A 72,089-nucleotide genomic window follows, 5' to 3' on the forward strand; every position below is an offset into this window, starting at 1 on the left:
TTTTAGGTTTGCAAAAATATACTTTATTCATTAAAAAAAATTATCAACATTCACAAGTACTCTAGCAGTTCTGTACAGTCTTTGGCATGAAGAAAACATTGGAATTTGACATTTCCCAAACCAAAGGCATTTGTTGCTCATGCACAACACTACTTACACACAGTGAAGTAAATGAGGGTTTTGAGAACTAAACACACCCTCGTTATAGTTTGGAAGAAAGACCTTAGAGGTGGGTCTTTCTCTACTGAGCCTTGGCAGTAGCCGACCCAAGCTTTACTGCGCCCCTCAGCATCTAGACCCGGAACCTTGGAAGGTACCAGTCTGCAACTGAAAGTTTGAGTGAAAAATCCTGATCCTGTCAAACCTGCGCTTTGAGCAGTGTGCAGCACAACAAAATGCTCCACCTTCCCAGAGGATGATTGTATTCCCTGTTGGCGGGGGGTAAATTGGATTTTCTCCAAGTAGATTGTTGGTGGTGAATTGGAAAATCCCTGATTGCCATGGATGTGTTGGGGACAATCTCGCACGGAAATGCATAGTGGAAACACTCTCTGAGCCCACAGTAACTTGATCTGTTCCGGGAACTCAGGGTGGGGAGAAAGAAGGGACTTGGCCACCGAATCCTGAAATCGGAGTTGATTCTAATGCCGAAACTTTTTATTTTTACCGAAGGATTTTCAAATCTCTGGACATTTCAGTGGGCAGCCAGTGGGCGGGACTGGTCACTTGGAGCCTTCAGTTTCAGATCCAATCATTTCCTGGACTCTTGATCTCGATACAATTTGTAGCATTTTCACCGGCCAACCAACTGTGAAGGGAGTTGCTTCCTGTTCCTTCGCTCTTGTGCCGCTTGTAATCTCTTAGGCCGAAGGTACGAGCAAAACTTTTCTCTTTCTTTCCAGTGTTTAACTCGATCTTGTACAAGCAAAACACATTTTGTTGTTTAAAAAAAACTGGAAATGAGAATTGTGCCAGTGCGTCCCACAGATGTTAATTCAGCCATCATTTTCCGTTTGACGTGATCTGTGAAAAAAATTATTTTAAAATATATAACTGTGGAAAGAACGGAAACATTTTCGCAAGTAAATACAACACTGGAGCAATCATATGTTTTCTACAACAGGAGTTGGAAAACTCGGTGAAATAATCTCCATCCATTTCTAACGTGCTTTCGCTTTCTAATCTTGTTTTCAGAGCAGTGTTCTCAGTATAGCTGTTTATTTAAACAACTGATTATGGAAGAATGGCTAATTGGAGCTGATCGATTGATGTGATTTAATTGAGTGTAGATTAGGGATGCACTCCATTGGTTTTGGACTCATGTTTGTCAACCACAACATTTCCCCCTCCCACTGCTTAAAGTTGGTTACACAACTTCTCAATCTACTCCCCAAAAAAACTTAAGGAACAGCGGATGATGTAAATCAGAAACAAAAACAGGAGTTGCTGGAAAAGTTCAGCAGGAACTCCGTTATGAGGAAGGGTCAAGAGTGTGGTGCTGGAAAAGCACAGCGGGTCAGGCAGCATCTGAGGAGCAGGAGAATCAATGTTTCGGGCAAAAGCCCTTCATCCGAAATGAGGCTGGATGCCTTGCGGGTGGAGAGATAAATGGGTGGAGGGGAGAAGGTAGCTGAGAGTGCAGTAGGTGGATAAAGGTGGGGATAAAGATGATAGGTTCAAGGGGATGGTGGAGTGGATAGATGGGAAGGAAGATGGACAGGTGATGAGGATGGTGCTGAGTTGGAAGGTTGGAACTGGGGTAAGGAGGGAGTGGAAATGAGGAAGCTGATGAAGTCAACACTGATGCCATGGGGTTAGATGGTCCCGAGGCAGGAGATGAGGTGTCCTTCCTCCAGGCATTGGGTGGTGAGGGAGTGGTAAAGGAGGAGGCCCAGGATCTGCATGTCCTCGGCAGAGTGGGCGGGGGAGTTGTAATGTTCGGCCACAGGGTGATGGGTTTGGTTGGTGTGGGTGTCCCAGAGATGTTCTCTGGAGCGCTCTGCAAGAAGGCTTCTGGTGTCCCCAATGTAGAGGAGACTGCATTGGGAGCTACGGACACAGAAAATGACGTGTGGAAGTGCAGATGAAACTTTGATGGATGTGGAAGGCTCTCTTGCGCCTTAGACCGAAGTGAGCAAGGAGGTGTGGGCACAGGTTTTGCAATTCCTGCCGTGGCAGGGATAGGTGCTGGGAGGGGAGATTGGGTTGTTAGGGGGCATGGCCCTAACAAGGTAGTCGTGGATGGAGCAGATTTTACAGAAAGCTGATGGGATGGGGAGGGAAATTTATCTCTGATGGTGGGGTCTGTTTGTAGGTGGCAGAAATGTCGGAGGATGATGCGACGTATACGAAGGTTGGGGAGGTGGAAGGTAAGGACCGGGGGGCTTCTCTGAGGAAGGGTCACTAGATCCAAAACGATAACTTTGATTTCTCTTCACAGATGCTGCCAGACCTGCTGAGCTTTTCCAAAAGCTTCTGTTTTTGTTTTTCCATCTACAGTTCATTGCACTAAATATTAATAGAATACAGCTGTCCCCTTTAAGTATTAAAGTAAATTCCTTTTATTTTAAAAGAAAAACCCTAAGCTGGCACTGATGAATTCCTGTTGCCTAACATACTCATTTTTGTAACTTGCAACTGAGTCCTAACATAAATGAAATAAAAGCAAAATACTGCAGGTGTTGGAAACCTGATACAAATCAAGACTGCTGGAGAAACTCAGGTCTGGCTGTGTCTGTTGGCAGAGAAACACTCTTCTTCAGAACTGCAGTCAAAATATTAACTTTCTCTCCCAACAGATGCTGCCTGACCTGCTTATAAAGTCATAGAGATTTATATCATGGAGACAAACCCTTTGTATAACATGTCCATGCTTCCCAGTTTTCCACAATTAATTTAGTCCCATTTGCCTGTGTTTGATTCATATCCTTCCATACTTATCCCATCCATATATCTGTCTAAATGTTTCTTAAAATACAAAATTGTACTCTCCTCCATCACCGCCCTAACAGCCTGTTCTAGGCACTCATCACCCTCTGTATGCCAAATTGCTCCTCTGAACCCTTTTGTATCTCTCATCTTAAACCTATTCCCTCTAGTCTTAGAGTCCCCTACAATGGGGAAAAGCTATTGGCTAGCTACCTTATCTATGCCTCTCATGTTATAAACCTCAAGGAAGGTCATCCCTCAGTCTCCTTCACTCCAGGTACAAAAAAAGTCCCAGCATATTCAACCTCTTCTTATAATTCAAACCTTCCAGTCCAGTTAGCATCCTAGTAAACCTTTTCTCTGCTCTTTTTAGCTTAATAATATCCTTTCTATAGTAGGGCAACCAGAATTGATCACAGTACTCCAAATGTGACCTTACCAATGTCTTGTACAGCTGCAACAAGATGTCCCAACTCCTGTACTCAGTGCTCTGATCAATGAAAGCAAGCATGCTGAAAGCCTCCTTCACCACCCTATCTACCTTTAACTTCACATTCAAGGAGTTATGAACTTGTCCCCTTGGTCTCTTTGTTCTATAAGACTCCCCAGTGCTCTACCATTGACACTGTATCTCCTGTCCTGGTTAGACCTATCAAAATGTAACATCTTGCATTTATCTAAATTAAACTGCATCTGCCTTTCCTCGGTCCGATGGCCCAGTTGATCAAGATCTCGCTCTATTCCCAGATAACCTCCTTTGCTGTCCAATTGTGGTGTCATCTGCAAACTTATTAACCATACCTACTAAATTGTCATCCAAATCATTTATATAAGTGACGAATAACAGTGGACCCTGCACCAATCGCTGTTGCACAATGCTGGTCACAGGCCTCCAGTCTGAAAAGCAACCCTCTACCACCACTATCTGTCTTCTACCTTCAAGCCAATTTTGTTTCCAATTGGCTAGCTCTACCAGAATCCCCTGAGATTTAACCTTAACAACCTACCATGCAGTACCTTTTCCAAGGCCTTGCTAAAGTCCATGTATGCAATGTCTACTGCACTGCCCTCATCTACTTTCTTGGTCACCTCTTCAAAAAAATTCAGTCAAATTTCTGAGATACAATTTTCCATGCGCAAAACCATGCTGACTGTCCCAAATGCCTGTAGCTCCTGTCTCTCAGAAACCCCTCTGACAACTTATCCCACCACAGATGTCAGGCTCACTGGTTGTAGTCCCCAGGCATTTCCCTGCAATCTTTCTTAAATAATGGCACAACATGAGCCACACTCCAATCTTTGGCCACTTTACCCTTGGCTGTCAACGATGCAAGTATCTCTGCAAGGGATCCCACGATTTCCTCCCTCGCTTCCCACAAAGTCCTGGAATACTTGAGTACATGTGACAATAAAACCTTATTCTAATTCTAATTTGTCAAGTCAAAGGGATTTATCCACCTTACTATGTTTAAGACTTCTAGCACCTCCTCTTCTGTAATGTGGAGTTTCTCCTGATGAGTTTCCCCAATGTTCTGTGTTTGTTGAGTGTAAGTTGAGTGTGTGGCATTGGAAAAGCACAGGAATGATGAAGAGCTTATGCACAAAATGTCGATTCTCCTCCTCAGATGCTGCCTGACCAGCTGTGCTTTTCCAGCACCACACACTCGACTCTGCATCTGTTGTAACGTGTGGACATCTTGAAGCAGTCAGGTGTTGCAGACAACTCCATAATTAGTTTTTCAGCAGTCATTAAGTATTACAAGTTATTAAAATGCTTTTTTTAAGGTCTCATAATGTTAAATAGCACATTTAAATTGGAACATGTGAGATGTAAGTTATTCAGTTCCATAGTGCTGTCTGTAATTATGATATTAGAAAACATGTTGTTGTGGTTCTGTTCGCCGAGCTGGGAATTTGTGTTGCAGACATTTCGTCCCCTGTCTAGGTGACATCCTCAGTGCTTGGGAGTCTCCTGTGAAGCGCTTCTGTGATCTTTCCTCCGGCATTTGTAGTGGTTTGAATCTGCCGCTTCCGGTTGTCAGTTCCAGCTGTCCGCTGCAGTGGCCGGTATATTGGGTCCAGATCGATGTGCTTATTGATTAAATCTGTGGATGAGTGCCATGTCTCTAGGAATTCCTTGGTGTTCTCTGTTTGGCTTGTCCTATTACAGCCAGGGAATTCCTAGAGGCATGGCACTCATCCACAGAGTCAATCAATAAGCACATCGACCTGGACCCAATATACCAACCACTGCAGCGGACAGCTGGAACTGACAACTGGAAGCGGCAGATTCAAACCACTACAAATGCCGGAGGAAAGATCACAGAAGCGCTTCACAGGAGGCTCCCAAGCACTGAGGATGTCACCTAGACAGGGGACGAAATGTCTGCAACACAAATTCCCAGCTCGGCGAATAGAACCACAACAACGAGCACCCGAGCTACAAATCTTCTCACAAATTAGAAAATATGTGCAGTTATTTTTGTAGAAATTAATTTCTCTGAATTTGGAAGAAAGTTTTTGTGGTATTTATCAGATCTGGCAAGAACTCCAAAAGCAAATAACTATTGCACCTCTTTTGTAGTTGGTCTCAAATGTTTTTATGGGAAGCTGTAAAAAGGTGCACTTTGTAGTAGGCAATACTTAGTTTCATTCTTATAAACTGCCTGTAGTGTGTAAATGTCTTTGGTTCTAACTGATATATTAGGTGAGACCAAACAAATGCATATCTATATTGTTTTATGCATTTGAACATGAGTAAGATTCCAGTCATATATATTTTAAGAGCAAGAAGATAGTTTCAAAGTCCAAAAAGGTAACCAATGCCTAGAGGTTGAAAATGGGTGCAATTCATACAGAACACTTTGCGTCTGTTTTCACAAAATAGAATCATAGTGTGTAAGTAGGCCATTCAGCCCATGAAGTCCACCCTGACCCTCCAAGGAGCAGATCACCCAAACCTAACACCTTATCCTATCTCTATAACCCCAAAATTCCCATGGTCAGTCCACTCAGCCTACGCATTCTTGGACACTATGGGCGATTTAGCTTGTTCACTAACCTTTGGACTGTGGAAGGAAACCGGAGCACCCGGAGGAAACCCACATGGACATGGAGAAAATGTGCACACTCCACAAAGTCGCCGTGGGACTGGAATCGAACCCAGAACCTGGACTGTGAAAATAAACCAGGAAGGAAATAGCAAAGATGTGACCATTGTTTTCCAGTTTTCACTGGATAATGGTGTGGTTCTGGTATATTGGGTGATTACTAATACTGTATCTTTGTTCCAAAAAGGAGTAAGGGATAGATTACAGGCCAGGTAGATGAACCTCAATGCTAGGGATAGGATCAACTATCACTTCAAAAGGCAAGGTTTAACAAAGGATAGTCACATTTTTTGGATAAAGGAAGATCATGTCTGACTAATTACTCCTTTTTTTTGAGGTAACAAGGAATACATTTTTTAAAAAAGCAAAATCCATGGGATCTAGATCAACATTGCAAACTTCCTACAAAATTAGCTCAGTGTCAGGAAACAAAGGGCAACATGAGTACTTTTGGCTGTTTCCACTGAGGTTCTACAGGGCTCTGTAATAGATCGTCTGTTTCTTTGTGGTTTTTGTTAACAAATATAGGGGCATCATCATAGTTTGCACATGACAGAAGCATTGGCAGCATGTTTGTTAACGAGGACGATAACTGAAGATTGCAGGAAGTTATCAATGGTTACTGCAGTGGACAGAAGAGTGATAAATGAAGTTCACTCTGGAGAAGTGAGTAAGAGTCACTGCCCTTGACATAGAAGCAACGTTTAATCAAGTATGGCATGAACAGCCCGAAGACGACTGGAGTCAATGGGAACTGGGCTGGAAAAGAATCTCTCTACTGTTGGAGTCACACCTAGCACAAAGATGATTGTGGTTGTTGGAAGTCAGTCATCACTGCTCGGGTGATGTGGTTAATGTAGTTTCTCCGAAGTCTTCTAGGCCCATCATTTGCTTCGTCTATGACCTTTTCTCTTATTATAAGATTGAAAGTGAGGATGTTCTCTGCAATATTCAGCATAATTTGTGATTTATCAAATGCTGAAGCAGGCCACATCCAAATGCAGCAAAAACTGGACAACGTCGAGGTTTAGGATGGCCAGATTTGTGATGTGGAGGTGCCGGTGTTGGACTGGGGTGGACAAAGTTTAAAAATCTCACAACACCAGGTTGTAGTCCTACAGGTTTATTTGGAAGCACTAGCTTTGAGAGCGCAGCTCCGAATTCTGTGTCCTATGATCCAACACCACAAGCTACCCTACGAAGGAGCAGCACTCCGAAAGCTTGTACTTCCAAATAAACCAGTTTATAATATAACCTAGTGTCATGTAAAATAATATTTGGACCACACAAGTGCCAGGCAATGACCACCTACAATAAGAGAATTTAAACATTGCCCCTTGTTATTCAATGGCATTGCAATCACTGAATCCCCTACCATTAACATTTTAGTTTCTGTCAGTGGTAACTCTTAAGTTAGACCAGTCATATAAATACTGTTTCAATAACAGCATGACTGAGACTAGGGATCCTGTAACAAATACTTCGTCCCCTATCTGCCACATACCTATCCATCATCTACAAGAGACACACCAAGAATTTGATGGAATACTCTTCATTTGCCCTGGTACCATACAAGACAAACATGCCTGCTTGATACCCTATCCATTGCCTTCAATATTCACTCTCTTCACTATGGATGCACAATGGCAGCAATGTGTACATTCTGTAACTTTCACTGCAGCAACTCACTCAGGTTCCTCCGACAGCAAACTGTTCAAACCTGCAAACCCCATACCTACAAGGTCCAGTGCAGCAGATACATGGGAACATCACCACGTGCATGTTCCCCTTCAAGCCACACATAATCCTGACTTGGAAATATATCGCTGCTCCGTCACTGTTGGGCGAATTGCTAAAACAGCCATCCTAATAGCACTGTGCATGTCCCCACTCCCCAAGGACTTCTGTGGCTTAAGAAGACAGTTCATTGTCATCATCTTAAGGGCATTAGGATGAGCAATAAATGTTAGCCTAGTTACTGCCCACATTCCACGAACAATCTTTTTTAGGACTGTAACCACACATCCCTGAGGTCAAAGAACGCAAAGGAGTACATACAATACTGAGAGGTGTAGAAAAAGTGCTAGATTATGGGGTAAATGCAGCTCCTTGAAGGTAGCAGAATTGGATAGTAAGGTGGCTTAGAAGGCAGATGGAATCTTGTCCTTTTATCAGTCAAGGTTTGAATATAAGGGATGTTATGCTGGAACTATAGAACTTATTAATGAGGCTGTGACTTAACGATTATATGTAGTTCTGATCATCTCATGATAGAAAGGATGTAATTACATGAGAGAGAGAGGGAAGGAAGGGGGAGGTTTACAAGATTGCTGCATTTTTCTGGTCCTGGGAACAATGTGGAATGATTGGATCAGTTCCTTGGAACAGGGGAAAGCTGAGGAGTGATATACCTAATTGTAAATGGTTTAGATAGAATGGATGGGGAGGGTCAATGACTTGAGGCATAGATTCAAATTGATTGGTAGAAAGATTAGAAGGAAAATCCTTTCACAAGATGGTTGTAAGGAATGTGGAACTCATTTCCAGAAAGGGTCATTGAGGCCAAAACCAACATATCATTTAAAATATATCTGGGCATGCACTTATGGTGTTGTAATCCTGCAGGGCTACCAGCCAAATGCTTGAAAATGGGATTGAGCTGGGTTTCTTGTAATCTGGTCAACACAGAGTCAATGGACCGAGTGATTTTGTCCGGTGTCATAAACCTTCTGATTTTACAGTTTGGTGTATATGCATGCCAGCAAGATTGTAGGAATGACATTGCACAAACCAAAAGTGATTTCCAGAAGCATTGGGCTTCCTCTTGATAATCATTCATTTTGTTTGAGCTAAGGTATAAAGATTAAGAATATTACAATTCCACAAGGTAAATGTAGCAAACTTTTCATCTCACCTCAGTTAACCCATTCAGAAGGAGTTCTTGTGGTGCTGTGGTAGTGTCCTGTCTCTGACCAGAATCTACAAGAAACTAAGAGAAAACAGAGAGACAGGGGCAGCAAGTCTCTTACGCTACTCGGAATGCGGGTGGGAGCTCTCATTTGGATTGACTGTCTGTAAAAGTTAACCCAGCAAAGATGTATTGCCATCAGGCAAATTGGAAAAGAAAGTAATTGATGGAAAAAATGTTTTAAAACTGTTTGAATTTATATTACAAACCTGTGTGTTCTTCACACACCATAGGTTAGGGTCAGAAATTAAATGTTTCATTATGTTGTTGGTATTATTCAGACTCGGTCCAGCAAAAGGAATTATATTTCTGACTACGTGTTGCACTCTGTCCAGTGACCAAGAAGCATGAGAGTAAATGGTCTGTGTACATTAAAATAATGATCATTAAGTTTATTTAAATATCAATTAAGCTCTGTTTTGTCATGGACCAAGTCCTGGAAGTAGTCTTGGATCAATTGACTTTAAAGTACTTTGGAACCAGTTTACTTTAATGATTTCTAAGTTTTAGATCATTGCATATCCAAAAACAGGCTGCATCAATTTTTTTTAACATTCTTGGTTGCATCTTATTGTACGTTTTAGCCTTTTTAGTTTTTTAAAATTACTTCCTGCTTGTGGATCTCCACTGCAGATTTATTCTCAAATTATAGTACATGAAACTGCAAGTTTCACAAACATGTTTTAAAGACAGCGTATTCGCATTGTAATGACAAAGATGAAGAAGAAATGGTATTTGGTGTGATTATTCCTCAGTTTATTAAATACATAGCTCTTTGTAAGGCAAATCAAGTACATTAGACCTCATAACTGCAAGATATTTGCAGTAAATTTCTTAGCTGAAGCATTCTACTAAACTGTCTTCCCATCTTTATTACATGAAATTAACATAAAGAAAGAACTTCCATACAAGAGAGCAAAGAATAACTCATCATATTTTAAACCGACTCTGTAGCAATTTAAATCTACCATAAAACAGTACTTGCCACAAAGAACAAATGCCCTGAATTGCTACTTAATTTGTTTTGCTTCGGTGGGTTAAAACAAATATAAATCAAGATATGGAGAAAAGTCCCAGCTTTGACTAATCCTATTAGATTGCTTAAAGGCAGATTAACACCTCAACCATGAAACAAAATCTGCCTTTGCAACATATGCACAGAATTTGCACTGTAATGTGTGCCTAGACTAAGCTCACAGAGTGGAGTTTGAGTTAATTGATAAAGTAGTTCAAGTGCTATTGACCAGGCCAAGCTGTGCCAATAACTGCACTGTGGATCAGGGAGTGATGGGGAATTTGATTAGGATTCCAATTGTTTGCCATTGTATTGATCCTTGCTGTAAGTAGGTGAGTGGGTGTTGAGTCAAAATAAAATCAGAATTAAGGATTTTGCAAATTGTTGGGAATTAAACTTCATAAAATTATCCAAATTTTATTTGAAGAGACAATATTATAAGTAGTGTATACAATTTTCTGCATCTGCATTATACATTTATTTGATTCAGATTTTTACTAATACTTATTGAATTTGGTTGAACAATTATTAGTTGGATATTTTATTTATTTTAATTATTAACTGTTAGTATGGGGTACGGATGTTATTGAATTTCTCAGATTTAAATATTAGTATTACCAGCTTCTGTGATCACACACCTTTCTGGATATTTACATTAAGTTCAGAGTATTCTGGTATGCTCAAAACTTACATTAATAACTCTTGTCATGCTTTAGACATGTCAGAAATGGAAGATGAATCCTCTCCCATACCAGGAACAGAGGAAGATGACAAAGCACCAGGGGGGGATGTTGCTGATGCAAAGCCAGACAGATCATCAAGATTCCTAAATTTCAAGTAAGCTTTAAATGCGTAGGTGGTAAACTTGTCTTCACCAATGTTTCACTGCACTTTGTGAAATGCCTCATATAATGTACCTGCCTGCTAGTTCTGGTGTCTGACATTCAGAAATTTCTGGCTATGTCTCCGAAGCTGTGCAGATGAAATGCTGATATCTATTTGGCTTCTCTGACTTACCTCAAATTCTTCAAAGCTCAAATAGGATGATTTAAATCCTGACAACAGGGTTACAAATTGTTTGATTTAAGCTTTATCAAGCACTGCATATTTCCGAGAGTGATAAATACAGATGTTAATTGAAGATTCTACTCTTTGAAGTTTCTCTGATTTACCGAAACAGTCATTTCATTAACTCTATTCTCTCTCCACAAATGCTGACAGACCTATTGAGATTCTCCAGCACTCTGAATCCTAGAATCATACAGTACAGAAGAGACCCTGAAGTCAATTGAGTCTACATTGCCAAAACTACACTAAATCTATATTAGTACTGTTTTCCAGCACTCGGCCCATAGCCTTGAAAGTTATGACATTTCAAGTCCTAATTTAAGTACTTTTTACTGTTTGAGGTTACCAACTTTCACTGCCTTCCTAGGCAAGGGTTCCAGATCCCCACCACCCTCTGGCTGATAAAAGAATTTCCTCAAATCCCTGCTAAATCTTCTGCCTTTCACCTTAAAATTGTATCCTCTTGTTACTGATCATCCACCTAAAGGGAACAAACCCATAACCTTACACACCTGTATCAGGTCCCCTCTCAACCTTCTCTGCTCCAGAGAAAACAACCTGAGCTTATCCAGTCTATCTTCATTGTTGAAATGCTGTACCCCAAGCACCATTCTGGTGAATCTTCTCTGCACCCCCAACAATGCAATCACATTCTTCTTATTGTGTGGTGACCAGAACTGCACACAGTACTGCAGCTGTGCCCAAAGTAAGATTCTATACAGTTTCAACATAATCTCCTGCTCTTATAATCTATGCCTCAATTTACAAAGGCAAGTATCCCATATGCTGCCTTAACTACCCTATTAACCTGCCCTGGCACCTTCAAGTGTCCCACAATTCTTCTGTTCCTCCTCAACTTCTTACAGAATCCACTATATTTTGTTTTGCTTATTACTGATTTTCTTTGTTTTATTCTGTGTGTTGCCAAACCAAAAAACTCTGTGTAAAAGGTTGCTGAACTGAAGCGGGTGAGAAATTCAGGAGGTGTTCATTCAGCCAATTGTGCTGGTGCCAATTTATTACTCTGGGAAATTCAAGACTAATCCTATTGCCCTGCTCTCTCTTCCCTTTGCTGGATATCTTCCCCAGTTTCAAATATTTATCCAATATTTTTCTTGAAAGGATATGACAGCCTCAGCCTTAACTCCTCTCTGTTACAAAACCTTCTCTAACAATGTTCTGTGTAAAGTTCACTTTTCAATTCAGTTCCTTGATACTTGTCTTAAAATTTAATCTCTGATCATTGAATGTCTGGCAATAGAGGTAGTTTTTGTTGTTATGGATATGAGAATTCCTCCGATTTTTTTTCTTCTTAATAGCCTTCCCTCCTGCAGTTGAAACTGTCCTACTTATCCTAAGTCTCTCTCACCTATAATTTTACTTTCCTTGATATCATCCTCCCTTTGTATTGCTTTAATGTCCACTACCACTTGTAAAAGCTCCAAGGCCAGTATTTTCTCGAAGCAACACGTAGGCAATGGCCGAGAGGTATTGTATTAGGCTGTGCCTAATAGACTGTTAATCCAAGTCCCCAGAACAGTACCTGGTTTTGAATTCCACTTTAGACAAGAAAACTGCCATGCTTACCTGGTCTGGCCTATGTTTGATTCCAGTCCCATAACAATGTGGTTGACCGTTAGCAAACCGCTGGGCTGGAATACACAATAAAAGCCAGCCCAGTGATGCCCTCATTCTACCAGTGAATAAGAAAGGATCCTGACATCAAATAGTGTTGGGGTGTGTCAGGGATGGGGGATTGCTGCTGCATTGTGGTGAATTTTAAAACTACAAACATTGGGAATTCATATTACAAATATATAAAAGCTTGTCAGACAGAAAAGAATCATATTTTGGCTAAATATTTTTCAAGTCTGAGTTGGATGATTATTGGAATGTGTCATTAGAAATTCGAGCAATGTATCTGCATTCTCACGAATGTCAGTCTTACTATTACAAATCTGCAGTCACATTTTACGTTTTAATGGCCTGTTGCCTTTTCCAGAATGCCTCTTTACTTTTATATTTTCGCTGTCACGTTTTTCTTTTTAAACTTATCCACCTTATGCCCAGGTATTCTCTTTTCTAATCAACCTATTTAGAGATGTTGTTACACACCTCTGGAGCAGGTGGGACTTGAGCCTGGGCCTCCTGGTCCAGGGCTAGGGATCGTGCCACTGTGCCACAAGAGGGCCCACTTATGCACAAGCAAAACCATTTTTGAAAATCTGCTAACTTGAGTCATAAGAACATCAGAAACAAACAGGAACAGAAGTAGGCCATTTAGAGCTTTGAACCCACTCTACCATTCAATGAGTTCATGTCTGTCTTGTGACATGCTGACCACACTCTGCAGTAGGTCATGTTTGTCACAACATACCCTGCCTGTGGTCAGCATTTAGACCAATTAATAAATGATGTATGAATGGATGAAGCCAGTATGACTGATTCTTCCTGGTGCAGAGGTCAAAGGAGATTAAACAAATTGCCACACCATGTGAAATGCACTTATCTATCCCTGCACTGAGCCAAATTGAGTGAGGACACTTTGCCTGGATTGACTTTTCGTATGCTTTGCTTCACCTGAGGCAATTGGCCATTTCAGCCACATGACCTTGTTTCATTTTCCTTTGATCCCTGGCCCCTCCAGATATTGTTTGCTTTGAATCACCTCTAATAATTATACAAGAGTAGGTTAGACAGATAGCTTCTTGTAACTTTGATTCTATTGTGTCAAAAACACCAAGTAAGTAATATTACTGTTGGCAATTTTCTCTAACTTTATTCAAAGCCATTGCATTATATAAATGTAACTTGACTTTTTTGTTTTGGAGTTGACAAATTTAATTGGTATAATGTGAAAGAACATCTTCTAACCTGATTTGGCCTTTTTAAATTGTTAATATTGCTGCAAAACGTACATTTGAAAGGCTTGCTCTTTTTTAATGAAAGTAGGGAAAGTGAGATTTGTAAATTCAGTAATATCATTTGTTTGTGTATGTCAGTCACATTTTGGAAGCCCCATTACATTGTCAACCCCTTCCAATAGATTGAAGAGATTTTGCAAAACTTTGGAGTCAGGGAAGAAGCAGGATTATTGTTCTGTTGTTTTTTTTGGTGTTGTGGAAAGCTAAAGGTCAGATGAACATAGAAACAGGAGCTGATTATCTTGTTTTGACTCCATTCCCTCCTCACTGACAGTCGGGTTGAGAGGTTGGCTAACAGGGCCATAGGTCTCTATAGGCTGCAGCCAGGCAGGACTTGGAGGCCTTGGTTTAGATGATTGGGGAAGATTGCAGTCCAGAGCCAGGTGAGGGTGAGGAAAGTAGAATAACACAGCCTTAGTGTGGTGAGAAGAGAACAGAGCCGGAAGGTCAGGCAAGCTGAAGGATTGGGTAAACAATACAGAGCCAAGCAATACTGGGGGTTGGTGCGGGTGGGGGGCATTGTTAGCTTAGGGCTTATCGGGGAGGGCTAGAATTGGGAGTCATTTAGGGCATTTAGGATCAGGGTTCACTGAGAGGGGTTTTGACAATACTGTGGCTTTGAGAGGTATATTTTGTCCTTTTTTTCACATGAAGAAAGGTTGAGACTGAGGTGCTGATTGGCTACTCAAAGTCAACAGAATAAATGGTTTGTGAGGCCTTGGGGTCTGTGTTTAAAAATTGGAACAATAGTAGCAACCTGAATGGGTGGGGTTAAGCTCCCAAAAAAAACGATTTTTAGTTTTAGCTTTTTAGTAGCCGTTGCTGGGGTCTTGATACTGGATTTGGAAGCTGTAGTACAGCTCTCCCTGCTACTCTCTCTCTCTTTTCTCTTGATGTCTTTTCCTCCTGGACTGGAGAATTGCATGTGAGACAATCTATTTTACTGCTTTTGCCTTTGCCAAGGATGTGTATATGGGATATTGTAATAGTTGCTAGTTAGTCATTAAATAATCTACTATTCTATAAAGTTTTCTAATAGAGCTACATTATTCCAATTTCTTATTTCTTTTGTTGTATTTTAACTATAGTGTATGACTGCAGTGGATTTACTTCAAAACTGGCAGTTTGACCAGTTGAATTGCACCCAGAACACTATGCCTGGCATTTCATTTAAAAATAAAAATAAGTCTAAATTATCTTCTTAATATATATTGAGGAGGCTTGGTCTGGTCCATAACAGGTTAGAGTGCAGTTTCAATTTGCAGGAGTGTTAGGTTCAGGGTTCGTTTTGATGCGGGGGCTAGGCCATAGGCCAGAAATGGTTGGAGATGGAAGCCACATGGAAAAGATCAAGTGGGTCAGGTGAATTGAAAGTCGCCATCAACCCAGATGCTCTATCATTAAGAAAGACAGCAGAGGGTGAGTTAACCTGAGGATGGAGGTTGAGAAAACATGGTGACTTCAGCCGTTACAGGATTTGAACCCTAGCTGTTGCCGTCACTCTATGGCAACCAGCAATCTGAGCTGAAGGATCAAGACAGACAGGATCGGAGGTCGAGGGGAGAAGATGGGGAGGTTTACGGATTGTTGGCCACATGATGCTGGGAGATGGGTGATGAAGGAAAACTGGCTGCAACAGTTAAATGGAAAAGATATCACCCTCCTTTCGATCTGGGCTGTTCCCAAATTCTGGAAAATACAACTCCAGGATTAAATTTAAAATTAAACTGGAGACATGCATCCTAATTATAAAATGTAAATTGTCAACTTGTCCTCCTTTGAGTAGATAGGTTGCCTTCCCTATTTATCACTGCAGTTTGTTTTAAAGTATAGTGGCTCATTGCAAGAGAAAGAAAAGACAAATGTATCCTCTCCACCTGATAAAATTATGTGAGTGTACATTTTATAGCTTTCTTCTCCCGGTTTATTATTGAGAAAATAGTCTCAATCAGCATTGCGATTGTCAGCAAAGGTGTAAGAGGCTTGGATGACCTCAGCAGCTTGTTAAGTCACTGGGAGCCCTCTGAATAGTCCTATAGAAAAGTCCAGCGTGACCCGCTGCTGACTCGGGGGGATTTGTACATGTTGAATGGCCTCACTTGAACCATTATTCAGTGTCACACAGAGTAATGGTAGAGCATGACCATTTTCCGGCCTGTTGCTATTTCAGATAGCCAGATAAAGATTTGCAGATGCAGAGTGGAGTCCCAATTAATGTGGAATGCAGGTATGTGTTTGTAAACTTTCCGAGTGCTTGTACCTATGGACGTGCTTCAGTTCATATTAAAATCCTTAAAACGGCACTGTGCAGCTAAATTCAGAGAGCGTTATGAGCTCTGGGCACACATGGATTCCTCTGAACAAAACTGAGCTGGACTGATGCCAAATCACCGTGAGGTCTATCTCCAAACGTCCATCTCTTTTCCTCACTTTTATTTGCAAAATGATTTGAGCCTGGTCACATGTATTATGCAGTCATGTTGCCAGGATTTTGCCAAACTCTCATAATAATATGGCAAGCACATCAGAATAGTATCTCAGATTGCTGTTCTGAATCATTGTTAATCTGCATGCTCAAATTGACAGCTTGTTTGGGTATGTTTAATATCTTTTTGTAACAAAAATGAATGACGTCTATTCAAATGTGCTTACAACTGGAAAGCTCTTTGAACCCAAATTGGACATCGAGCTAATTATTATTTCTTGTTTGAAGCTACACGTTGTCACTGAATGGTGTTACTCTTGATCAAATTTTTTTTTAACTATTCTTTGCCTTTTTGGAAAACGTCAGAGCCATCATAATATTTCGGTCATTTAAATATGCCAGACTGAGCCTTTCTTTAAGAGTTAACATTTTCATTGTTCAGACTCTGGATGCCAGTTGTAAAAAGCTGAGTTTTCCCCTAATTTTAAAGGATATCTGTTACCTTTATTTAAATTTGACCACCTGAAAATAAGTACTTCTTGTTGCTGAAGTACCACTTTCTTACCAGCAGTGGGTAATGCAGTACACAATCTAATATGCTGCTGGTGTTACCCATTTAAATGTTATTTTAAATGAGTGAAGTGTCTGGCTTTCAAAGCTTGCTTGGCTAATCGCAGTAACTGTGTAGAGTTTGTCATTCAAATACAAAGTAAATTAGAAAGTGCACTGTTTAGCAGGGAGGAGAAGGCATCATCTCTCAAATGCTGCGGAAACAGACTAACTGAACCAGCTGCTGTGAGACATTGCAGACCCATCCTGTTAAATTTGCAAAGGTCAGTGAAGAAACTCTTAAGTTTACATTTCAGCATCAATCTACTACAGAATGCAGGGAGATTTTACTCAGATAACAAACCACTGATAAAATACATGTTTCCTTATTGGGTTAAATTGTAGTTGCAGAAATTAATACATCAGGTGCATGAATAAGCAACTAAATTTAGAAAGCTCTGCATTAGTAATTCTATGTATGGTGTTCCATGATATGTATACACAAACTAGGAGCAAGCATTCTGAACCATGCTTCACAACAGTTGTATGTTGTAGATGTGAATGCAGCAAATTTTCTGTATCTTTAATAGAGCTTTTCATATGCTTGCCACATGAGTTTTTCTCATTACTGCATCATTACAAGATAATTTAATATTTTATCATACCATCTTCAATTTGTAATGAGTATTATTTTAAATCTGTGTTTAAAAAGTTTTAAGACAGGCAGAATTTTCAGCCGCCACATCAGAGGCCCACGCTGTAAGGGAAATTGTCACCGCATTGTAATCTTTATCAAATTGGCAATGTGATGGCGAGAGGCTGGGCTCGTGTCTACAATGGCTCATACACTCAAAGTTGGAAGATGTATAGTAGGCAGTCTGGCTGGAAAGTGGCAGAATGCCAAAATGGATGTGCCCTCTCAACTTTTTTAAATGTTAAAATGAAGAAGTAGCCTTTGCGGCAGGGTCACCAGTGCAGTGTCACAAGGCAGAGCTTACCACAGTGGGAGCCTGAGACGGCTGCAATGCTGGTTCAGCCAGGAAGGCAGCAGCCTGGAAATTCCTCAGCTGCCGTTAGGTAGTTCAATTCGTTGACCTCGGTTTGTGGGTACATAACCATGATACCTCGGAGGGAAAAACTATCAGTACTTAAAAATAAATGTACTGGCTCTCCATTACAAATTAAACAAGATGAGTTGGACCAGTGTTTCAGATCCACCTGTCAGTCGGCATGATGGGCTCAATTAAGCAGCATGTTGACCAGCAGCGCTATTTTCAGTACATGCTCTACTTGTTTCTGGTCTCTTTGAGGACTCAAAGTTCTGTCTTCTATTGCTGTAAAATTTTTCCCCTTTAGTTCCAAAATCCCTGTTCAGATCTGAAATTTAGAATCATGGTCGGTTCCATGTTTAACTGTTCCTCATGAAGGAAGGCACACATTTGCTCAAATAGCACAGCTCCGTAGAGGACTTCCAGTACATGTTGCGTTTAGTTGACAGGTAGCTGTATCACAGAGGTTATGATGTTTAGTTTGCTATATGGCACAAAGATTTTATTCTTTTTATTTGAGTTGTTACACCTGTGATCCTGTGAGTCTATTGAGAAGAAACACTAGAGAACTTAGCAGGAAGTTATTAATCGAGACTAGAATGTCCCTCCCTCTAATGAAGAAGCTCAAATATCTTCCCTAATCTCTTTCCTGCTGGAGAAATTTAGTTGGTGGACCATGATTGGCTGCCTTTGCTGTAAAAAGTAGCCAAACCTAACTGTTATGAAGGTCATTATGACATTAGCGATAAGATACTGGATAAACTGATATGCGAATGTCTTGCCTTCTTTAAAGGATCTCTCCCTATACCATTGAAAAAGACAGGGAAATATACTAATTGCAAACATTTGATTTGATTTACACTGAAAAAAATTCTTGAAAACTATGCTATGGAGCTATTCATAATTTAAGGCTGGCAAAATTACCACAAACAAAGACTTGCTCAGAGAAGTCCAGGCAATGTATTGATTTGTTTTGAAATAATTTTGCAACTGAAAAATAAGGTTTGCGCTTAACAGGATTTACTTTGTTACCTTCACTTGAGGAATTTCCCCAAACTCATCCAGCAGCTGCAGCCAGGAATACTAGCAGCTTCCTTCTGCAAAGACTCATTGTCATAGTCAGACACCAGAGGAGTGGCTATGTTTTTAAAATCGCTTTCATTGTAGCTTAAGAAATCCTCCCCTCTGACGGTATGTTGTTGGCTGGCTGTGCAAGTCCCAGAAGAGGAGTCAAAATTTTCTAAATAAAGCATGTGTGAAGTGTACACTCAGACTGTGTCAGCACTTTCAAGCAAAAGTGTTTTTGGGAAAAGGTTGAGGGAGTTACAAATTATATCTATCTAGTTGTGACAACACATGATGGCAGAGATTGGACATAAGTCTGTTTTATTAAACACTAATGCTACTGAAAGTAGGGGAACTATTTCACAATTCATATGGAATTTCTTGCCCTCCACTGTGCCAGGTTTGGTGGTTAAGGTCTCTGGCACCTTCCTACTTCTGTCCAGATTTAAATCTGTGGAGAAAAGGCCATGAAAGAGTTCATGAAAAGCTTAATGTTGGGAGGGAGGGTTTATGAAGAGGCTTCAATCCACTGCTGCTGGTTCCTCTCATCCTTGGTTGGGCGACTTGCCATGCACAAAGCAAACATGTTTGTGGGTCTCCAAAGGGGAGCAAATGTATCAACCTCACATCAACCAAGCCATCCCTTTCTGCACCTTCTCATGCTGCTGGGCTTGCTGTGTTCTTCCAGCCTCCTGCTTGTCTACCTTGGATTCCAGCATCTGCAGATTTTTAGTCTCTAAGCCAGCATTGCAAGACAGACCTGCTGAGAGCTTCATCCCCTACACTTATTGGATATCACCAATTCCTCCCAGTCCTGGCTTGCATCCCCTATGGCTGGCCATCAGCAAATGAGCTGAAAATGTGTTGCTGGAAAAGCGCAGCAGGTCAGGCAGCATCCACGGAACAGGAGAATCGACATTTTGGGCATAAGCCCTTCTTCAAAGGAGGCAAGGCAGAACAGTTTCCTTCTCTGAAGCCAGCAGGAGGGACCGTGCCATCAACATTACCATTAAAGTGCTCGCTGCATTTGCTGCTGCCATAGGCATTAATTTTTTGCAATTCTTTAGCATTTGTACTTGTTTGAAGCATCATTTCATAACTCTTTAACAACCTTAAATGTACTTCTGTAGAGTAGAATGTAGTGATATTTTGGAATATCCCCAGCTACTACAGCTGCTGCTTGATGCAATTGTTCATGAAGCTGACAATTCCACTTCTAATAAGGTGACTCTATTATGCCCCTCAATCCCCATTTAATTTAATCCATTCTGTATAACCCAGAAGCGAGTTGATCATTCTGTCATTTGATTTTGGAGCTCTTCCTGTAATTACTATTTGCAAATTATTTGCAACTGATGCTTGGCAAAGATGTTGGTTAGTGAAAAAGCTTCTTTTTCTCCTCCAAGTCTATTACCTACACTTCAAAGATTCTGTCCTTTGGTAGGATTTTCCCAACTGACGTTTGAACTCTACTGTACGTCATAAGATCAGAAAAAAGGCCATTTAGCCCATTGAGACTGCTCCACCATTCACTCATGGCTGATAAGTTTCTCAACCCTGTTATCCTGCCTTCTCCTCATAAGCTTTGATTCCCTTACTAATCAAGAACCTATCTATCTCTGTCTTAAGTACACTCAATGACTTGGCCTTCACAGCCTTCTCCAGTAATGAGTTTGATAGATTCATTACCCGCTGGCTGAAGAAATTACTCCTCATCTCAGTTCTGAAAGGTCTTCCCTTCGTTCTGAGACTGTGGCCTTGGGTCCTAGTCTCTACTAGTGTTGAAAACATTTTCTCCACGTCCACACGACTCGAGGCTTCTCCATGTTTTGTGCTTTTTGATCAGATCTCCCATCATCCTTTTAAACTCTTTTGAGTGCAGAACTAGAGTCCTCAAGCACTCCTTCATCCCCAGGATCATCTTTGTAAAGCTCCTCTAGACCCTCTCCAAGGCTAGCACATCCTTCCTTAGATAGGGTGCCCAAGACTGTTCTCAGTATTTCAAATGAGGTCTGACCTGAGCCTTGTTCAGCCTCAGCAGTATCTTTCTACCCTTGTACTCTAGCCTTCTCCAAATGAATGCTAAGAGTGCTTTCGTTTTCCTAGCTCCTAGCCCATTTCGTACCTCAAGCGGGGGCAGAAGCAAACTTTGAGTGTGGCATGATATGCTCACTTCAATGCAGGATAGTGGGTGGGCTCCAGTGGCCAGCGGACCAGGCCTTTCGGCACTGAAGTAGCGGCAAGATATAGGATTGTGGGTAAGTGGGAGAGGGCACTTCAAAATACAACCCACTCTCCAATTTGTTTATGTTTTCATTTTAAGAAGAAAGCTAACTTGCTGCTGGCCTGTTACTCCATATGATGGAGAAGTTGCCACTTGACTTGCCGGGAATGCAAATCCCACAACCCAGAAGCTGCCTCCAGGAACTTGGACATCAATTGTGAAATCCCGGTCAGCTTCCATAATGGGCCTTGAAAGACTATTAACAATTTCAATTGGTTATTCGCCATATGCAAACATGCCTTGCTTCCCGTTCCATTGTACCTGCTCCTCTCCCCACCTCCCCCCCCCCCCCCCCCGAATCCCAGTGTCCCTTCCTGGGGAAAGTGGCTGCTGGAGTTGTGGAAAGGAAATGGCCAATAAACTGGAATGCAAGTTGGTGCTACAAAAATTCCATGTCTGCCTTTTCCCTGTTCCTGAATAAAACTACCGATTTGTATTCGATAACTTTAATCATTCTGTCCCAGGAGCATTAAGATGTCCATGTCAACCACGGGTCCGTACCTCAAAGCTGAAGTCAACAGTCTTTGTAGCAGTGTAGAGCCTATTCTTATTGTCTGTAAATAATTGCAGAGAAGCAACAAGCTACACCATGTTTTCTATATTAGTGTGTGTGTTACACCTGAAGGTGGTCACATTCAATATTGTGAAGCTAGTAAAGAGCCACACACTGATGGAGATAACATACTCAACAGAGATTTTTTTATTACAGGAGGCAAAGCTGCTACTAATGCAATCAAACATGCAATGTAAGCTAAGCATTATATTGATATATTGAAAGTGTCTAGCTTTCATTGGAAGTCAACTGCCAGATACCATAATGTTAACCCACTGTGTGATCCATTCTTTATTTCTTCTGTTTTATCAGAAACTCATAGATATATTTGTTTGTGTTATCTAGAGTTTTTGTTTTCTCATTTGTCATGTTACAAATTTGTATTTACACCTTGATTCTAATCATGATTGCTGGGGCAGTGTGTTTAAGGCTGGGTGTGTCTTTGATTAAAAAGCTGGCTTTCCCAAACAAGTGAAATATTTGCATATTTGGTCAAATTTCTCTTACAGTAAGTGAACAGGAAGTTATATACAGTTATTTAAATCTCAAATGCATAAGGGATTGTTTTTCTTTACTGGCTCCTGATACTTAGAACAACAATGTGCATACTTGTTTGTGTTGTTCCCTGCTGATCGGAAATACCTTTTTAATGTTCAGTTTTATTCAAGTGTCCAAGCAGCGGAAATGATGTGGTCTGACATTTCTGCACATCAGTGGCTGGTCTGGTGCAGCGTATAATCACTTCCTCACATCAACAGATCTGCCTCGGGCAACCTCATCTGAGTGCACAGTCCCTTCCCTCAAAATAATCTCTCTTCAATAAAGGCCAGTTTTACCAAATAAAGTCAACTCCTGTTACACGACTGCTAAATTTCAACCCTGAAACTGAGGACAAAATGCCAACGTGACGAATGTGACTGGAGCAGAGTTAATGTGATGTTTCTGCTCAGGAATTGCAGCAGAATGTACTTGCATGATGTTGTTCATGCATCAGCCTATGCCCATGTTCTGTATATGTTAAATTAATTTAACAAACTAGTCAGTTCTCTCTGTTGTATGGCTGCACATTGCGTTGATTTTGCCATAGACAGTGCGATGAGGTATTACATAAATGCATCTAATATTTTCTGTAACTTGGCGTCATCTGTTAAGTTGAGAAGCTTTACTCTCTGTTTCAATAAAGTGTAATAAGTATTGAGCATAAGCAAATATTTAATGGTTTTCTAGAGTTCATTCCAAATTAAAATTAAAATTTGCATTTGTATGCTTTTTATAACCATTGAACAAATCAAAATGTTTTATTGCTGATTCAAGTTCATTTTTGAGAATGCAGACACTGTTGTAGGAAATGTAGGAAATTTGAGCCTAGACTCCTGCAAATAGCAGTGCAATGATAGCCAGATAATCTGTTTCTTAGGGCAGTGGCACCCACACGGACTTGCAGGTTGGGTTTGTCATTGCCTGGTTTCTCTTTGCTGTGTGGGAGAATAGCAATTGTAGGATGAGAATAAGTAATGATGAGATGTTAATACATGCAAATTGGACTCTCGCAGTCCACTCGTTTCGGTGCAAAATTGGACATTTTTCTTTTCTTGATATTGAGAATTTTTTTTAATCTCACTATATTTTCTCAACTCACTCGCTGTGGTCCAATCACTCAGAGGGTGAAATTTTCCCAGTCCATGTGCTTAACGAATACAATGTTTATTAGAATTATAGAATCCCTCCAGTGTGGAAGCAGGCCAATTGGATCATCGAGTGCACGCTCCCTCTCCAAAGAGCATCCCACCCAGACCCAGTCCCCTACTCTGTCCCTGTAACCCCACATTCCCCATGGCTAATCCACCCACCAGGCACATCTTTGGACACTATGGGTAATTTAACATGGCCAGTCTATCCAACTTACACATCTTTGGACTGTGGGAAGAAACCAGAGCACCTGGAGGAAACCCACGCAGACACGGAGAACATGCAAATTCCACACAGTCACCTGAGAGTGGAATCGAACCCAGGTCCCTGGTGCTGTGAGGCAGCAGTGCTAACCACTGAGCCACCAGAAAATTGAATCAGTGAATAATCCCTATGACTTATAAGTGAGATATAAGCCAAGTATCAGGATAATTGGCTGATACGCTGATGAATGGCTTCTGCCCGAAACATCAGTTCTCCTGCTCCTCAGATGCTGCCTGACCTGCTGTGCTTTTCCAGCACCACACTCTCAACTTTGATACACTGAGCACATCATCCAATCCACACTCCCACATTCTTCTTGATCTGTACATTGATGCTGTGGACTACAATGTTAAAGATGATCTTAAGGTTGATCTGTCAAAGTTCAGCCAGAGCCAGTGCGAAAATTTATAGTGAGCAACTACAGAAGATGCAAAAGGTCACTATGCTGGGGCAGCCCGACAGCAGTTAAAGAAATACCTAAGATCGGTTGTTTGTTTTGGCTGTAGACAGATGAGCTTCGTATATCACAGCAAGTCATTTTCAAGGGCAAGCAAAATCTAATACCAAGTGTATTACACCAAGATATGATGTTCATGTTACATCAGGAACACTGTATTCAATGCACAAAACAGCGAGCATGTGAATCCATACACCGGCCAAGGATTATTCAGGATATTCAATAACTTGTAAATGCATGTCAGGCATGTAGAATGTATCAACTCTAGAAGCAGAGGGAGCCTTTACATCCACATGATGTTTCATAAACTCCTTGAATGAAAACATCAACACACCTGCTCATTCTGCAGGGGAAGATTCATCCTTTTGGTGGATTATGTCTCTCTGAGTTTCTGATGGTTTGACACCTTAGCAACACAAGAAATATGGCTATTGCTGAGAGGACAAGGACTGTTTCAGTTGGGTCGGTGTCTGATGACAGACCACTGTTTTATCATGTGTACTAAGTACGCAATGTTCCGTATTGTGGTCACTTGCTATCCATACTCAAATGGTGCACACAGTTAAATCAATGACCCCATTGTCAAGCAGCAAAGTAAGATTTTTGCATTGCATTACTGCATTTTTTTTTCTCATTGGGTAAGAGCTTACTGTCCGCAGCACAACCTGTGCTCAGAAGACAAGTGCAAATGACTTAGCTGAGCAACCAACTGTCTAACACACCTGACTCCCTTCAATAAAAGATATCCATGATGGAGCAGATAGGTAGAGAACTAACAGACCAGGCAGAGAGTGAGAGCTAGAAATGTAAATACTTGGCTGTTAACAAAGGTTTCCAAAACATGTAATCACCCACATTATGCCAGATCATCACTGACCTTAGTGCTCCATTACAAAGAAACAGAAGTCATTCAGGCCAATGTATGACACACCAATGATTAAAAAAAATGCAAAATACTATAGATGCTGGAAATCTGAAGCAAGCATAGAAAATGCTGGAGAAACTCTAAGCTACAGCATCTGTGGAGAGGGAAACCCAGTAAGTATTTCAAGTCTAGTATGACAATTCTTCAGAACATTCCAAAGGAAAGTGATTGCAACTTCAAACATTAATTCTGTTTCTCTTTCCACAGATGATGCAAGATCATCTGGAGTTTCTCAAGCATTTTCTGTTTGACTCTGATGACTGCTGAGTGCAAGCAATTAAGTTGTTAATCAAGTGTATCAAAGAGGAACGCGTACTCCTCAGATGGCTGTATTGTTACGAGTTGTCAAACCTCCAAAGTATTATTTTAAAGTTTGGAAATTTAGTCCTGCAAACTAAATTTTACTCCTATTTATATAATTATTGTGGCTATGTGAAGCCACACATGTCTGATTGAGATTATGATTTGGAACGGGGTACGATGCTCAACTCTTCGACCGCCAGTTCCGACGTGCCACAGCAAGGAACCGCAGTGACTTCCTCAGGAGACAGACACGTGCTGCAACCGACAGGGTACCATTCATTGTTCAGTACTTCCCAGGAGCCGAAAAACTGCGCCATGTTCTTCGCGGCCTGCAACACATTATCAATTAGGATGGGCACCTCGCCAAGACCTTCCCCACACCTCCACTGCTCGCCTTTAAACAACCACCAAATCTCAAACAGATCAATGTACGTAGCAAGCTGCCCAGCTTTCAATACAAATCCATGCCACCCTGTCATGGTAGGTGCTGCAAGACGTGTCAGAGTGTGGACATGGACATCACCATTACACATGGGGACACCTCCCACCATGTGCGTTGCAGGTACTCATGTGACTCAGCCAATGTTGTCTATCTCATATGCCGCAGGCAAGGATGCCCTGAGGCATGGTACATTGGTGAAACCGAGCAAAGACTACGGCAACGGATGAATGGGCACTGCACAACAATCAACAGACAGGAGTCTTCCCTCCCAGTTGGGGAGCACTTCAGCGGTCCAGGACATTCGACCTCGGACCTTCAGATGACTATCCTCCAAGGCAGACTTTGGGACAGGCAGTAGCGAAAAGTGGCCGAGCAGAGGCTGATAGCTAAGTTCGATACCCATAGGGAGGGCCTCAACCGGGACCTTGGATTCATGTCACACTACAGGTGACCACCATTGCACTATATATACACATGCGTGCGCGCACGCACACACATAGACACACACACACACACACACACACACACAGAAACTCCTTTACTTACATACATACATACACACACACAAACACGCAGACACTCGCACACACTCCTACAGGCACACCTTACTCCCACACTCTCACATGCATCCTCTCACAGGCTTAGACCACTTTATACACACACACACGCGCTCACTCGCTCGCGCTCTCTCTCTCTCTCACACAGACTCTCACAACCCCCCACCCCAGACATACACGCGCACACCCACATTCTCACGTGCACCCTCTCACAGGCTTAGACACTTTACACTCACATACACACACACATGCACTCTCTCTCACACTCACAGCCCCCCTCCCAGACAGACATACACACACACACACACACAGAAAAACTCACATGCACACTTGTACGTTTGTGGAGTGAATTTGTACTTGCAGAGTTACATTGTACTTTGCTCAAAAACTGCATGAATCCATGTAAGACTCTGTCAGCTCACTTTTTAGATTAGAATCAGTCTAAACATTATGGCACAGACAAGGAACACACAGGGCTAACACCTTCAACATATTATCTGGCTGATACCATTGTTACATTTAACCTGAGAATGTAACTTCTAAAAAGTGTTTTGTGATTTGCATATGAAAGAGGTGAAACTGTCATGGTTATTCTAACAGATGAAAGACTCAACAAACAATCAAGGTTTTTTTCAATATGTAATTTCAGTTACGTCACACTGTAAGTTTTTGTTATAAATTCTGTGTCTTATAATTGTGTACTCTATAACCACCTGATAAAGGAACGGCACTCCAAAAGCTAGTGCTTCCAATTAAACCTGTTGGACTATAAGCTGGTGTTGTGTGATTTTTAACTTTGAGATTATGCAACATTTCTTGTTTCCAAAGATGCATAGTTACGTCTTACTGTTGTTAGACACAGTGTGCCATTTTTTTTAGATATCCTCATCTCATCATTGTTGTGACTGAAGGAGAATGAAGGGCTCATAGCCCATCTTATCTTTGATCACTTGCTGTGTGGCACACACTATACCCACAATGAATTGATTTTGTTTCAAAGCAAAGCCTGAGTATTGTTACCTGAGATAAAATACTCTGTGGGAGGCAAAACCACAGCAATGTTAAATGCTAACATTGAAGAAAATCTGGAGGCTTTCTCCATCAAATTTTTGTCCCCCTTTGTAAAGTTGTTTAATGGGGATTCTCAGCCTGCAGCTGCCCCAGCAGCCAAACCCACTAGAGAATTCTTACCAGCCAGCAACCAGGAAATGAAAAGCACTAATAATTTGATCACTTTTTTTAGATGTTTTACACAGATGATTAAAATTTGGGGCATATACGCATATTCTTGAAAAAAGGCTTTTTTTCACATTTATTTAAATTTAGTTTAAAAGTTCTAGAAATTAGTTATTGAATGTCTGTTTTAATCAAGATATTTTCAAAACCAATTCTGTTTAAAAATATTTCTATTATTGAAAGCTTAATTATACCTGACGTTCCAGCTTTAATTGGGTTTCTAACTGCAATGTAAGATTACATCAATAAGTTTCAATAATTTCTGGCTGTGGTTTGGGGATCCCACTGCATAGCAGAGAATGAGTGACCACACCTTTCTCCCTTTAATCTGCCCATGTGCTAATTCCTGAAGTTGTGCTTGATATGTGAGCACTCGCAACAGCAAACATTGACATCTGCCCATCTAAAAAATTCTCAAAATCCAGGCTAGTATTGTCGGCTGTAGAACGAATTAAAAAAGCATCTTGTTTCTTAAAATATTATCACTGGATTGGCGTTATTCACACTTGCAATGCTCGCAATGGTAACAGTTGACTCTACGATTGGGCAATATTAATACTTGCATTTTCTTGTTTTTAAGAAATACCTTAGCAGATCATCTTTTATTTTTCAGTCGAGCCAAACATTGTAGGGATTCTATGGAAAAGGAATTACCCAATGTGGAAACAGACCATTCGAACTAACAAGTCCACACCTATCCTCTGAAGAGTATACCGCTCAGATCCATCCCACTACCCTATCCATATAACCCCACATTTCCTATAACTAATCCACTTAACCTACACCTATGGGTAATTTCCCATGGCCTATCCACCTACCCTGCACATCTTTTCCTTTGGTGTTGTGGGGCCAAGAGGGTTCTTGCACTCCAGTGAGAGAACCAGTGAGAATCCCACTTCATTTCTGTGCAGGAAAATCCTGCAGGTAATTAAAATGTCCACCATTGGGTCTTCTCTCCAGTTTGAAGTCCCACTGGTGAATGCCCTGTCCACCAAATGCTGGCACCAATGTGCTGCCCCAGAGGCTGAGGATTGTCTTGGGATTCTGGGGTAGCAGAGTAGCAGATGGATGTGAAAGGCAGTGGAGGTAAGGTCTGGAGCTCATAGGTTTCTAGGGCATATTTGACCCATCGTCTCCCCTAAATTGCAGTCCTGTGATAAAGTGCCTGAAATTGAAGGATTTCTCTGCCCCTCCAGGAGGCCAACCTGACAGGGTTTGTTAGGTGGCCTACTGTGCAGGCCCATTGCAGTTAAGGTTTAGCCAACACTGTTATGGGGGGCTGAAGGATAACAGGTCTCCTTTTGCTTATTATTGGGTCTAAATGACATTTCATCACTGTGGGTTGGAAGTCCCACATCAGCCCTTTCCTCTGATGAGAGGAAGAGATTTTGCTGTTGCTGGGAGACTGCCCCACAGCCTCTAATACATCAAGGTGGACTGAACCACAATGTTTCCCACCTTGTTGGGCTGCAATCAAACCAGTTCATTGAGTTTCAAAAGACATCTTTGTTCTCTGTTCTCCACAGGCTATTTTTGTTTGTCTCGAACTTTGCAAATGAATTCTTTTGTTGAATTAATTTTGGATCTGGGCCATAGATCTACTGATCTTGGATGTACTCACTTCCTTTTCAGTAATAGCAAAGCAAAAATATTTATTTATAATTTACCAGACTTGCATTGTAAAAGTTTGGAATGTACCAATAAAATATATGTTAGTGAAGCTGTCAAAAGGTTGATCTGTTAGTTATGTTCTGCCCAGAAACAAATCTGGGTATTTGATAAACTTTGAACATTTTCGCCTGAGATTTAGCCCAACTTTGACTATGCAGCCTCACAGGACATTCTATTTTGCTCTTTGTATCTGTTATGGGAACAAACTGGTTTTCAGTGGGTGAAAAGTTCAACTTCAAATACCAGTATTTCATTATCGAATGAATTTACCATACACTGATATCAATGCCTGGTAGCAATATCACCATAATTTGAAGCTGCAACAATTGACAATAATCAGCAAATTAAACGTCGGGAAAAATTGGCCAGAATATTCCTGTGGGAAGTGTAAATCTGGAGCCTGGGAAATTCCGAGCTAGTTTTACTTAATATGATTCTTGAAAAAAATCTTCCATCTTCTTATTTCAGAATACAGAACAAGATATTTACACAAGTAGTGTGAATGCTACAGTTTAGTCATGACGTTGAGCCGTGTCAACAAGAAGTTCACACGTGCTAAAGAATATTTACCATGAATTTGGCAGGTCTGATTATCTATAGAAACACAAGCTAAAGTGTATACATTGATTAAGGAGCAGTTTTGTTTTCAGAGTCTCCGATGTGATGAATAAAAGTTTACTTCTACAATAAATTTTGGTAGTTAAAAGACCTGAAAATTCAGTATAGTGTTTGTCATGCTGATGATAATTCATTAAAATTCATACAACACCAGGTTATAGTCCAACAGGTTTATTTGGATGCGCTACCTTTCAGAGCGCCTCTCCCTCATCAGGTGGTTGTGGATTATAAGATCATAAGACTCAGAATTTAAAGTTTCAAAGTTTATAATGTGATGTAACTGAAATTATATATTGTAAAATACCTGGATTGTTTATTAAGTCTCTCATCTTTTAGAATGAACATGTTGGTTTCAGTTCTTTTATATGTAAATCGCAGAACCTTTAGTGAACTTTGACAATTGGTGTCATGTTGGCCCAGATAATACATTGAAGGTGTGAGGTGCCCTGTGTGAGACTGTCTGTGCCCCAATGGTCAGACTGATTCTAATCTAAAAAATGGATTTACAGAATCTCAGATGGATTCATGCTGTTTTTGAACAAAGTAAAATATAATTCTGCAAGTACAAATTCACCCCACAAACTTATATGTGTGTAGGTGCATGTCAGTGTGTGTTGGCAGGTGGGGGAGGAATGTGATGAGTATCTGTGAGATAGTGTTTGTGTGGGAGTTTGAGTGTAAAGGGCTTTAAGTCTGTGAGAGGGTGCATGTGAGGTGTGGGAGTATACATGTGAGTATATGCATGTGTGTATGGTGGATCTGCAGGAGTGAGAGTGTGTATATAATGCAATGGGGTCATCTGTAGTGTGACATGAACCAAGGTCCCAATTGAGGCCCTCCCTATGGGTACCGAAATTAGCTATCAGCCTTTGCTTGGTCACTTTTCATTGTTGCCTGTCCTGAAGTTCGCCTTGGAGGACGCTAACCCGAGGGTCCAAGGTCAAACGTCCTGTACGTCTGAAGTGACTCTCCGACAGGGAGGGAGCACTCCTGTCCGTTGATTGTTGTGCAGTGTCTATTCATCCGTTGCTGTAGCCTCTGCTTGGTCTCACCAATGTATCATGCCTCAGGGCATTCTTGCCTGCAGCGTATGAGATAGACAACATTGGCTGAGTCGCATGAATACCTGCCATATGATGTCCTCACCTTAAATGCATTATTTGGGTCAACATGACACCAATTGTTTAAGTCCACTTAACTTCTAAGTGAATGTAACTTCTAAATGTTCTGTGATTTACATATGATCGAACTAAAACCAACATGCCCATTCTAAAAAGAGAGAGACTTAACAAACAACCCAGGTCTTTTTCAATATATAATTTCAGTTACATCACACTGTAAACCTTTGCTATAAATTCTGTGTTTACAATCTTATACTCCACAACCATCTGATGAAGGAACAACAAGTGCTTCCAAATAAACTTGTTGGACTATAACCTAGTGTTGTGTGATTTTTAACTTTGTTCCCCCCAGTCCAACATCATGATAATTGGTTTAATCATCAATTATTTGTCAGAGATTGATTAACTCTGTGGGCTAGTTTTAGAAAAGTCAAACACATTGTAGATTATGAAGCAGGCATTTACGGCAACCAGTTAATTTCAGTACATGAGCAGCCTGAAAACTGACTGCAGGCAGAGTCACAACATTGCATCTACACAGCATATGGAGTCTTTAAATGTGAACCCTCTTAAACACAAGGTACACGTACAGCAGCATTATATTTAATTCATATTATAGAGCAATATTTCCCAGAAAGCAATGCCAATGGGTGGCATGGTGGCTCAGTGATTAGCATTACTTCCTCGCAGTGAGCGGGCCACAGGTTCAAGCTTAGCCTTGGGTGACTATCTGTGTGGAGTTCGCACATACTCACTGTGTCTATATGGGTTTTCTCTGGGTGCTCCAGTTTTTTCCCACAACCCAAAGATATACAGGCTAGGTGGATTAGCCTTGGTAAATATGGGCTTATGGGGGTAAGGTAAGGATCGTGATAGGATGATCTTCGGAGGGTCAATGGCGTATTAATGGGCCAAGTGACCACCTCCTGCCCTGGAGGGATTCTGTGGTTCTACCACGCTTTGGTATTGTGATTGCCAGAATATCCAAGGATTGTAGATTAATTATATAACTAATTGTAAAAAGTTTTTTAAAGTTATCTGATAAATATGTAGAACTTACTTGCTAATATATTGATGCTATTTTTTGTCTTGCAAATTGCCTTTGACTTTACATCATCTTAGAACTTGTATAGAGGACATTCAATCAAATATGTTTGTGCTACTACCTCATAGGAACAGCTCCATAACTTGGCAAATATTTCCTCTCCACATAATTATCCAATTTTCTTCTGAAAACTGTGATCCAATCTGCTTCCACCTCTCTCTCAGATGATGCATTACAGATTCTAACCACTTGTTGAGTGATTTAAAAAAACAAAAGGTTTCTTTATATCAACTTTGATTCATTCACCATGGTGATCTCTTATTTTCAAACCTTCTGTCAACAGAAACAAACTTTATTTCTATCCACCCAGACCTGTCAAAAGCCTTTTAAGCCGAACAGCCCAGTTTTGCCATCTAAGTCCCTCAGTGCCAGAAACATGTTTGTAAACCTCTTCTTTGCCTTCTGTAATACTTTCACTTTTTTCTTAAATGTTGGCGGCCAGACTTGATTATGACAGTCCAGTTAGGGCTGAAACAGTGTTTTATGAAAGTTCACCTTAGCCTCATTACTTTGTGACCTGCCTCCTACAATGATCTGTGCAGCCATACTCCCAGGTTCCTCTGTGCCTGCAACCCCTTTAGATTCACACCCTTTACCTCATATTGCCTTTTGTTGTGCTTCCTACCAAAATGTTACTCAACACTTACTTAACACTTCTCTACATTAAATTTAACCTACCAGATGACTGCCTAAGCCCAGAGATGTGCAGTTAGGTGGATTGGTCCTAAATTGCTCCATAGTGTCCAGGGTTGCACAAGCAGGGTGGATTAACCTTGGTAAACATGGGGTTACAGGGATAATTTGGGGAACTCAGTCTGGGTGGGATGTTCTTTTGAGGAAGAGGGCAAACTCAATGGGCTGAATGGCCTGTTTCTGCATTGTAGGGGTTCTATGATTCTAAATCTACCAGTTTGTTTGTCGCCTCTTAAAATCTATCACTATCCTACTCCCAGTTAACCGTTTTTTTAAGTTTTGAACTTGCCTTCACATCCCAGTCTGGTTTATCAATTTTCCAATAATTGGTGAAACTTCATGCACACACACATTGATACTGCAGGCCCTTGCAAGAGGAAATCTGGACTGATAAGGTAGCAAAACATTCTGATAGGGTAATATTTGGTAGTGCTGAAAATGTGTTGCTGGAAAAGCGCAGCAGGTCAGGCAGCATCCAAGGAGCAGGAGAATCGACGTTTCGGGCATGAGCCCTTCTTCAGGAATTCGTGAAGAAGGGCTCATGCCCGAAATGTCGATTCTCCTGCTCCTTGGATGCTGCCTGACCTGCTGCGCTTTTCCAGCAACACATTTTCAGCTCTGATCTCCAGAATCTGTAGTCCTCACTTTCTCCTAATATTTGGTAGTAATCGTTTTTGTTCAGGTATATAGAAAATGAAATAAATTATTTTTAAAAAGTGAACAAATCCAGATATCAGAATGAAACTATAGATTATGTGTGGCTTTAGATAAATACAGATTTATGCACTAGTTGATGCTCAATTAAAATAAAATAAAATTAAAGTAAAATAAAACTGATTTTAACACCTGTATGCCATAATTGCATAAGCGCCTGTTAATAGGTGAAAAATAATGTTAAACCAGCTTGTGGGCGAAACATTGTAAGGAAAATTGTTTGTTTGATTGTTGATTATAAGGGTACAATTTGTAATTTGTACCACCTAGAACATTTGATATTTGTTCCTTGTCTCAGGTGTTGTTTCTGTCGATGCAATAGTGGTTCAAGATTACAATTCAATCTTCCTCTGTCTGTTGTATTATTCAGGCCAGTAGTCATGAATTTCCGAGGCGCTCCTTCCTCAGTTGTCCGTGTAGCAGTCAGTTTTGTGCATTTTCATTCCTGGGGCAAGGACCATTTGCATTGGAGAGCATAGATGGCTAGGGGCTTGCTGGAAGTAGTGCAGTCATCTTCCTCCTCAGGTACCAATAAATTCTCAGCAGCCTCTTGCCATTCTACCTATGGAGCAAGTAATTCCAGATAAAAGACCTGTGGATAACTTGAATTTAAGAAAATGATACCCTTCAATTTAAGGCCATTAAACCATTCAAAATCTAGAAGTTTGAGCTCCTTTCCTCCAGGATTTATGCTGGCCGTTACACAGGTGCACCTTTGCAGTGAGGATACTTTTGAGATTTCTGGCAAGTGACATTCTCTACAAATCCTCTTCTGACATTGACATAAAGTGTGTTTGGCCCCAGGAAGCCCAATTCAACTTGAGGCAAAATTTCACAACCTTAGAAAAGGGAAGAGATCCGGTAGAGTTGAGCTCCACCCCGAATAAAACTCCCTCACCTGTTGGTTATGCATCGCTACATTATTTTACCCTGCCAAGGAATTTTGAATCCGGTATGTCTGGTGAATATTTCCTCCCCAGCCCATTTCCTGGCATAATTCAAAAATGAAGATGGTTTGGATCTTGAATTGCTCAAAGCAAATTGGCTGTGGAAAACCAATGGGAGTCCTCAGCACCAGTGCCTCAAGTTCAAAACCTTTGAGTTACGTTAACAGAAGCAATTAAAAGATTACATTGTGAATTTGACATAGCAGTATTCTATATGTTGGGAACAGCTGGATGACCGAAAGGAGAAAAATCAAGTTAAAGAATTGTTGCAGGCTGATGACCAGCTGTACTCTGAATTCACCTGATGCTCACTCACTAGCAGTCATGCACTTTAATGAAGAAAGGTTTCGTTGGCAACAGAATAACTTTGCATTGCATATGAGAACAAGACTTGTATAAAATTGTGTGAGAGTCCTCATTCAGCAAACAATGTCATGAGATATTGCCTAACCTCAGCTGAATCTCCAACCTCAGGGTCTTTGATAAACTCAAGATTGGTTCACTATCCAAATTTGAAATGAAAAATAGTCAGAGCAAACTTCCTCAAGTTAATGATAAAATTAGAAATTTGTTGTTCTTAATTTTCATTCTTCCTGGAGCTCCGCATGCCAGTGGTAATAATAGATAACATAGACCCTGTGAAGTAGTGTGCTCCCAATGATCTGCTATCCTTGTTAGGTTAGATGGTTGTGATTGCGGGGTTTGTAAGGTGAAGGAGCAAGCTTTGGTAAATTCTTGTTGTGCACTTTGTAGCTACTACTTACTCAAGTAGATGTATTTTAAAAAAATCAGAAAAAACTTTTAGAGCCTAATCATTTAAATAAATAAACAAGCAATTGTTTTTAATGGATAGTAATTGAGTGAGTTAATTCCTCCAGCATTCTCCCATTCATAATTATCTGAGATTACAAATAAGAAATTTTCAAGTACAGGCAAGTATTCCGAATGTCAGTACTTTGTCTCTGGATAGACAAATGTGGAGCACGTGCCAAATCATAAAATCATCATAGAATCCCTTCAGTGTGGAAACAAGCCATTTGGCCCAACAAGTTCACACTAACCCTCCGAAGAGTATCCCACCCAGAACCATTCGCTTATCCTATTACTGTTACATTTTCCCCTAACTAATGCACCTAACCTACACATCCCTGATCACTATGGGCAATTTAGCGTAGCCAATTCATCGAACCTGTGCATCTTTGAATTGTGGGAGGAAACTGGAGCACCCAAAGGAAACTCATGCAGATACAGGGAGAATGTGCAAACTCCACACAGACAGTCGTCCGAGTCTGGAATCAAACTCAGGTCCCTGGCACTATGAGGCAGCAGTCCTAACCACTGAGCCACCGTGTCACCCTGAGTTAATCTTGAGAGAAATAGTCTAGGTGAACACATTCCTCAGCAAGAACTAAATGTCATAAACAGGTTTCTGACTATATGCCATTCATGCATGACGCAGATGATGTCTGTTAATCTTCAAGAAGACCTGCAAGTGGGCAGCTCATTTGTTAGCACTGCTGCTTCACAACACCAGGGACCCAGGTTTGATTCCCACCTCAGGCGACTATCTGTGTGGAGTTTGCACGTTCTCTCTGTATCTGCGTGGGTTTACTTTGAGTGCTCCAATTTCCTCCCACAATCCAAAGATGTGCAGTTTTGGTGAACTGGCCACACTAAATTGCCCATAGTGTTAAGGTCATTAGTCAGGTGTAAATATAGGGTAGGGGCACGGGTCTAGGTGGTTTACACTTCAGAGGGTCGGTGTAGACTTGTTGTGCCAAATGGCCTGTTTGCATTCTGTAGGGAATCTAATCTAAGCAGCATGATTGGAGCTTATAGCAGTAAATTAAATGTATGACAAATGATCTTGGTTTTATTTTCCAGGAAAAAAACAAAGGATGAACGAGAAAAGAATCCAGAAATTTCTGATTGTCACACCCGGGTTGTTGCTTCTACATTCCTGTACAATATGAACTTCAAAAGAGTAGGAAAATGCATTATTATCAACAATAAGAATTTTGATGACAAAACAGGTATTGAGTCACTTTCATTTTCTTTGTCTAATGGATACTATGCCACACATGTCAAACTGCATAGATTGGTTCTGAACAATAACAGTAATTATTTCCATTATTATTGTGCATTAAGTAATTTATTAGGCTTGTTTCCACATTGTACATTATTAGTTCCTTTTTCCTCTATGGTGTGTCAATGCTTTTTTTTTGGAAAAAGTAGAGATGAAACAGTGTAGATGAGCCTCAATGGGTTCCATTAAGTTAATATTTTGGGGCCTCGTGCTAATGCATGCAGTGAATGAGCTGGAACTGAGTGGGTGACACCAAAATAGGAGGTATAGTGGAGAGTGAAGAAGGTTATCTCAGAATACAATGGGACCTTGATCAAATTGGGCTGGGGAGTGGCAGATAGAGTTAATTTAGATAAATGTGAGGTGTTGCATTTTGGGCAGGGCAGGACTCATACAGTTAATGTTAGGACCAGGGGGAGTGTTGCTGAACAAAAACACCTAGGGATGCAGGTGCGTAGTTTCTTGAAAGTGAAGTTGCATGTCAACTTCAGGATGGTGAAGAAGGTACTTAGTACGCTTGCCTTCATTGGTCAGTACATTGAGTACAGGAGTTAGAATGTCATATTGTGGCTGCACAGGGCACTGGTGAGGCCACAGATCTGATCTTCTTGCTAAGGAAAGATGTGAAATTTGAAAGGATTCAGAAAAGATTTACAAGGATGTTGTTGAGATTGGAGGGCTTGAGCTATAGGGAGAGGCTGAATAGGCTGCAGCTATTTTCCCTGGAGTATTGGAATTTGAGGCTGACCTTTATAGACCTTTATATAATCATGAGGGACATAAATAGAATGAATAGCCAAGATCATTTTCTCTGGGCAGGGGAGTCCAAAACTTGAGGGTATAGGTTTAAGGTGAATAGGGAAAGATTTAAAAGGAACCTGAGGGGCAACTTTTTCATGCAGAGAGTCGTGTGTGTATGGAATGAGCGGCCAGAGGAAATGACAGAGGCAGATACAACATTTTAAAAGGCATCTGAATGGGTAGGAGGGTTTAGAGGGGTATGGGCTAAATGCTGGCAAATGGAACGAGATTAGTTTAGGATATCTGGTTGGTACAGACAACTTGGACTGAACGGTCTGTTTCTGTGCTGAATAACTCTATGACTGCATACAGTGGTCATTCAAATGAACAAACTTCAAGCAGTGGGCATGCTGCCTTCCTTACACAGATAAATTTGTATCACAATCCCTATGCCGCTTCTCAGGGCCTAACCAGTTTAGTCTTGTATGGCTCCAGAGTTATGGCCCATTTCTTGTGCTTGTTTTCTGATGCCATGTAACTTTCTGCAAACTATAGTACCTTAAAGACAAGAGTTAGTAAAGCCAGGCACAGACTGGCAGCAAGCCTTCAATTTAATGTTGTATTATTTTGCTGACTGAAGTAACTGTGGAAAGGCACTATAACAGTTGTCATATTGTTTGTTCCAGAAATGAATGTGCGTAATGGCACTGACATTGATGCTGGGAATCTGATGACATGTTTTAGCTCTTTGGGTTTCAACGTTGTTGTTTTAAATGATCAGACGTGTTCTCAAATGGAGAATATATTGCATGCTGGTGAGTAAATGCGTAAAACAAATGGGACTGAAGATTACAATTTAAATAAATAGATGATGTTTACCTTTTTGGTAACTAGGTTTTAGTCATTAAGCACCTCAAGCCCAAACTACCACATTGCTATTACAATCTATTGTAGAACTAAGAAACGTTTTATATTCATTGATTGCAGTTTCTAAGTTGACAGCATTTGCCTCGGTCAAAATGACTAAGGCTCATTTAAACTAGTGCTTATATGATGGAGGAGAAACTAAATTCCTTTCTATGGGGGAATGGCAAATGTTTATGCAATTGCTCTTGATGACAGCACTGCCTATTTTTATGACTCTGCACCTTCCCCTACTAAAGGAAATTAAGTTATCAAATGCTTCCTCCCAACACATTGTAAATGCTGATATGTTTGTTTACCATTGCTGGAATATAAACACTATTCCTGAAAATTGGTACAAGATGGGGATAAATTGGTAAGATCACCTTTATGAAAAGTGCAGGTATATTGAATTAAGTTCAGCTGTGATTTGTATCTGTTGACGTGTACTGTCTAATCACTTGGTAAGTGCCTATTTACATTAAAATCTCATTGACCATATCTCCTAGTACTACTTTGGTTAAAAAAATTTGGGAATGTGACAGTGGTTACAATGCTGTCATTGTCCATATCTGTTGGCTTAAGGTAGCAGTGGTCTGGAAATTATCCTTCCTGAAATGAGAAGCACAATTAAGTATCACAACAAAGTTTTGATATTTCTTTTGGCATTTCTGGCATGTGTTGTTGGGGAGGGCCATGATTTGCAAATAGATTTGCTATTTTAATTTTTGGTAACTCGACAGTCAGTATTTAATTCTGTACTGATCAATATAAGTGATGACACACAAAATTTTTTAATTCAATGAAAAATATTTCCTTTGGAATGCCACAATTTTGTATTTAAATACTGTGACTTGTTTTAGTTTCTCAGGAAAACCACTCCAACAATGCCTGCTTTGCATGTATCCTTTTAAGCCACGGTGATGAAGGCATGATCTATGGTACAGACGGAGCAATGCCTATAAAGAGACTCACTTCTCTCTTCCGAGGGGATATGTGCAAGACCCTTGTGGGGAAACCGAAACTCTTTTTCATTCAGGTAATGTGATCATCCATGACTTTGCTCCAATAATAGACTTCCTGATAATGTCATCACAGATAATCATGAAGAATTTTTTTAATCTATCTAGAAGAAAGACAGGTTCAAATTTCCTTCTTGTGTACCTGAGGGCTTGTTATTTCCCAAGTGGAATATACAATCTGAAGAGGTACGGTCATCTACATTGCTGAAATGTACAAGGCTTCTGGGGACTTCCTAGGTTTTGTGATATGCCTTTGGAATGAAGCAGAAGTGGGCATTCCAAACTTCCTTCAATTTTGTCTCACTCTGTGCATTAAGAGACACAGAGAGCAATCCCTTTAGCAGTAGTACCTGTGCTCCTGGGGTAACAGCAGAAGTCTGTAGGGAGTATTCTTTCTTAGTTGTTGTATAATGAATTTCTTTTCCAACCCACCGCTTCATAGCTCAAGTGTCTTTGGTACTTGAGCTCACTAACCCAGTGTCAGCAACAGGATGGTGAGAGATGTGCCTATTTGTAGCAAGGCCAGACTAGGGGCTGCTGAGTGAGTGAGTGAGTGAGTGAGTGGGGAATCCAAGGGGTTTTAGGAAGAAGAGCTGCTGACTGAGGTCAGATAGTTGGTGGACTACAGACTGACTGAATAGGATGGGGAAGAAAATCATTGATATATCTCTTAGCTGGCAAATGTTCTGACAACATGTTGATCAAAAGTTTGCATTAATTTCTTCAGCATATTGTTAAAAACGTCACTGGAGTATTTTATTTCTTTGTAAATGTACCAGAGTACAGTGAACACAAAAAAAATCATGCACAGTTTACATCCAATGAGCATACAACATGACTTCAAATTGTTTGCCCTTATTATAACTTTTTTGTTTGTAATTTTTTTCTGATGTATAGTCATTAGTGAAGTAATTAAAGCAGGGACTGTCTGTAGGGGTATGCCAAAAAAAAATCCTAAATCTGAATAGAGAAAAACAACTGTTTGGGAACCACTGCCCTTTACACTAGAATGTAAAACCAGAGCGTTTATTTTTTAATGGTACTTTGGTGATTAAATTTAACATTTAATTTGTTGATGAATAAAATAAGAAGAATATGACAATAGTGCCAAAATAAAAAACAAACTGCACAGCTTAATGTTGGGGATGTGTTATTCTGCTAATGACATTCCTGTGATCATACCCAAGCTTTTCATTGTGAACTAGGTAAATATTTGTAATGGTCGTAATTAGGAACTTAAAACATGAGTGAAGGTTGCATCCTGTAATAGCACGGTGGCAAAGGCATGCTTTCCACCAAAGACTGAGCAAAGCTGGTAATGAGACTCACTTCTCTCTGAAGGGATATGTCCAATGTAATGTGAGAAAACAGAATGATATTTCAATCAGATAATATACCCAACCATGATCTTGCTCTGATAATTGCCTTGCCAACAACATTTTTGTGGGTGGAACTTGAGGAATTATTTAATGCATGAAGAAGAGTTGCAGGTTTGTTTTTAAAAGTGGATTATTCCCCCTCCTGTACCTGCAGAATTTTTTTCCCCCCAGATCTGATATATACAGAAGTATGACATGGAATCAGATACAAACACTGCACCCTGCAGGATTTCTGGGGCCTTCCCCAGGTTCTTATGCTTTGAGGTTACATTTGACAAATATTCACGTATGAATACTTAATACATTCTGTGCAGTTTTATCTATCTATAAACAGCAAAAGAATTACATGGGAACACAAAAGGGGAAGCATTTCTGCTTTGGTATCCTGTACAGATTGTGGCCAAAAGTTTGCCCATGTAGAAAAATGCTTTTATCCAATTCCCAATGTTTTCAGTCAACTTGGGGAATTTAAAAATCTGCCATAAGCAAATACAATGAGACACTTTTAGAAACACAATTTTGTTAAAATTTGTTAAATGATAAGCCATAATTTATTTGAGGGAGAGAGCTTGATGCAGATTGAGTTGTGCAGTTCAGTGTTGTTGTTTCTGTTTCCCTGTTCATCAATGCTGCCAGATTTGTTGTGTTCCTCCAGCACTTTGTTTTTTAAAGCATTTTAACTCAGTGTCCTACAAGAAAACAGTTGTGAGAAATCTACTTTTAAAAATGGCTGAAAATTATATTTTTTAAAATAAGGTACAAAATTATTTCCTGTTTGTTTGGAATACAGTGGCCAGCTCCTAAATAATTATTTACTAAAAACGTCAAAAACCTTTCAAAACATAGCTGTTAGTGTCAGAAACAATATACTGTAAAAGCTAGAAATCTAAAATAATTGCTTGGTAATACAAAACATGATTGTTGTGATCATCTGAAATTTAGTATTCTTGTAGAATATAGAATCCCTATAGTATGGAAACAGGCCATTTGGCCCAACTAGTTCATACCGACCCTCCGAAGAGTAACCCTACCAGACCCATTCCCCTACTCTATTATCCTATACTTATCTCTAACTAATGCACCTAACCTACACATCCCTGAACACTATGGGCAATTTAGCATGGTGAACTTACCTAACCTGCATGTCTTTAGAATGTGAGAGGAAACCAGAGCACCCGGAGGAAATTCATGCAGATATGGGGTGAATGTGCAAACTCCACACAGACTATAGGAATTGAACCTGGATCCCTGGTGCTGTGAGGCAGTAGTACTAACCACTGAGCCACCATGCCACCCCATATGTTTGTCCTGATGAACCCACTATTAAAAGCTTCAACAATTTGTCCCTTTTCAACAATAAGGATGAACTAAAATCCTCATCAGTGTTTCTCATTAGAGAAACAATGTCAACATTTCAGGATTGGGAGAACCATCCAATTGAGTGGATACATTAAGCTCAGAATTTATTTGAATTTTGATGTTTATGCACTGTAATTTGAAGCCTTATTTAATTATATTATGACAGATTATGTATATGCTCGAACTAACCACTGTTTTTCTGGTTTGCTTCAGGCTTGTAGAGGTTCAGAATTTGATGAAGGAATTCAGACCGATTCCGGACCTGCTTGTGATGTAGAAACTGATGCAAATCCTCATCACAAAATCCCAGTGGAAGCTGACTTCTTGTATGCCTATTCCACTGTACCAGGTAATGCACAGTTTGTTGCCCTGATGTATAATATTTCCATCTTTCATCAATCAATTAAATTAAATTAGCACCTTTTATTTTAAACTAGTCATTTGCCCTATTTCTCTTGGTTTATTTTAACCTGATTTTAATGGGTGAGAAATGGAATGTCACTATGGCCTCAAGGGCAGAATTAATTTGGCTAGAGCTCAGGAATAAAAAAGGTGCAATAATATTGTTCAGTATAATCTATAGACTATTAACTAGTGGGAAGGATATGGAGAACAATCTGCAGGAATTTGATTACCCAAATATAGACTGGGTTATGGTGGTGTAGGCTGAAAATGTATTGCTGGAAAAGCGCAGCAGGTCAGGCAGCATCCAAAGAGCAGGAGAATCGATGTTTCGGGCATGAGCCCTTCAGGAATTCCTGAAGAAGAACTCATGCCCGAAACATCGATTCTCCTGCTCTTTGGATGCTGCCTGACCTGCTGCGCTTTCCCAGCAACACTTTTTCAGCTCTGATCTCCAGCATCTGCAGTCCTCACTTTCTCCTATGGTGGTGTAGGGGGAAGCAAGGGGCACTGTTCCTAAATTTGCATTGAGGAGAATTTCCTACAATAGTACTTGTCCAGTCTAACAAAAAAGAATGCACTATTGAATATAGTACTTGGAAATGAGGTTGGCCAAGAGATTAAGTGTCAATGGGGGACCATTCAGGAAACAGTAATCATTGTATTGCAAGGTTTAGGATGATTGTGGAGATTGACAATTCAGGTTAAGAAAAATCAGATGGCAGAGAGCTGGTTTCAATGGTGAAAGAAAAGAGTTCGATAGACTGGAATGAAAGGTTGTAATTGAGCCGTGAGCTACCTTTCAATAGGTGCTTTTTCAGATATTGTCAAGGTAGATTCCCTCAAAAGGAAATGGTAGGACAAACAAGTCCAGAGGTCTTAGAATGACAAAGGTGATAGAAATTAAGATGATGAATCAAGTCTGTTTATGATGAGCGTCAGATGGAAAATATAGTTGAGAACCAAGAGGTTCAGAGGGAGGGGCAGAAAAAAACCTGTTAGAGAAGCAAAGAGAAATTATGAGAAAAAACCTGCCAGACAACATAGAGGAAGCCCAGAGTCTTTGACAGCCATATAAATAACAAAAGACTGGTAAAAGAAGAAGGAAGGCCAATTTAAATAAACCTTATTTGCTAAAATCAACTTACAACAGAACAACCTTTAGCTAAACAATTTTTAATTTGTGAAATATAAAAAGAGAGGATATGAAATTTTCTGGATGACCTTCAGTCTGCTGATCTTGTCCATGTAGCTAGGCCACCAGACACAGACAGTTTATTCAGGAGACATAAAGAAGTCATCGTCCAGGAATTTCTCAGGAGAATTGTTGTCAGTTTTTTTTTCAGCATTCACATTAATTTATCAAAAGCTTTGCTCAGAAAGGTGAAAAGCGATATCTTTCTCGACAGGCTAATCACACCAAACTCCAAGCAATATCCCAAAAACCCAACACTTAACTGGCATAAAGCCAGCCATTTAATTTGCAGTAAACAAGGCTATAAAACCTTGGCTGTTTTCTTAACTAACGAAATACTTCCAGGAATTTTTTTTTTAGAAAAACATCCACAGTGACCTTTGTTATTAAAAAATGTCTAGGCATCTTCTCCATTTTCAAAGTGACAAAGGTTCTCAAACTTTTAATCATAAGTTTCCAAAAGTATTTGTAATGGAAGCACCTTCACAGAAATTCATACACAAACTTGGTCAGTTTACTGAAGAACATTTTGAAGTTGTATAAATGGTTGATCATGATAGTTAAGCGTAGAACAGATTTGACAGTGTAAAAATAAGGGTCAGACTACAAAACCTGTTCATACAATTTGAGTGTTTTTCTCCTTTGTTATAAAGACTGTATGTTTTCACTTTTTTGTGTATTCTTGATTGGAGACTAAAATGGGAAAAAGGCTCTTAGCAACCGAGGATTGTAGAAACATTTAATGCACTTCCTGATTACGTTTACACAGCTATTTTTTCAAGCTGTGGGAAGGTTATTACACATGAGCTAGGGCCAAGTGGTGACCTGTTGCTACTTAGATTAAATTACCTACAGTATGGAAACAGGCCTTTCAGCCCAACAAGTCCACACTGACCCTCCGAAGAGTAACCCACCCAGACCTATTTCCCGAAGCTACATTAATCCCTGACTGATGCATCTAACACTATGGGCAATTTAGCATGGCCAGTTAACCTAACCTGCACATCTTTAGATTGGGGGGGGGAAACCGGAGCACCACGCAAACACAGGAAGAATGTGCAAACTCCACACAGACAGTTGCCCGAAGCCAGAATCGAACCCGGGTCCCTGACGCTGTGAGGCAGCGTGCTAACCACTAAGCCATGATAAAGGTCTTCTGCTTGTCAGTAGTTATGTGATTAGTTCCCGGGTTGCTTAGCAGCTTGTGGGTGTGAATGTTGGCCCATAAACCACCAGACCTCCCAAAAGGAAGGAGCTGTCCTTTTCTGTGCAGTAGCGAATACTTCAAGCAAGAAGAAAGCCTATTTATTTCCCTTGTCAGTTGCTGTAAGATATGGTCTTAGCCAATAAGTCAGAGTCATCTTGTGCCTCCCACAAGCAAGTGAAAGTACGTGGAATTGAAAATTCAAGGGAGAGCAAGTCCTGACAAGCCAGCAGGGACAGGGAACACTGAACTGCCATCTCAGTCTTTTCCTCTGGCCAGAACACGCATTTTCCTTTGTCTGTCCATTTGTGTTTAAATGAGTTTTAATTAATACAGTTATCTTTGTAGTTCATAATTGCTTATCTATAGATCGAATATAATTACGTGTAATAAATATTAAAACTTACTAAGTACAAAAACCTGATTTCTGCTTTCTGTTGACCTGTATCTAAAAGACAGGTAAATTGACAATTTGCACATACTTTCATAAAATATTTAATTTTATGATGACTCCTGAAATGACAGGGTTTGATTTCCAGTGTATTACTCCATTGAGGCATAATCACGTGCTCATAATTTTTTTTAATTACGGGACTACTAATTATCCAATGAGAGCAATGTTAAACCTAGATAATACACTTGAAGTTAATTATTTATATGGTTACAGTAAAAACTTGATTTATTAATTGAAGATTCAAGATGAAAGTTTTAACTACTGTGCCCTTGCTCAGCATATTCTGGAAGTATAAAATGTGGTGTCTGTCATTGCAGGCTATTACTCATGGAGGAATCCAGGCAAGGGTTCTTGGTTTGCACAGGCCCTGTACAATGCCTTCACAGAATATGGTAAAGAATTTGAGATCATGCAGATCCTAACCAGAGTCAACTACATGGTGGCCATGCATTTTGAGTCTTGGTCTGAAGATCCACGATACAGTGAAAAGAAGCAGATACCCTGCATTGTCTCCATGCTGACTAAGGAACTTTACTTTAAAAAGAAATAAAGCACAACATCCTCAGTTTACATTTCAGGGAAGTTTTTAATTTTAAGGTTTAAATTGCTCTTTAGGTCAAACTTTTGAGTGGAGCTTTCAAAATGAGCTGAAGCAAAATGCAGAATTCAGGAGAACCATTTGCTATCTGTGAGTGACCACTTACTACTTGTGTTTCATACTCTGAAGCATGACAAAACATAGATAATGAACAATCAGCTCTGTTATTGTCTAGATCAATACACAATGCAGCTTATAAATGGCAATTCTGTGCAACTGCAAAATTCAAAGCATGGTTGACCTGGATTCATGTCTCAAATTTGATATGACTTCTTGTTTGAGTTATTATTTAAACCTCAGCTGGGTGAATTCCATATGGTTTTTTTTGATGAGCCAAGAGCTTTAAACTTGAACAAAGACATTCATCAAATATACTTTGTTTATGTTTCTCAACAAAGTTTTGAGACAGGGTTTTTTTTAAATGCTTCATATATATCTCAGCAATGTTCATATTTCTTTCAGCCAATACAGTATTTGTCAGTTTTGTTTTCTTCCTGCCAAGAAACATTAAAATCCATTCTCTACAAAAGCAAAGAATAAATTCCCTTGTCTTATGTTTATGTACCAATGTTGATGTATTTTTTTTAAAACTTACTTTGTCAAGCTCTTGTACCTGAGGCTCTTAGGAAGCAGTCCTTACTTTTAAATGAACATGTTTTTCACTGATTTTAATCAATTTTCTGTATTTCACAGCATGTTGATAAATACTGAAAATGGAATTGAATTGGAACTTAATTTTAACAACATTTAGCCTATTATTTCTTGGACCCTTTGGTTTCCTTTTGGACAGTGAATGCTTGTCCTCATTTATTGCTGTACGTAGCATTCCCCTTGATGAACACCAAAGCAGACTAACTACTCTTTTATGACTTGGTTACTGATTGGATAATAGTGGTGCAGATTATTAGCTCACATATTTCTATTCACTTCCGAAATAATGACTTATGTAAAGAGTATTGAGTTTTGATAAGGAATTATGTAAGTATTAATAGCTAGAAAATGTGTGACAGGAAATAATAATTTATCCAATTTAATGGCAACTATTATCCTAAAAAATATCAAGGCTAGATTTCCCAGCTGTTATGTATTTAATGCTCAGAGTAACTAATCCTGTGATCATGACCTCAAGACCTGACCACTTGAAACTCAATGAATAATTTCAATCTGCCAGATCAAAGCTATGAGTGCCGTTGTTATATAGGACATAATTGCCACAATCTCAGTGTACAGCTGCTAATGCTCTGTCATAATCTTGCTTGAAAATCTCATTAAAGGGAACCTATTTCCCTCAACATTCCAGGTCATTACTGAGAGAATGGGAATATTATAAAAACTTAATTAGTGGCTGTGTAATTTCAAGTTCCCTTGTGGTTCTGGCATTAATATTTCTTAGTTATCCACCAAAGGTGGCCTCAAGTATCAGATTAAACAAAGGTATTCGCCACGCGCCGAATTTCAAAGTATGCTTGATTTGCATTTGTCAGTATTTACTGTTTTAAAAAATATTATCATTCGCCATTCGGGTTATTTTGCTTATGGATAGCACAAAGATATGTAAATTGTGTACACTTCATTTCATGATCACACAGAATTGATGGAATACAGAAAACTGTTCACAGAAAGGTCAGTAATGCAGATCTAAAGTAATGGGGAGGCCATTCAGCCAAATTTCATAGAAATCCTATGTGGAAGCAGGCTATTTGGCCCATCAAGTTCACACTGATCCTCCAAAGTACATCCCACCCAAACCCACCCCATACTGTATTCCTATAACCCTGCATTTCCCATTGCCAGTTCACCTAGACTGCATCCTAGGCAGTATGGGCAATTTAGCATGGCCAGTCCACCTAACTTGCACATCTTTAGACTGAATAAGTAATTTCTACTGACTAAGTAATGTCTGTAACTTAATACCAAATTCATTTGCAAATATGATGTGGTCCGCAGCCTCATTTTGCAACCTGAGATTGTAACCAGCCAGAATTCCTGATCACTAACCGTAAAATTTGTTGACTTGGTCTAAAATTCATAATTTGGTTTGATTTCAGTATTCAAAATAGAAGCTCCCTCCATTGAGGCACAACAGAAGCCTTCTCTCACTAAATGTGTGGTAGGGAAATTGCAGCACTGAAAACAGGAGTAACATAAAACAATATTACATTAAGAAAAATGAATGAGTTTATAATTTTTAGATGTGACAAGCACCCTTCATTTCATCCCTTCCTGCCCCAGTTGAGGTGAATCACAAATCCTTATTGGGATATGGGGGATTTATTTTTTTTTAATTCCTCATCTTGCTCTGCAACTTGTCTTCAGATTCTCTATAGGCATGAACCAGAGGGCACTGTGGAGTAATCTGGGAATGTCCTCAAACATGTTCAGAATGATTTCTGAGACACACCAGAGAAGGGAAAGACTTCACAAAATGATATAGCACAGAAGGAGGCCGTTGAGCCCCTTGAGCCAGTGCTGGTACTTTGAAATTTTCAATGCACTTTCTTCATAGGCCGGTAATTTTTCATATTGAATTTCTTTTAGAAACAGTATTATTGAATTCATTGTTGATCACAACAACTCAGTGTATTGACTTTTCCATGTGTCACCTCTACTTTTTCCCATTACTTTAGATCTGCATTCTCCAATTACTGAGAACAGTTTCCTGTATTCCATCAAAGCCCTCCAAGAACTTAAACAAATCTTCCTTTAACCTCTGTTTAAGGAAACCATCCCTAGATTCTCTGGCCTGTTCTTTATTTCCAAAACACATTAGGATTATTGAAGGACAAATGAAAAGAAAATCCAGGTTTCTGTCATGTTCCTTCCCCTCAAGAGATTATCTACCCAACCTCTGCTCTCTTCTATTTCTGGGCCCATGACATACAGAAGCTAAACGATATGGTTACATTTTATGATTATAGAATATTGCTGTCAGATGCACTGATAATGATGGTAGATGCACTGATAATGATGTTACGTGAATTGTTAGAAACAGCCAGTGTAAAGTCTTATTCAAAAGGGAAAGGAGACAGGTGACAATAGGCCAGTTAGTTTATTATCTACTATTGGGAAATGTTTTGAGTCTGTTATATAGTATGTAATAGCAGAGCATTCCGAAATGCATAATAAAATCAAACAGGGTCAGCATGGCTTCATGAAGGGGAAATGTTACAATGCTTATCAACAAGCCTAATTGACATGTAATTATTCATTTAAATATTTTGGGCAAATTTCAGTGTCCACCTATCTTGTATATTTGGTTTGGAGGGGAAGCTTGTAGGCTGGCAGCCTGAAATGTTTTATATTTTTCTCACTGGAGAGAAGGAGGAAGAGAGGTGACCTGTGACCTGAAGGGTGACCTGATTGAGGTGTACAAGGTAATGAGAGGCATGGATAGAGGCAATAGCCAGAGAGTTCCAGGGCAGGATTGACTGGCATGAGGGGTCATAGTTTTAAGATATTAGCAGGAAGGTATAGAGGAGATGCTAGAGATAGGTTCTTTACGCGGAGAGTTGTGAATGCATGGAACGCGTTGCCAAAGGTGGTGGTGGAAGCAGAGTCATTACGGACATCTAAGTAACTGCTGGACATGCACGTGGACAGCAATGAATTGACGGGTGCATAGATTAGGTTATTTTATTATAGATTAGGAATAATCCTTGGCACAACATTGTGGGCCAAAGGGCCTGTTCTGTGCTGTACTTTTCTATGTTCTATATGTGCCTCCCACACCCAGGCTTAAGTCACATCGAGCAGAAGTGCATAAGATTTAACCCATAGGTTGAACGTGTTTCTGTATCTTGGTAATGGTGGCGGCTGTTAGGTAGTTTCATTGGAAAATTGGCTGCAGAGACAACTAGTTCAATCAACAAAATTTCTAAGCACTTTCCCTCACCAGACTGAGGACATCATGGTGAATATTAATGTGACAGTAGAATTCTGGCCATTAAACCCTTCAGATTTATTTATATTAGTTGACAATATATAATTTTGAACTTATGCAAGACTCTTGTCGGATCTTGGCTGGAATATTGTGTACAGTTGTGGGCATCACGTTACTGGAGAGAGTGCAGAAGCAATTTACAAGAATGGTTCCACACTTGAGATACTTCAGTTCAGATAATCAGTTAAGAAATTGGGACTGTTTTCCTTGGGGTTTTCAAACTCTTGAGTGGTCTGAATAGAGTAGATCGGGAGAAACAGTTCCCGCTTGTAAATAGAACAAAAACAATCAGGGGCATAGACGTAAAGTGATTTGCATAAGAAGCAAATATGTCATGTGGGGTAAACAAATCACTCCACGAGTATTTTGGATATGGAATGCACTGTCTGGAAGAGTGTTGGAGATGGGTTCAGTTGAGACATTCAAGAGGGCATTGATGATCATTTAAATAGAAATTGTGTGTAAGGGTATGGGGAAAAGCCGGGGATGGGAACTGGGTAATAATGGGTATTGGTGTGATGGGCCAAATGGGCTCTTACTGTAATTTAAGACGCCTATGATTCTCAGCTGAAAGGTAGTTGCTAATACTATTTCTCAGAATCTAATCTGCTGTGTTCATGGCTGAAATTGCAATCTCATTGTGGTCCTACATTTTTCAACCAACTGGAAACAGCTTAAAGAATCTCAATTATGATAATTATTCTACTTTACGTGCAGAGCTCTAACTACAATGCAATAAGCCATAATTAGTGATTCATTATAATTGAATGGTGCTCCATGCCAATCGAGATTGCACAATGCAGCTGCAAAAATGCAACAAGTGCTCAATATTCAACAGCTTTGGAGTGGAAATATTTTGATCCTGTTTTTATTTAGATAGAAAGAGTCATGTTTTTGATTTTACTCAGAATGAGCTTTGTATTCCTCGATGAATGGCTCCTTTGTAAGATCATTGTCTTGCAGTTTGAAAGGTATTTTGACTACTGAAACTACTTGATGATCTGTGATTAGTCAGAAAAATCTTCTATGTCAGTGTCAACAGTACAGATTTCCGCACATCTGATATTAGAATCTCTGAATCCAATTGCAAAGTCATGCGCATAACTGTGTGTTATTTTCTCAGCAATATAGCACAGACTCATTTTACTTGAGAAATAAATCACCAACTAAGAAAAAGAAAAGCCTTATTAACTAACCTGAATTCATACCCAGGTTCCAGGATTAAATCTTTAATGACTAGAACCAGATTGTTCCCACAAATGTTGTAGTTTATTATTTTTGTTATTGTATCAGGAATAAATGCTCAATAAAAGCCAAAAGGACTGCTGATGCTGTAAACCAGAAACCAAAACAGAAATTATTAGAAAAGCTCAGCAGGTATGTCAGCATCTGTGGAGAGAAATTAGAATTAACATTTCGGATTGAGTGACCCTTCCTCAGAATCCCCAAAATGTCCACTGTCCTGGCAAATCCATTTGGAAGTAAATCTTTTGCCTTTTATGAAATTGACTGCAATGTGTCGTTTTAATGAACAAGTTGGACTGCAGCCTATACAGAATTGATAAAGGCTTTCTCTTAAGTTAATGGCTAGTTGTCAAATGTAATATTGATTGATTTATATCTGCAATACAGCGTACATGAACTTAAATATAGGGCCTAGCTAAAAACTAGATTCCCCTGAAATTGATATTGGGATGTTAGGAAAGGGACAAGACAACTGCAGAATGTGGCAGGTGGGAGATATGGCACACGTCTCCGCTGGCTACATCTGCGGGAAGTGCACCCAACTCCAGCTCCTTGAAAACCGTGTTAGGGATTTGGAGCTGGAGCTGGATGAACTATGGATCATTCGGGAGGCTGAGGGGGTAATTGAGAGGAGTTACCGGGAGTTGGTCACTCCCAAGGCTCAGGACAAGGATAGATGGGTTACAGTTAGGGGGAGGAAAGGGGACAGACAGGCAGTGCAGATTTCCCCTGTGGACATTCCCCTCAGCAATAAGTATACCGTTTTGGATACTGCTGGGGGGGATGACCTACCAGAAGAAAGCCATATCAGTCAGTTCTCTGGCACTGAGCCTGACACTCTGGCAAAGAAGGGAAGGGGGCAGAATAGAAAAGTACTCGTGGTAGGGGACTCGATAGTTAGGGGAATCAACAGGAGATTTTGTGGTCAGGATCAGGAGTCCCAGAAGATTTGTTGCCTCCCTGGTGCCAAGGTCCGGGACGTCTCCGATCGGGTGTATAAGGTTAGTTTAGATTAGATTACTTACAATGTAGAAACAGGCCCTTCGGCCCAACAAGCCCGCACTAACCCGCTGAAACGCAACCCACCCATACCCATACATTTACCCCTTATCTAACACTACGGGCAATTTAGCATGGCCAATTCACCTGACCCGCACATCGTTGGACTGTGGGAGGAAACCGGAGCACCCGGAGGAAACCCACGCAGACACGGGAAGAATATGCAAACTCCACACAGTCAGTCACCTGAGTCGGGAATTGAACCCGGGTCTCTGGCGCTGTGAGGCAGCAGTGCTAACCACTGTGCCACCGTGCCGCCCACAAAGGGTTCTAACAGGGCGAACAGCCAGAAATCATGTTATATATTGGCACTAATGATATAGCCAGGAAAAGGATCGAGGATATAAAAAGTGATTTCAGGAAGTTAGAATGGAAGCTGCAAAGCAGGACGAACAGAGTAGTGTTCTCTAGTTTACTACCAGTGCCACGAGATAGCGAGGTGAGGAACAGGGAGCGGGTGCAGCTTAACAGGTGGCTGCTCGGCTGGTGTAGGAGGGAGGGCTTCGGATATGTAGATAATTGGGATGCTTTCTGGGGAAGGTGGGACCTATACAAGAAGGATGGGTTGCATCTGAACTGGAAGGGGACCCATGTCCTGGGTGGAAGGTTTGCTCGAGTAGTTCGAGAGGGTTTAAACTAGTATGGCAGGGGGGTGGGAACCTGAGCTGTATACCGGAGGTGAGAGTTGATGCAGATGAGGCAATAGCAAGAGGTAGACCAGCTAATGGGAAGGATTTTCCTGGGAAGGAACCAAGGGATCAGTTAAAGTGTATTTGCTTTAACGCAAGGAGTATCAGGAATAAAAGTGATAAACTTAGAGCATGGATCAGTACCTGGTGCTATGATGTTGTGGCCATAACGGAGACATGGGTTTCTCAGGGGCAGGAATGGTTGCTGGATGTTCCAGGGTTTAGAGCATTCAAAAAGAATAGGGAGGGGGAAAAAAGAGGAGGGGGTGTAGCACTACTAATCAGAGAGGGTATCACAGCTACAGAAGCTTCCATTGTAGAGAAATACCTGCCCACCGAGTCAGTATGGGTGGAAATTAGGAACAGCAGGGGAGCAGTCACCTCATTAGGGGTTTACTACAGGCCCCCCAATAGCAGTAGGGAGACTGAAGAAAGCATAGGTTGGCAGATTTTGGAAAAGTGTGGACGTAAAAGGGTTGTTGTAATGGGTGACTTTAACTTTCCCAAGATTGATTGGAATCTCCTTCGAGCAGAAGATTTGAATGGAGCTGTTTTGTAAGGTGTGTTCAGGAGGTTTTCCTAACTCAGTACGTTGACAGGCCGACGAGGGGAGAGGCCATTCTAGACTTGGTGCTCGGAAACAAGCCGGGGCAGGTATCAGATCTTGTGGCGGGAGTGCATTTTGGTGATAGTGACCACAACTGCCTCACATTCCACATAGCTATGGAGAAGGAGAAGATTAGGCAAAATGGGAGGATATTTAATTGGGGAAGAGGAAACTATGATGCGATTATGAGTTAGGAAGCATGGATTGGGAGCAATTGTTCCATGGTAAAGGCACTATAGACATGTGGAGACTGTTTAAGGAACAGTTGTTGCAAGTGATGAATAAATATGTCCCTCTGAGACAGGCAAGAAGGGGTAAGCTGAAAGAACCTTGGATGACGAGAGCGGTGGAGCTTCTCGTCAAAAGGAAAAAGGTGGCTTACATAAGGTGGAGGAAGCTAGGGTCAAGCTCAGCTCTAGAAGATTACAGGCAGGCGAGGAAGGAGCTCAAAAATGGTCTGAGGAGAGCCAGGAGGAGGCACGAGAAAGGCTTGGCAGAACGGATTAGGGAGAACACAAAGGCATTTTACACTTATGTGAGGAATAAAAGAATGGTCAAAGAAAGAGTAGGGCCGATCAGGGAGAGCATAGGGAATGTGTGTGTGGAGTCTGAGGAGGTAGGGGAAGCCCTAAATGAGTTTTTTGCTTCTATCTTTACGAAAGAAACTAACTTTGTAGTGAATGAAACCTTTGAAGAGCAGGTGTGCATGCTGGAATGGATAGAGATAGAGGAAGCTGATGTGCTGAAAATTTTGTCAAACATTAAGATTGACAAGTCACCAGGCCTGGACCAGATTTGTCCTCGGCTGCTTTGGGAAACAAGAAATGTAATTGCTTCGCCACTTGTGAAGATCTTTGCATCCTCGCTCTCCACTGGAGTCGTACCTGAGGACCGGAGAGAGGCAAATGTAATTCCTCTCTTCAAGAAAGGAAATAGGGAAATCCCTGGCAATTACAGACCGCTAAGTCTCAGGTCTGTCGTCTGCAAGATGTTAGAAAGGATTCTGAGGGATGGGATTCATGACCATCTGGAAGAGCATAGCTTGATTAAATGCAGTCAACACAGCTTTGAGAGGAGCAGGTCATGCCTCACAAACCTTATCGAGTTTTTTGAGGATGTGACTAGAAAAGTTGATGAGGGTCGAGCTGTGGATGTGATGTATATGGAGTTCAGCAAGGCATTTGATAAGGTTCCCCATGGTAAGCTCATTCAGAAGGTCAAGAGGAATGGGATACAGGGGAACATAGCTGTCTGGATACAGAATTGGCTGGCCAACAGAGGACAGCGAGTGGTAGTAGAAGGAAAATATTCTGCCTGGAAGTCTGTGGTGAGTGGTGTTCCACAGGGCTCTGTCCTTGGGCCTCTACTGTTTGTAATTTTTATTAATGACTTAGATGAGGGGATTGAAGGATGGCTCAGCAAGTTTGCAGTCGACACAAAGGTTGGAGGTGTCGTTGACAGTATAGAGGGCTGTTGTAGGCTGCAGCGGGACATTGACAAGATGCAGAGATGGGCTGAGAGGTGGCAGATGGAGTTCAACCTGGATAATTGCGAGGTGATGCATTTTGGAAGGTCGAATTTGAAAGCTGAGTACAGGATTAATGATAGGATTCTTGGCAGTGGGGAGGAACAAAGGGATCTTGGTGTGCAGGTACATAGATCCCTTAAAATGGCCACCCAAGTGGACAGGGTTGTTAAAGCATATGGAGTTTTGGCTTTCATTAACAGGGGGATTGAGTTTAAGAATCGTGAGATCTTGTTGCAGCTCAATAAAACTTTGATTAGACCGCACTTGGAATACTGCATTCAGTTCTGGTTGCCCTATTATAGGAAAGATGTGGATGCTTTGGAGAGGGTTCAGAGGAGGTTTACCAGGATGCTGCCTGCACTGGAGGGCTTATCTTATGAAGAGAGGTTGACTGAGCTCGGACTTTTTTCATTGGAGAAAAGGGGGGAGGAGAGGGGACCTAATTGAGGTATACAAGATAATGAGAGGCATAGATAGAGTCGATAGCCAGAGACTATTTCCCAGGGCAGAAATGGCTAACACGAGGGGTCGTAGTTTTAAGCTGGTTGGAGGAAAGTATAAAGGGGATGTCAGAGGCGGGTTCTTTACACAGAGAGTTGTGAGAGTATGGAATGCGTTGCCAGCAGCAGTTGTGGAAGCAAGGTCATTGGGGACATTTAAGAGACTACTGGACATGCATATGGTCACAGAAATCTGAGGGTGCATACATGAGCATCAGTGGTCGGCACAACATCGTGGGCTGAAGGGCCTGTTCTGTGCTGTACTGTTCTATGTTCTAACTGTATTTTAGATATAAATTGCTCTGAAGGAAATGCAACTTTCTGTTATGATAAATCTAACTTGTGAGGCAAAATATAAAAGGTTCCTGAAGAAGGGCTTATGCCCGAAACGTCGAAAAAATTCCTGAAGAAGGGCTTATGCCCGAAACGTCGAATCTCCTGTTCCTTGGATACTGCCTGATCTGCTGCGCTTTTCCAGCAACACATTTTCAGGCAAAATATAAAACTCGATTACAGATATTTATTATCGCAACTGAAATATTGAGAAAAGAATTGTGGTTTAAAGTTTAGCTGTGCTGTGTCGCATTATTTTCAGAACCAATTTTGTTTTCACTGGTGGCAAAGAGAAACTTATAAGATGAGAATAATCTTTAAATGATAGTTGTGTTTTAGCTTTTACACCTTTTTAATGTACAGCAATGAAACAATGGTTACATCAGTGAGCAGTATGTGAATGTGTTTTGTTCTTTTAGCCTCTGGGTCATCAGACCCACAGTGATGTGGTTGACTGTTGACTGCCCTGTGAAACGGCCTAGCAAGCTACTTTGTCGTATCAATCGCTAAACTCGCAACAAAGAAATAAAACTAGACCGACTGCTTGGCATAAACCAAGGCACTGACAAGTGAGAAAACAGCCCTGTTGACCAGGCAAAGACCTTCTTACCAATATCTGGGCATCAGGGCCAAAATTGGGAGAGCTGTTCACAAACTAGTCAAGCAACAGCCTGACATTGTCTGTAAGGTATGATTCTGTGAGTATGTGCCAGACAACACCATCATCATCCCTGGATATGTTCTGTCCCACCGGTAAGAGAGATCCAGCAGAGGTGGCAAAACAGTGGTATACAGTCAGGAATGAGATGCCCTGGAACTCCTCAGCCATTGATAGCAGATCCCATGAAGTCTCATGGCTTCAGGTTAAACATGAGCAAGGAAGTCTCTTGCTGATTGCCATTAACCTCTTTCCATCGGCCGATGAATCAGTATTTCTCCATGTTGAGCAACACTTGGAGGAAGCACTGAGGGTGGCAAGGTTGCAAAATGTATTCCAGATGGGTAATTTCAATGTTTACCATCAAGATTAGATTGGCAGCATTATTACTGATTAAGCTGATTGGTCCTAAAGGGCATAGCTACTAGACTGGGTCTGCAGCTGACGGTGAGGGAACCAACAAGAAGGAAAAACACACTTGACCTCGTCCATACCAATCTGCTGGCTGCAGGTGCACCTGTCCTTGTGAGTGTTGATCAGAGTGACCACTGGACAGTCTTTGTGGAAACAAAGTCCTGTCTTCACATTGAGAATAACCTCCGCTGTGTTGTGTGGCACTAGCACCATACTAAATGGGACAGATTTTGAACAGATCTAACAACTCAATTGGGCATCCATGAGGTGCTGTGGGCCATCAACAGCAGCAGAATTGTACTCTAGCACAATCTGTAACCTCATGGTCCAGCATATCCCCTACTCAACCATCACCATCAAGCCAGGGGATCAACCCTGGTTCAATGGTGAGTGCAGGAGAGCATGCCAGGAGCAGCATTATGCAAACCTGAAAATGAGGTGCCAACAGGCTGAAGCTGTCAAGCAGGGCTTTTTGTATGCCAAACAGCATAAGCAGTAATGATAGACAGAGCTAAGTGATACCACAACAAATGGATCAGATCTAAGCTCCGCAGTCCTGCCACATTCAGTTGTGAATAGTGGTGAATAACTGAAAAACTCAGTGGAGGAGGAGGCTCCACAAATATCCCCATCAATGGTGGAAGAGCCCATCAGTGCAAAAGATAAGGCTGAAACATTCACAGTAATCTTCAACTAGAAGTGCCGAGTGGATGATTTAACCCGGCCTCCTCTCGTGGTCCCCAATATTACAGTTTTTGGCTTTTGGTGATACAGGGCAGATTTCATGAAGAGCAAGGAGTTGGTTGGACGATATTCCACACTCAACCAATACCACCTCAATGCAGACTAAATTATTTATTTACCCTCTGTTGGAGCAATCTTCTTCTTATCTTGGTTCCTACTGGATCTTGAAAAGTAATTCATCTTGTAAAGTGTGTTAAGTACAATAAAATTGTACAGAAGTACAAAATTATAATTTATCCCTTGTATGACATAGACATCTAATCGTCAGCAGATTCACAGTGTTAAAGAACAATCCTTAAAATAGTAATACTGTACTGTTAAGGCTGTTACCTGATATGAAGCTTTGTTTGTAGAGAGGATTTTATAACACGACGGTGTTTGTAAAATGGGTTTATTTTCTTTGGAGTTTACAAAACACAAATGATCTATTCAAAATCTTCTAAACTCTTACAGCATTTGACTGGGTAAGTACTGAGACTGTGCTTCCTTGACCGACTCTCAGGATAAATAGTTTACCATTTAGAATTTGGGGAGAAATTTCAAAAGCAGTGGCTTTTTTAAAGATTAGATTTATATATTTTTGTTACACATACTGAACTGTGAAAGTACAGAAATGCCATGAAAAATGTATAATCGAGTTTCTACAGTTTGGAAGCAGGCCATTCAGCCCATCATAACCACATTTACCCTCCAAAGAACATCCTACCCAGACGCAACCCCTACCCTACTCCTGCATTTCCCATGGCTAATCCATCCAGGGGTACAAATGCCTGGACACTGTGGATGATTTAGAATGGCCAGTCTACCTAACCACATCTTTGGACTGTGGGAGGACATCAGAGCACCCACATGAAACCCAAACAGACATGGGAAGAATGTGCAAACTCCACACAGTCAGTCACCTGAGGGTGGAATGGAACCTAGATCCCTGGTGCTGCGAGGTCGCAGTGCTAACCATTGAGCCACTGTGCTGTGCTTCAGCCACTGTGCACACACATGGTGACATCTTAGGTACAAAAGTACCTAGGTACAAAAAAACTTAGGTACATTGTAAAATAATCTTATAAAAGTTAACTGTTACCTTCATAGAATAAGTAGAAAAATAAGACAGGTGTTGATGATTAGTCATTGAATGTACACAAAAATGAAACTGAAGAACATTTGGACATTGAAGGTTCAAGGAACATGGGCATTGGCCAGTCTCTTCAGCTAGCATATCAACCATGATCTTATTGTATAATTGCACAGCATTGTGGGGCTACTCCTTCCATTTCTGGTATCATATCTGTTAAAATTGCATTTCCTAAGGTAGAATCATATTTGAATGATTGTTTCCCATTATGTTAAGATTAAAGAGATATAAATTCATAATTTCTACCATTTTATGATGGACTTGATAGATGACCCAATACTTATCTGTAGAATATAACCAGTTAAAAAATCCATGATTGAACCAAATCCAGTACAAAGTAGACTAAAAGTATCACATTATTATCCCTCACCTTTTGACTGTTCTACAGCCACGAAATATGAGTATTTGATGTCGAGCTACTTTAAGTAATTGTAGGTATGACAAGATAGCATCATAAGTTCAAACTTTTAGAAAATCACTAAAGCTCTACTCTGCCATGTATGTCAATCGCCGGGATTGTTTGAATAAGAGTGTAATCAAAAAAGTATAAAGTACTTCACAGTTTTAAGAGAGGCGAGTAGGAGACTTTGTATTACCTGCCAAAATTCTTGCATGTTCAAAAGCTATGCCAGCTATATCCATGTGGGATTGTGAGGGAACAAAGGTTACATGAGCATTAAACATTGGCTAAGTTTTGCAGTTGCAGTGATAGTTTAAGAATATAAGAAAATAGGAGCAGGAGTCGGCCATCTGGCCCACCTTGCCTGCTTTGTCATTCAATAAGATCATGGCTAATCTTTTCATTGATTCAGCTCCACTTACCAGCCCACTCATCATAACCTTTAATTCTTTTACTGTTCAAAAATCTACTTTTGTCCTAAAAACATTCAACGAGGTAGCCTCAACTGCTTCACTGGTCAGGAAGTTCCCCTGATTCACAACCCTTTGGGTGAAGAAGTTCCTTCTCAAATCAGCCCTAAATCTACACCCCCTTGTTTTGAGGTTCTGCCCCCTAGTTTTAGTTTCATCTGCCATTGGAAACAACCTCCCTGCTTCTGTCTTTTCTATTGCCTTCATAATCGTATATGCTTCTGTAAGATCCTTTTTCATTCTTCTCAATTCCAATGAATGCAGCCCCAGTTTACTCACTCTCTCTTTATAAAGCAACCTTCTCAATTTTGGAATCAACCTAGTGAACTTCTGCACCCTGTACAGCATCAATCTCAAATAAGGAGACCAAAGCTGTACATAGTTATGTAGATGGGGCCTCACAAGCATTAGATACAGCTGCATCATAGCATCACTATTTTTAAACATCATCCCTTTAGTAATGAAGAATAATATTCTTAGTTGCCTGCTTCACCTGCAAACCAACATTTTGCGATACATGCACAAGAATACCCAGGGCTCTCTGCACAGCAGCTTACTGCAATTTTAAATAATAGTCCATTTTGCTGTAATTCCTACCAAAATGGATAATCTCACACTTCCCAGCATTGTACTCCATCTGCCAGACCCTTGCCCACTCACTTAACCTGTCTATGTCCCTCTACAGACTTCCAGTGTCACCTGCACACTGAAATTGTCAAACCATGACTATCAATAGGCTGTGAAATTGAGACCAAAGTCTGGAGGCCACATATGTACAGTTGGATGTGGAAATCCATATGTTGCTGTCAGTGATTCCCTGCTCTTCCAAAGATTGCACTATAGAGCTCTCTACAGAAGGCAATCTTATGAAATGACTGAGCTGAGTGGTATCCCCGCATATACACCAAAAAATAAGCTGCACCATGTTATGAACATTATACAGAACAATATGGCACAGGAACAGGCCCTTTGACCCACCACATCTGTGCCAAATGTGATACTATTCTAAACTACACCATCTGGCTGCAAATAGTCCCTAACCATCCATACCCTACTTGTCCATGCATCTGTCTAAATATCTCTTAAACATTGCTATCATATCTGCTTTCACCACCTACCCTGGCAGTACGTTCCAGGCACCTAAGACGCCCTATGTTAAAAAAATACTTGCGTCGCACACCTCTTTTAAATTTAAACGTCCAGTATTTCAGATATATAATTTTTGCTGGTTTATTGAAACTTACGATTCATAAGGGGCCAGTTAAAACAAAGTTTGCTACTCCAAATGTGGCCTACCTAAAGTATTATGCAGCTGCAACATGACTTGGAGAAAGTGAGGACTGCAGATGCTGGAGATCAGAGTCAAAAAGTGTGGTGCTGGAAAAGCACAGCAGGTCAGGCAGCATCTCCTGGTCCTCAGATGCTGCCTGTCCAGCTGTGCTTTTCCAGCACCACACTTTTTGACTCTGCAACATGACTTGCCAACTTTTATATTCAGTACTCTGACTGATGAAGGCAAGCATGCTATGTATCATCTTCAGCACTTTCTTCACTTGTGTTGCCACTTTCAGGATGGACTTGTACGCCAAGATCCCTATGTATGCTCTTAAGGGTCCTGCCATTTACTGTATATTTTCCTCTTGCATTTGTAAAGTCATGGAGCTGTACAGCATGGAAACAAACCCATCAGTCAAATATGTGCATGCCGACCAGATATCCTAAGTCAATCTAATCCCATTTGCCAGCACTTGATCCCAGATCCCTCTAAACCCTTCCTAATCATATACCCATCCAGATGCCTTTTAAATGTTGTAATTGTACCAGCCTCTGCTACCTCCTCTGGCAGCTCATTCCATACACACACCACCCTCTGTGTGAAAAAGTTGCCACTGAGGTCTCTTTTAAATCTTTCCCCTCTCACCTGATACCCATACCCTCGAGTTTTGGACTCCCCCACTCTGGGGAAAAGACCTGGTGTATTCACCCTATCCATGACCCTCATGATTTTATAAACCTTTATAAGGTCACCCCTCAGCCTCTGACACTCCAGGGAAAATAGCCCCAGCCTATTCAGTCTGTCCCTATAGCTTAAGTGCATCACCTCATATGTCCAGATGAAACTCCATCAACCATTTCTCCACCCAACTTTCCAAATGATCTATATCCTGCTGTATCCTTTGACAATTTTCCTCATTATCCACAACTCCATCAATTTTTGTGTCATCTGCAAATTTACTAATCACACCACTAACATTTCCATCCAAATCATATATATATATATATATATATATATAGAGAGAGAGAGAGAGAGAGAGAGAGAGATCTCAGCACTGATTCGTGCAGAACACCACTGGACTCAGACCTCCAATCAGAAAAGCATGTCTTCTTTCCTGCCCTCTGTGTTCTATGACAAAACCAACTTATCAACTCATTGTGGTCTCATGTGAGTTAATGTTCTAGACTAGCCCAGCATGAGTGAACTTGTCACATGCCTTAGTATAATCCATGTAGACACCATCCAATGTTCTACCTTCATCAATCATCACTTCCTCAAAAAACTCAAGCAAATTTGTGAAACAAGACTCTAGTGAGTTCATTCTTTTCTAAACGTGAGCAAATCCTGCCCCTAAAAATCTTCTCCAGTCCGTTCCCTGCCACTGATATAAGGCTCACAGGCCTAAAACTTCCTGGATTGTCACTGTCACCCTTCTTAAGTAAAAGCACAACTTTGACTATGCTCAAGCCTGTGGCTAAAGACGGTACAAAAATCTCTGTCAAGGCCCCAGCAATCTCCTCCCTTATTTTCTGTCAATATCCTGTGATAGATCCCATCAGGCCTTGGGGACTTAGCTACCTTAATGTTTTTCAAGACACCCACCTCCCTAATATTGACATACCCTAGAATGTCAAAATACCCCTCCGTAATCTTGCCATCATCCACGTCCTTCTCCTTAATGAATATCATTGTGAAGTATGCATTAAGGACCTCACCCACTTTCTCTGGCTACGTGCTTAGATTCCCTCCTTTATCCTTGAGTGTACTTACCCTTTCCATAGTTACCCTCTTGCTCCTAATATACGCATAAAACATCTTGCAATTTTCCTTAATCCAACTTGCCCAGGACATTTTAGCCTTCCTAATTCCTTGTTTAAGTTCTTTCCTAATAAAAGCAAATTACTGCGGATGCTGGAATCTGAAACCAAAAGAGAAAATGCTGGTAAATCTCAGCAAGTCTGCCAGCATCTGTAAGGAGGGAAAAGAGCTGATATTTTGAGTCTAACTGACCCTTTGTCAAAGATGGTCAGACAAAGGGTCAGTTAGACTTGAAACGTCAGCTCTTTTCTCTCTTTACGGATGCTGACAGACCTGCTGAGATTTTCCAGCATTTTCTCTTTTGGTTTAAGATCTTTCCTGCTTCCTTTGTATTCCTTGAGGGCCCGTGTCTGTGTAATAACTCCAGAGATCCTATATCCCATCACCAAGTCACATTTTATGTACATAAAATCAACCTTTGACTTTAGTACTGCTCCTTCAGAGTCAGCTCTCAGAGTGCCAGTATCTTTCACACTCCCCTTTTTTTTAGGTTTAGAATTGTTTATTGAGACTATATATCTCATTTTAAAATTGGTTCATTTGACAAAAGAAACTTTTGCAAAAATAAAATCAGGTAATCAACAATAAACCATTCAACATAACTTCATTGTATTGATCCACTCTTGTGGAGAATGATGAAAATAATTCATAGAACTCAAGAGCTATTAACATTAGCAGTTTTCAGCAATGAGTCAAACAAAAGTTTTAACTGTAAGTAAAGGGATAATACATGAAGACTTCACTTCCAGTTAGTGTTCTTAGTGATTATTGAGGCTGACTGCATTGTTCTATGGTGATATACTTGCATTTATATACAGCTTATTATGTCAAAATATTCTAAATTTCTATTTCTTAAGTGCAATGATGGATGGGTTTAGCTGTCTATATCAATGACATATCTCAAATAACAGTGAGATAAATATCCAGGTTTAAACAGAAAGGAATGGCTCTCTATTTACATTTTACTCTATTTGTCCTTTTGTCTCTTTAGTACATTTATAAAAGTATCTTTTGGTATCTCCACATTGCCAATTTTTCTCATCCTTCTCTTTCCTTCAACTTGTCTCTTCAGAAGTTTCATTTTACGGGTTATGTCCCCACCATAACATTTTGCTAATACATTCTTCCTCACTGCTTTAATAGTTTCTCTTGCTATAACCTTGCTGCCTATTGCTGCCTGGATGGCTATTTCAAAAAGTTGCTGACATATTGTGTCTTTTAAACATTCTGCTATTGCTTTACCAGTAGAATAAGCCTTTTCCCTGTGCACAATTGTTGCAAGTTCCTCCACGCACTTTCCATTTAGATAACTGTCCATTTTAATCAGATCAGCCACTTGGTATCCTGCACCTTCATAGTCAAAACTGGCATATCCTGAACACTCCCATTTTATTCTGTCGGCCCAGGCTCCCTAATTGGACCAGATTAACAGCCCCAATCAGGGAATTTGTAATTCTCGATGTCAGCTGGCTGACCTCACTACAATCACTACAGTCTGATTTCAGTTTCCCAAGCTTTTTTTTTGTTTGCTTTTTTGTCAACTAAACTTTCAATCTCGTGTCACCCAGGTCCCCCAAATCTTGCCCTCCTCACCTTTCATCCTCGCGAGAACATGCTGGTCCTGAACTCTGATCAATTGACCTTTAAAGACTCCCATATCTCAGTCACCCCAATCTAATTTCTCCAGTTCCTAACTAATGACATATTAATTCCCCTCAATTTAGGACTTTCACCGAGGACCAGTCTTATCCTTGTCTATAACTATCTTAAAACTTACAGAATTATGATCACTGTTGCCAAAATGGTCCCTCAGTTGCCTGGCCTCATTCAGCAATACAATGTCCCTTCCCTAGTTGGACTAGCCACAGGTTGTTTCAAGAAACCCTCTTGGGTGCACCTAACAAATTCTGCAACTATGCTCCTGGCACAATGAGAGTCCCAGCCAATACTGGGAAAGTTAAAGCACCCACTAGCACAAGCTTGTTGCTTTTACATCTTTTCATGACCTGCCTATATATCTGTTCCTCGATCTCCCACTGGCTATTGGAAGGCCTATATTATAACACTACCAATGTGATTGCAGTTTTATTATTCCTCAGTTCTGCCCATATGTACCCACTACATAAGCCCTCCCAGATGTCCTCTCTTAGTCCAGCTGTGATACTCTCCGTAACTAGTAATGCAACTCTCCCAACCCTTTTATATCCTTATTTATCTCACCTGGAAATGAGCTGCCAATCCTGCCCTTCTTTCAACCAAGTTTCTCTAATGACAACAACATCGTAGTTTCAAATACTAATCCAGGCTGTAAGCTCATTAGCCATGCCTGTTATACTCCTGACATTACAATAATTACACTTCAGACCATAGTCCCACTATGTCATTAACTGGATATTTAATGACATGATAAGTCATGATGGCTACTGAACCTCTTTGGTTTATATTTGTGTAATACCAATTTTGTGATTATGAAAATAATTCCATAGTATTATAATAAAATAAAATGTATTTCTTTTAAAATTTATAGTAATTCAGTTCTAATGGTATGACCCAACCTTTATTTTGCTGTGTGTAAAATTTACAAAAAGTATTTCCAGGTTTACTGCATATGAAATCTTTTCTGTGAGATTTTTTTATGTCCTGGGTGATGATACCATCATTATTTGGACATTTGAAGGTTCTATATAGTTGCTGCTAGATTCAAGCTAAGATCAAGAAAGCTGAAAACCATTCTACAGAGATCACTAGACTGAAGTTCATCTCCATAGAATCCCTGTAGTGTGGAAACAGACCATTTGGTCCGTCAAGTCCACATCAACTGTCCAAAGAGCATTCCACCAGACTCACCCCCTACCCTATCCTTGTAACCCTGCATTTCTCATGGCTAATCCACCTAGCTTGCACATTCCTGGACACTATGGGCAACTTAACATGGTCAGTCCACCTAACTTGCACATCTTTAAAGTGTGGGAGGAAACTAGAGCACCCAGAGGAAACAGGGAGAATGTGCAAGCTCCAGACAGACTGTCACCTGAGTCCGGAATTGAACCCAAGTCCCTAGCGCTGTGAGGCAGCAGTGCTAACCACTGAGCCACCATGCCACCCTGTAGTGTTATCACACTACTGACTATAAAATCTGGGCTGCTGTCATTAGTAGTCCTGAAGCAATTGAATGCGTCAAGATAATACTTGAAATGATTAAAAACATTTTTTGGATGATTGTGTAGACACTGTAATGCTACCACTTTGAGGACTATAAGATAAAGCAATGTTGACAAGAGGCAAACAAAAATTGGGAATATTTTTAAAGTTTTAAATAATATTTGTTATACATTACTGGACTGTAATTAACCATGTGGAAAATAGGATCTTACCTGGCTGCCATTTGATACTCAAGAGGCAAAACCACTTTTGGGAAGTGTATTTGCAATTTTAAATCTTGTTCAGAAACCACCTTATTTCCCACATTTAATGCTTGAAGTTGCACAAAGTCAAGGAAAGCAGTTGGCGTCAAACCCAAAACGCCCAACCATGACTGACACACTGACTTGGTGATGGCCTAAAATAACTACCTTTACAGATTCTGTAACAGCTCAAAGACAGTGAAAAAGATGTGCCACATGACAGTAAGATACTTGTGTCAGCTACAGTCAAAATGACCATCAGCTTCTTCTCCCCTCCAACGTGATATGGATTTCATCAGTAGTCTCAACCAATTGCTATTGGTTTTTCTTTGATAAACAAAAGTAATAGGAATTGATCAATCATTTTCATCAATGCAAGATATCACTAATATCACTCCTGGACACTGGGTGAAAAAGCTGGACTGAAATAAACTCAAGGTGTTCCATTCCATTAACATGAAGCTGATCAATAACCAGGAACATTGCATCATTTACCCGCACATCAAATTTTAAAGGCAATGACACACTAAAAGATGATGAATAGATACCAAAGTCATCATCTTCATTCTTGTTTAATATTCTTTTATGAGTACCATCAAGACAACTGTTAGATAATCTTCTTCACTACAAAGGATACAAGTAACATCACGGACACAGCTCTATATCAGAAAAAGGACAAGAGGGAAAATCATTGGAAAATTGTAAACACTAGGAAAGTGGTACAGGTCATTCTGCTTTAACATACGTTTTGTTAACGTGAATTTGCTGTAATATGATTGACAGGTTAGGGACACTGTTTCTAAAGCACAAACATTCAAAGCGTATGTTGGCTGTTACGCGCTTACATCGCCAAAACTTATAGTGCTGTTTCAAAAGCATGATTTTTCTATAATGTAGCATTGCACATGAACGTAACCATCACATTATAGAAGGACTGCCTGCATTGGCTAAATTGGTGGAGCTGCAGGCTGATAAAATGCCCAGGCCCTGATAGACCTCATCCGAGGATCCAAAAAGATGTGTCAATTGAAATAGTTAATAAATTGATTTTAATTTTCTAAAGCTCCCTTGATTTGGGGAAAGTCCTGTTGGATAGAATGACAGCAAGTGTAGCACCTATATTCAAAACAGATTGTTGATGATCATCACTCCTGGGCACCTGTTCCTGCTATATAATTCATTCAATAGCTTGTAACACTTTCCCTACGAAAGATGTGAAATTAACTGGCCTGTAGAAAGGAGGTAACTACAGGCCAGTTAATTTCACATCTTTCATAGGGAAAGTGTTACAAGCTATTGAATGAATTATATAGCAGGAACAGGTGCCCAGGAGTGATGATCATCAACAATCTGTCCTGGTCCACCCATGTTGACTCACTGGTCAAGAAATTACAATTACGCCTCTACTTCCTCAGGCAGCTAAGGAAATTTGATATCCCTCAGGACCCTTACTAATTTTTATTGATGCACCATAGAAAACATCCTGTCCAGCTATATCACAGCTTGGTATGGCAACCATTCTGTCCAAAAAACACTACAGAGAGTTATGAATACAACCCAGTCCATTACACAAGATAATCTTCCATCCATTGACTCCATCAATACCTCTCACTGCCTCAGGAACATAGCCACTATAATCAAAGGCCCCTCTAATCCAGATTATAATCTCTTCCAACCTCTTCCGTTAGGCAGAAAATGCAAAAGCTTAAACACATGAACAGCTTCTTCCCCACTGTTATTAAACCTCTAAATGTACCTCTCAAAACTTTATGTGTAACATTGATCTTGCTCTTTGTGCACTCCTTTGCACCCACAGCATTGTATTCCTCACTCTGTTCTATTATACTAATGCACTTTGTAAGGTATGATCTGCCTGCACTGTACACAAAACAAAACTTTTCAATGTACTGAAGTAGATGTGACAATAGTATTTCAAATCAAATCAGGACAGGGAGGGCGACTTCCAAAAGCAAAGGAGGGAGGGAATGCAATGCTCCCAAAGAAGACAAAGCAGCAGCAACTCACTTCAAATCCAACAAGTTGACATCTGCACTTGTTACATGCCATTGAATCTGAAGGCACATATTTCCCATTTTTGCAAAGTTTAATTAGAACAGACAAATTATAAGTGTAATGGTTCGTGTGGATGGGGCTTTCCAGGCAGTGATGGAAGAGAGAGATGTTCCTCAAAGACAGGGTTGGTGCAGTCAATGGTGTAGGGGCTTGGGGATTGGGAAATGTGCACAGGCTGTGGTGGGAGCCATCCCACTCATAAGGGATTAGGGTGGGTTTTCCAAGGTCCTGGTCAGCTATTCCATCTTGTGAGGAGGTTCATGGAATCCAGTTGGAATGGGTAATGGAGGATTCAGAATCAGAGTGGTCTTGGGACCAGTAAGATGTATGGGGCAAAGAGGAGAAAAGGGCTGTGGAGAGGAATGGTTATAGGCCCATGGGTAACAGAGCAGGAGGTTTAGGGATAAGGAGGGGGAAGGAATATTTACTTAGTTGGATCCAGGATGATGGGGGGGGGGGATGTTCCTGGGTGACAGATTGAGGGCAAAGATGGTGGTACAGGTTATGCACCATGCTTAATGTTATCTTCGTAATGTAATTTAATGTAATAAAAATGCAGTCAATCAGAAAATGCAATTCCTTGAAATGGGAGGAGAGTTGTTTTGGATGGATAAGTTAAAGGTGAGCACAATTAACTAAATGAAGTGACAGCCTAATAATGATGAGTTACGTGGTTAGGAACCATGGTCACATGTGTTCTCATCTCTATGGTCACCTTCAGAGGAGCATTGCTGTCTGGTCCATAGGTTTCATTTAAATGAGACCCCAAAAAAGAAGAAGGTGGAGGGGGAATATCCACAATGATCGAGTGAGAGACAGGTGCATTGTGGGAGAAGCTGGAGAATGGGCGGAGAACAGTGAATGCAGGGAACTTTGCCGCCAGAGCCCAAAGTGCCATTGTTGATTTTAAATAGATTGAACTTAGGCTTCATCTAGCTGGGAGTGCAAATGTCCATCTGGATCCCCAGTATTTGTTGCACCTATATAATCCCAGTAACTGTAGACACAGGAACATTTGTTTTTTAAATTGCAGGAGATGAGCACTGTGTGCACATGTAACCATTCATACATTCCACTCTGAGAATTCCAACCAAATAAACAAACCAGGAGTCCAAACAGCATTCCACATTCTGAGATCGAGAATTGAAATGCAGCTGAAACTAACCTGTATTATTCATCATAAAATAACACTTCTTTGTATCTCACTATTGCCTCAGTATACCATTGTTCCAGAAGATCCTTTGAAAGATTCACTAAATTCATTAGTTGTTGTGTCATTGTCAAACCTCTTTGAGATAAATCCACATTTTTATTCGATTTGAACAAGCATATAACAACTGTGGAGATCTTCTTCCATCCCCGCTCCAGTATTTGAACAATTCCACCGTGTATTAAATAATATAGTGGAAGTTTTAACATCCTCAAAGGTCATTAGTTTCTGATAAAGTTGCTGTTATGACTGTATGCTCAGTCTGTGGATCCAATAAGTATTAAGTCAATATTTGCTTATCAACTGACCTTTATTCCTATTTTTATTCTTACTTTGAAGGTCATGCCTTCAATATTAGCTTCAAAAAATTGTTCCATTCCTTCACAGTTTTCCATGATATTTTCTCTCAGTTCATGTAGTATTCTGTAATAGCCATTTGAAAATGCAAAGAATACAAATGACTAATGGAATGCTTTATAACTTATCCTCTTGAAAGCTATGCAACCTTTTGATCAGAACATTGACTTTTTGGCATTTTTACACCTTTGCTATTTCATTTTGCTGCTAGTTTCCTCCCTTTGCTAAACATTTCAAAATTCATTTCATAGCTGGAATGAGAACAGTTCTCTATAAGCCAGCATTTTCCATTTCTTGCCATCTTTGCACCTGTTACTTTCCTCATCGTACTGATCGTCATGATAACTGACATAATTGGACTTGGTCCTCATTTCACTGGAAACCCAACAGTCATCCAACATGGTACTGGCACTAAGACATTTATTTTGTGTCCCAACCATTTGTATTACATTACCACAAAGCAAATTACTCCTAACTTCAATTTTTTTGTCTGACACTTGCTGCCCTGTTCATGTTCTTTGGCTTATACTCCAAATTAATTATAATTATTAGTTAACTCCAACCTGTATTCCCTCCCTCAGGTTTTGCAATAAAAGCCTTACTCACCTCTTCTGAAAGGTTCATTAATCAGTACATTTTGCCAATACTCCCTCAAAAAGTACCTTGAAACTAGACAGGTTACATTATTCCAGCGTTCATTACCTTGGTAACATCAAATAAATGACCTTATTCAGAACAATGAGGAACCACATTTGGACTGAATTTGCTCTTAGAATAACACTGAGGGTTTTGTGTGCCTGTTATTTATGGATAAATGTTACAGGAGCTTTAGACAAGGCAAAGATGTTTGGCTAAAAGCAAGTATTGTTCTATGAGTTGCACTGCTGCAGTGTAAACCTCAGGTAAATGTTTTCATCACTATTGAAAAAGCTTGAATCTCCTGAAGGAAATATATTTGCATGAATGAAATCCCCCTCAGAGATAATGAACGTGAAAGTTCCTTGTTAATATGATAATTGGTAATAACTGCCAACAAGTTTTGAAATTTATTGAGATGAATTTGTCATTCCGTTTCTTTCTGTATTTGATTTGACTGAAATCATCCTTGTCTTTCACTTCCTTTTCTATCAGTCTTACTGATATCGAGTTGATTGCCCTGTTCACACAATTCAAATCCCAGATGCCCTGTGATCTTTGTTGAGCTGCTTTCAGTCATGTGTCAACTTTGAAGCTGACAAGGCAAGCTACTGTGTAAAAGGTAAAAACAAGGACTGCAGATGCTGGAACTCAGAGTCTAGATTAAAGTGGTGCTGGAAAAGCATAGCAGGTCAGGCAATATCCTAGGAGCAGGAGGAGGAGGAGGAGGACTGTGCCTAACTGTTGACACCCTCAGTTAGATGCCACAACAAAATTTGAGACATAATAAACAGAATCTTCCCAGCCCTGGAACAGCACGGGCAATGATTGGTATATTGGGAAAATATGATGAGATTGTAAAACATGATACTTGTCATGAGTCCGGATTTCTAGGTTTTAAAAGGGTGATGGGAATCTTGCTAACGAGAGGCAAGATGCTTACTATCTCTGTGAAGCAAGCCACAACTCACAAAGGCAATCCAAAATCTGATAGACTTTTGAAGGCTTGGAGCTGAATTCCTTTCACATTCAAATATAATTATTTGACAATATGCTCTTGCATGCAATGCTGCCTTTCTAGGGTGGTGTGAGGGATGGGGATGGGAGGACAAAGTTTTAGTAATCCTCCCAGACTTACAACATCCTAAAGCATTGGGTGACATGGTTTGTGCTGCATAGATTGGAATAAGATCTGTAATGTCGAAGGTCCATGTACAGACATTTTATGGCCCTCGTTATCAGAGTCTTCCATGTCCCACTGCATTGAGAATTGTATGAAATGGGCATTTGTATATGATGTGAAAGCTGACTGCTCACATTACTGAGGATCTGTACTGTTTCTGATATTCCCTGCATTGGTTCAGTGGAACTGCTACTAACAGATCCAGCAACTGCAAGTGTCATTGTGACTCTGACTACTGTGCAATGAAGGTCGTAGAGTCACAGAGTTGTACAGCACTGAAACAGATCCTTCAGTCCAACTCATCCATGCTGACCAGATATCCTAAACTCATCTAATTTCATTGCCAGAATTTGATCCATATCCCTATAAATCCTCCCTATCCATGTATCC

The 72,089-nt window shown here is 40.4% G+C and overlaps 1 protein-coding gene across 1 annotated transcript; it reads left to right on the forward strand.

The window, feature by feature from the left end:
* The first annotated feature begins 269 nt into the window (after positions 1 to 269).
* Positions 270 to 46,710, forward strand: casp7 (caspase 7, apoptosis-related cysteine peptidase). The gene is made up of 7 exons (XM_060842109.1): positions 270 to 871; positions 10,738 to 10,858; positions 36,565 to 36,713; positions 38,194 to 38,322; positions 39,274 to 39,449; positions 42,384 to 42,519; positions 45,743 to 46,710. The coding sequence occupies exons 2-7, from the start codon at positions 10,740 to 10,742 to the stop codon at positions 45,973 to 45,975; spliced, it is 942 nt and encodes a 313-aa protein (XP_060698092.1). The 5' UTR covers positions 270 to 871; positions 10,738 to 10,739; the 3' UTR covers positions 45,976 to 46,710.
* The last annotated feature ends 25,379 nt before the right edge of the window (positions 46,711 to 72,089 follow it).

The sequence above is a fragment of the Hemiscyllium ocellatum genome, chromosome 22 (genome assembly GCF_020745735.1).
Source record: "Hemiscyllium ocellatum isolate sHemOce1 chromosome 22, sHemOce1.pat.X.cur, whole genome shotgun sequence".
NCBI classification, from domain to species: Eukaryota; Metazoa; Chordata; class Chondrichthyes; order Orectolobiformes; family Hemiscylliidae; genus Hemiscyllium; species Hemiscyllium ocellatum.

What these genes read in the sequence shown, in the direction of transcription:
- casp7 (XM_060842109.1), top strand. Translation starts at nt 10,740, where the DNA reads ATGTCAGAAATGGAAGATGAATCCTCTCCCATACCAGGAACAGAGGAA. An exon ending in GGAGAATATATTGCATGCTG is followed by an intron (nt 38,323 to 39,273) that starts GTGAGTAAATGC and finishes GACTTGTTTTAG; the next exon opens with TTTCTCAGGAAAACCACTCC. An exon ending in CGAAACTCTTTTTCATTCAG is followed by an intron (nt 39,450 to 42,383) that starts GTAATGTGATCA and finishes GGTTTGCTTCAG; the next exon opens with GCTTGTAGAGGTTCAGAATT.